The 72,089-nt window shown below is 43.4% G+C and overlaps 1 protein-coding gene across 1 annotated transcript; it reads left to right on the top strand.

Moving 5' to 3' along the window:
* Positions 1–17,005: 17,005 nt before the first annotated feature.
* Positions 17,006–53,410, top strand: LOC129710775 (eosinophil peroxidase-like). Its single transcript, XM_055658013.1, has 15 exons — positions 17,006–17,083; positions 26,700–26,773; positions 28,624–28,717; positions 31,408–31,583; positions 32,759–32,891; positions 35,042–35,171; positions 35,811–36,017; positions 36,493–36,847; positions 38,686–38,846; positions 40,993–41,248; positions 42,599–42,769; positions 45,679–45,916; positions 47,652–47,857; positions 50,168–50,329; positions 51,596–53,410. Exons 2-15 carry the CDS (start codon positions 26,701–26,703, stop codon positions 52,063–52,065), a joined length of 2,832 nt encoding a protein of 943 aa, XP_055513988.1. The 5' UTR covers positions 17,006–17,083; position 26,700; the 3' UTR covers positions 52,066–53,410.
* Positions 53,411–72,089: the final 18,679 nt, after the last annotated feature.

The following is a 72,089-nucleotide window of genomic DNA, read 5'->3' as shown; positions in this document are numbered from 1 at the left end:
GTTGAATTTACCTGGTAGGTAGATAGCTGAAGCCCAAATGATTCTAGTATTACACCAGTGCCAAATAAGATTAGTCAATCTATCACAAGATTCCGACTTGATTCCACCCATGTGATTAACATACGCCACTGCCGTAGTGTTGTCAATCTGAAGCTGAACATGCAAGTGACGCATAGTAGTACAATGAGCCTTAAGCCCATAAAATGCTCCCAACAGCTCTAAATAGTTAATCCCATGTGATTGAAGAATAAATGCCTCATGCATATTCCATCTGCCTCTACAGCTAAAGATGGTATCAGTAGCACCCCAACCTAGGGCACTAACATCAGTCTGTAAGACAACTGAAGGTTCCTCAACCAGATATTGCTGGAGAAACTTGAGATGTTCATTATCCACCACTGCACTTCAGCAATGGCTTCAGCTGGTAACTTTATGGGTCTGTTGAAATGACCTGCATGTATCCTGAGTGGCTGCTCCTTTGCACATTGTAAATTTTGGTAATACAAAGGTCCAAACCGTGCAGCTGGAAAATAAGCCACTAATTCGCCAATCTAGCTGGCCACATGTCTAATTGAGGGTTGCTGCTCCTCCATGAGCTTGTTATAGCCTTCAATTAAGTCTATTCTCTAATCTCTAGCCCATGGGCAGAGTCACTGACATGTGAGTTGAGTTAATAATGAATCCCAAATAATCAATAACTAACTGGTATCAATTTGGATTTAACTGGATGACTGAGAAACCCTAATCTCTCAAACATGAGTTTAACAACTGAAACAGATAATTCACCTGCTTCCCGAGTCTTTCCTATGATTAAGATATCATCCAAATAAGCCATTACAATATGACCCTGAACCCGGAGTAGCCCCAGTACTGGTTTTAAAAGCTTTGTAAATAATATAGGGGCCGAGGTTAAACCATTAGGCAGTGCTTTAAATTGCCATAATTGCCCATCCAGCTAAATTTCAAATATCTCCGATGATCCCTATGAACAGGCACTGAGTAATATGCATCTTTATGATCTATACATGCCATATAACACCCTCTGGAAATCAGTTGTTTGGCAGTAACAACATTTTCCTTTTTGAAATGTTTATACTGCACAAAGGGGTTAAGTCTCTTCAAGTCAAGGATGATTCGACATCCTCCATCCCTCTTTGACCTAGGAAAAATATTAGACAAGAATTGGTGAGGTTGGTGAACCGCTTTCTCAATTACCCCTTTTTTGTATAATTTTTCTGCCTGTACCTCCAAATTCTCTTTTTGTGAGAAAATGAGTGCCCGACTTGGTGTATGCTGAGTGGGTGGACGCAAATTGGGAAGGAATTAAATTCGAAACCCTTGATTTCTGCGCAGTATAAACAAATCTGATGCTATCCCATACCATTCCTTCAGAAACAAATGCAATCTCCCCCCAACTTGTAGGTGATTCTTATTTAATATGTTCCTACAAGAACCAGACCCACCTACCTCTACGGTTACCAACTGGCTGGAGTTTTTAACAGACATTTTCAACCTCTCATTTCTGACCTGCTTTAAAAGAGCATCAATTATACCAGTGCCCAAGAAGAGTAAGGTGACGTGCCTCAATGACTATCGACCAGTGGCACTAACACCGCTGGTGATGAAGTGCTTTGAGAGGTTGATCATGGAGCAAATCAACTCCTACCTCGACAAAAACCTGGACCCACTGCAGTCCGCTTACCGCCACAACAGGTGGATGCGATCTCGCTGGCCCTCCACTCCGCTCTGGACCACTTGGACAACAAGGCTGTTATTCATTGTTATTGATTACAAGGCTGTTATTCATTGATTACAGCACAGCATTTAACACAATCATCCCCTCCAAGCTGGTTACCAAACTCGCAGAACTGGGTCTCTGCGCATCCCTCTGCAATTGGATCCTCGACTTCCTCATTCACAGACCACAGTCTGTTTGTATTGGTGGAAATGTGTCAGCCTCGATAACAATCAGCATGGGAGCACCTCAAGGCTGTGTGCTCAGGCCCCTGCTGTACTCACTCTATACTCATGACACCACTGTTGTGGGACGTATCACTGATGGGGATGAGTCAGAGTATAGAAGAGAGATTGAGCAACTGTCCATATGGTGCCAGCACAATAACCTGGCCCTCAACACCAGCATAAAAAAGGAACTGATTGTGGACTTTGGAAGGAGTAGGATGGGGGCCCACAGCCCCGTTTATATCAACGGGTCGATGGTTGAAAGGGTAAAGAGCTTCAAATTCCTGGGCGTGCACATCTCTGAAGATCTTTCCTGGTCCGAGAACACTAATACAATTATCAAGAAAGCTCATCAGCGCCTCTACTTCCTGAGAAGATTATGGAGAGTCGGTTTGTCAAGGTGGACTCTCTATATCTTCTACAGGTGCACAGTAGAGAGCATGCTGACCAGTTGCATCATGGCTTGGTTCGGCAACCTGAGTGCCCTGGAGAGGAAAAGACTACAAAATGTAGTAAACACTGCCAGTCCATCATCGGCTCTGACATTCCTTCCATCGAGGGGATTTATCACAGTCACTGCCTCAAAAAGGCTGGCAGTATCATCAAAGACCCACACCATCCTGGCCACACACTCATCTCTCTGCTAACTTCAGGAAGAAGGTACAGGAGCCTTAAGACTGCAACAACCAGTTTCAGGAATAGCTACTTCCCCACAGCCATCAGGCTATTAAACCTGGCTCGGACAAAACTCTGATTATTAATAACCAATTATATGTTATTTATTCATGTGTGTATATATTTATATTACGGTATATAGACACACTGATCTGCTTTGTAGTAAATGCCTACTATGTTCTGTGTGCTGAAGCAAAGCAAGAATGTAATTGTCTTATCAGGGACACATGACAATAAACTCACTTGAACTTGAACTTGAACCTTGTGTATTCACCAGCATCATCAGTCCTATGTTTCTATGAACCAATACCTACTTATCACCTTATCTACCTGTGCTGCCACCTTCTGGACCATTTTATTTGTACACCAAGCTCGTTATATTCCTCAGTGCTTTCTAACATTCTTAGCCTTCCAAAAGATTTTCAGTTATCGTCACACTTACAGTTTTCAGGATTAAATTCAATCTATCATTCCCTGACCAATTTACCAACTGAGTGATGAGTATCAGTGATTGAAGATTATTCACATCATGAGATACAACGTCACCAATCTTCACTTACAATCGATGCCTTCTGTATTTACATTCAGATCATTAATGTACATAACAAATAACAGGGGTCCAGTGGCAATCCCTACAGACATCACTGGTCACAGGCTTTCAATTGTGGATCCCACTTGACCATCATCCTCTGCCTCCTGTCACCAAGACATTTTTTTCAGATTAAACTTGCCAAAATGTTCCTGAGGCTTTTAGCTTTTGGACAAATCTCTCATCTGGAATCTTGTCAAAAAACGTTTAAACAAAACATTCAGATAGACTACAACTGCAGCACAAGAAATTGCAGGTGCTGGAATCTTGAGCAAAATACGAAGTGCTGGAGTAACTCAGTGGGTTAGGCAACACCCGTGCGGGGAATTAATAGGCGATCACTTAGGTCGGAACCTCCTTCAGACTCTGAAGAATGGTCATCTATGCATTCCCTCCATGGAAGCTGCCTGGACCACTGAGCTGCGCCAGCACTTTGTGTTTAGTCTTCAACTGCATTGCTCCTGTCGACACACTTGGTTACTTTCTCCAAAAGGTCAATCAGTCAGCCATGTCCTTGCCACAACAAAGCCACGCTGACTATGACATACTGACTAAGGCAGCCTGGTCAATATCTGTGTGTCCAAGTGTAAATGAATCTTGTCCTTTTCCATTCATTTACGTGCCACTGATGTTGGATGATCTGGGTACAGGATCATTCATGTCCAGCAAAGACGCCAGACAGGAACTTTGCTCGACATATCATCCAAAGGCAGCACCTCTGTCAGCTCAGCACTGCACAGAAATGCCATCCCGCAGCAAGATCTTGTCAGCAGATGGCACTGTGTGATTTCAAGAGTCAAGAGTCAATTTAATTGTCATTTGGACCCCTGGGGGTCCAAACGAAATGCCGTTTCTGCAGCCATACATTACACACAAATAGACCCCAGACACAACATAATTACATTTAACATAAACATCCATCGCATAACTGTGATGGAGGCCAAAACAACTTATCTCTCCACTGCACTCTCCCCCCCCCCCCCCCCCCGATGTCACAGTCAAAGTCAAAGCCCCCGGCTGGCGATGGCGATTGTCCCGCGGCCATTGAAGCCACGCCGGGTGGTGCGAGGTCGCACACCGGGTCTTGATGTTGGAGCCCCCGGTGTGCGCTCGCAAAGTCCCACAGCCGTTCCAGCTGCGCGGGGCGATGGTGTTAGGCCCCGCTCCAGGAGCTCTTCGACCCCGCAACACGGGCGGGAGAATTTGCCGTTGCAGCAGCCCGAAAAGCGGTCTCCCTCCAGGGAGCCGCGCGGGGTCGTCCGAGCCGTCCGCAGACCCGCAGTAGCAGCCTCCGACTCAGCAGCAGCAGCGGCATCGGCAGCAGCAGCAGCGGCAGCAACAGCAGCAGCGCTCCTCCACCGCTCCACCCGCTCCGGTCTCGGCCAGCTCCGCGACGGCAACGGTGAGTCGGCACCAGAGTCCCCGGCTTCTTCCTGTTGGAGGCCGCTCCCCGTTGCGGCCTCAACGACACCTGAGACCCGACGAGAAAAGGTCGGGTCTCCAGTGCAGGGAGAGATTCAAAAGTATGTTCTTGACTGATCCATCCATGAAAACTTAAAAAAAAACTCTTAAAAACAAATAAGATAGATTTGTCACAGGAGAAATGAAATGTTGGCACTCATAACAAGAGGATGTGAGTATAGGATTAAAGAGGTCCTTCCTTCTACAGTTGTACAGGGCCCTGGTGGGACCACATCTGGAGTATTGTGTGCTGTTTTGGTCTCCTAATTTGAGGAAGGACATCCTTGCTATTGAGGCAGTGCAGCGTAGGTTCACGCGATTAATCCCCAGGATGGCGGAACTGTCATAAGAGGAATGAATGGAATGACTGGGTTTGTTTTCACTGGAATTTAGGATGAGGGGGGATCTTATTGAAACATATAAAATTATAAAAGGACTGGACAAGCTAGATGCAGGAAAACTGTTCCCAATGTCAGGGCGGCCAACATTGGCTTTTGCATTTATCAGCTTGAAATTATGCAATCTCATGCAAGGGTAAGTGCCCGGAGAGAGGATGGTTTGGGTGGGAAGGGACGAATTGACCAGGGTGTTATGGATGGAGCAGTCTCTGCGGAAAGCAGACAGGGGAGGAGATGGGAAGATGTGGTGACTTGTTGCTTTACCTCCCCCCTTGACTTCATTCAAGGACCCTTAATGTCTCCTCCCGCTCTAGCTCTCCCTCAACCCTCTGGCTCCTCCTCTTCCTTTCTTCTACCCACCCCTCCCTCCCCCCTACATCGTTTCGGCCCGAAACATTGCCTATTTCCTTCGCTCCACAGATGCTGCCTCACCCGCTGAGTTTCCTCAGCTTTTTATCTACCAATGATAAAAAGATCTTTGTTTTGTTTGCACCTACCAACATGCATACATTATTATATTACAGTTAATATGCACCGAGGGCAATTTTTTGTTCCAATGCTCCCCATTCCCAATTACATTTACATTGAAATGATTGAAACCCAAGTGAAGTTTAAAAGGCATCAGAAAAATAAAACCTCCGGAATGGGTGATATTCATTACATGGTTGCTTAAGGTCAGTATCAGCACAATTTACTATATTAAACTTTGAATCTTCAGATGTCCTGGTTCAAGCTAAAACTAAAGACAAATAATAATCTCCTCTCACATTCCCCTGCAAGTATCTATGTCACTCCTTTAAAATATGCCTCTTATTTGAACAAGTTCTTAAACATCACATCTGAATCAGTTTCCATCTGATTATACTCCTTGAGGATGTTCATCTTTGTGTTCAATTAATAAAACAACGTGATTGGAGACATTTCTATTCAACCTGTCAAAGGAAATTGGGGGGGGGAGGGGGTTAGAAATAGTCAGTGAGGTAAACAAACATAATAGTTGAGTGGCAAATGACAATAGTGCTGCCTTCCCACTATTTAAGGAAATAATGGGTTATCGGGGTTGTATGTTGTGACAGACAGCCTGACACCTTGCATGTAATTTTAATATTACACTTATCCCATTCCCCTGGATATTCCAGATGAATAAATTAAGGTTTTGTCAACTAATTACAAATCAGGCTAATTAAAAAATCAATAACATTAGCCAACTCCAAAACACAAAGCGCTGATCATTGGGATCCAGACATCGCCGACAACTGGCCTCAGTTACCTGCTCACATCTGGCAGTGCTCTCTGTCTGAACCAGGGGCCATGGAGCAGTTTTGAAAGTGGGGGGGCTGAGCGATCATTGATCATTCGCCTTGTGTGGCAGAGAATTCCACAGATTCACAACTTTCTGGGTGAAGAACGTTTGTCCTCATCTCAGTCCTAACTGGCTTACCCTTTATTTTTAAACTGTGACCACTGGTTCTGAGCTCCCCCAATATCAGGAACATTTTTCCTGCAGTTACAATACGTGAAAATCTAGCAGGCAAGCAGGATGCTTTCTTCAACCACCCCCATTTGAAGGCAGAGAATTCAGCAGAGGCCCAAGTATTAGCATTACAATTAATGCCCCACAGCGCCGGAGACCCGGGTTCAATCCTGGTCTTGGGTGCTGTCTGTGTGGAGTTTGCACGTTCTCCCTGTGACCGCGTGGGTTTCCTCCAGGTGTTCAGGTTTCCTCCCATATCCCAAATCCCAAAGACATGCAGGTTTGTAGGCTAATTGGCCCTCTGTAAATTGCCTTCTTGTGTGTAGGGAGTGGATCAGAAAATTGGATAACATAGAACCAGTGTTATCGATGGTGGGCATCGGACTCGAGGGGAACAACTGATTATAATATTGAACACATCAAGACTTACCTATCGGATTTAAACATGAACTATATTATCCCAAGGTTGCAGGGTATTTGAATGGCATTTACTGCATAATCCTTGAGGTTATTCTATGTAAAGTGAAGGGCAAAGTTCATCTCTACAAGTTTCATTTTCGGAAGTTAATTTGTAGTTTATATTTACCATCTTGCCTTTGCTTATTTGTTCCCGCGATACACGAATCCAAGACTTACATTTAAAGATGAACAAAATATCAATTTAAAGACAGATATCAACTAATTTCCCCGATTGAGTTTGAATATCAATTTCTGTAGCATCCTCTCTCTCTCCATCCCTCCCCCACCCGAGTGGCACTAGCTTCAAAGTCATCTTGTTAGGTCTCATTGTGTGAGAAGGAACTGCAGATGCTGGTTTAAAACGAAGAGAGACACAATATGCTGGAGCATCTCAGCAGGACCTGCAGCATCTCTGGAGAGAAGGAATGTGTGACGTTTCGGGTCGAGACCCTTATAAAGGTTTTGGGTCGAGACCCTTAGAAGGGTCATGACCAGAAATGTCACTCATTCCTTCCCTCCCGAGACGCTGCCTGATCCATGCCGGTCACCAGGGCGAATTTGGCAGAGAGACTAATGGCAGCGGCGCAACGCTTCCGACGCCTCCGACGGCCCGGGACTCTTACACTGAGGCTGCTCCATGCAGCAAACCACTCGCCAGCCGGCAAACACTCGCCATCCCCGCAAACACTCGCCAGCCCGGTAAACACTCGCCAGCCCCAGCTCCCCGTCTCCATCTGCCCTCGCCGATACTTCTGCTTGCACCGCTCCCTGAGCGTGAGAGTTGGCAGCCCTGGTTTTGCAATGGGGCGGTGGTGATTTGCAGCAACATCACATACAGCAAGAGAAGGCAAAAGCGGATGAGCTGAGGTGGCATGGGTGGTAGAGTTTGCAGCTTGGAAATACAGTCAGCCCTCAACCACAGGCTGGGGAGGGGAAGTTGCTGTTCCCACTGTACGAGGTTATTCAAGAGTTCTCCCGAGTTTTCCCCTGATTCAAACTCGGAGAATGTTCGTAGCGGGTCCGTAGGAGTTCGTGGATGTCTCATAGCGGCCCATACGAGTAAAAAGTAACTATTTTTTTCATCACAAGTATTTTTTTACTCGTGGACATTTTTTGCAGGGATGAAAAAATGTCACGAGTTTACCGGATGACCCGAGTAACTACTGTTAGCATTACGAGCCACTACGATACATCCACGGGCTCCTACGGCCACTCTTAGAGTTCGAATCAGGGGAAAACTCGGGAGAGCTCTTGAATTACCTCGTACAGTGGGACAAGGGCTTAAGAAATATCTGCTACCCCACAGGAGTGCTTAAACCTCGCCACTTTCACAGTGGCGCACATTAGGTGTCTAATGCCTGTGCTCTTTATGCCAACTTCCTCTTTATGAGAAAGATACAGCCAAGGTGGCCTCAAGGTCAAAAATGGGTTCTCAATAAAACTGCTGGAAACCCACCCCCAACTCAAGATATATGACTGATGCAATGTTACAGCAAGTACAACTTCCTCTTTCCATGAATGTTTTTATTTCAATTGTTTCAGTTCTTCTCATGATGAAATTCACCAGACTCCAAATTAAAACTTGCATTGAACTTCCACCGACTGTATGTTTCTAATGAGAAATAAAGCAAACCTTTCCCAAGAGCAACACACTGCAGCCAATCGAGGAAGTTGGATATCTTTCAGAGAGTAACACATATTCTAATTAAAAGATTTGGCTGGTTAATATTGGAAATAACTGTCACCATAAAGGGTTAAAGGGTTGAATCTAATCAAGGACTTTGGATGATTTATGTAAGAATTGATGTTTAGCTTGGATGTGCTGACAGTACAGATGTCTGTTGAGGAGTCTAAATGTCAAAAATCGATGAAAAGCTATTGGCCCATATTGGCCATGATCCAGAAACCACATGGTTTTCGGTTGAGGAAACTAAGTGACACACATCTACAAGTGAAAAGATTTTTATGATACTTGTGATGCCCCATGTTAGTTTGCAGGGCTGCACTCATGACTTTGTTTGTCCATGTGAAATGCCAGTAAAAGAGTAGCTAGTCCTGGCCTTTAGTTAACCAAACATCTTAACTGCTGAAGTTGAAGTTTCATTATTGAAATATGTTCCCTTTCCCATAACAATAATTTCTTCTTTCTCTTTCCTGTCTTCTTCCATTTCGTTTAACTCTTTCTCTGTTTTCCCAGCCATGTTATTTTACTCATTGCACCTAAAATCTTAGACAGTGAAAATGTATTGTTGATTCCTTAGGGTCTTTTACAACTGTATCAATATGTCCAGACTTCTATACTCATTACCGTGACTGATGAAGGTCAATGCGCCAAAACTTTCTTCCCCACCCGATCTACCTGTGATGACACTCTCAAGGAATGATATACCTGTATTCCTAGATCCCTTTGCACCACAATTCTCCCCAGAGCTCTATCGTTCACTGTAAAGGTCCTGCCCTGGGTTGACTTCCCAAAACGCAACACCTTACACTTTTCGGATTAAACAGCATCATCCATTCACCGGGCCACTTAAGATGCCGCAGTAATCATGTATAACCATCTTCACTGTCTAAGATGCCACCTACTTTAGTGTCATCTGCAAATGTAATCATGATGCCATGTACATTCTCAACCAAATCATTGATATAAGAGTGCCAGTTGTCTCTGGTTGTTACCGTTGTGTAAATGCTTATTGTTTAATCATTAAAATGGTTTATATTGAAACAGATGAATAAATGTAGATCATGAAGTGTCCATCATCTCCAAGGAACACTTTGGAGCATGCTCAGCAATTGTCTTTGGTGAAGTTTGCTCTATTGATATAACTCAATATCTCTGGCTTTTATTGAGTTATAAAGCTGGTTCCTATGGTTACGATCAAATATCTAAGTTTCAACTCTTCTACCTGAGGAATTACAATGATCTGAAAATGAAACAGAGAATGGATTCAGAACAGTGACGAGATCTATTTTAAAAAATGATGTTGAAACTGAATGAATATGTATTTGAGAGCTGGCTTCTTAATGGGCAAGTTGTAATTAATGCCTGGTTATGTTTGATAATTGAAGAGGAATCCTTTAGATCCAGGCAAGAACTACAGAAAGAAACTGAATAGATTAGCACTTCAGCTATGCAGAAAATATAATTTTGAAAGTTCCAGCTGACATAATAAGATTCAGCCCCATATTGCTGGAAAGCTATTTTTTGAACATTTTATTTGCTTTTATTGACTATATTGTGTCTTGCTTTTTGCTTCCAGGAATAACCAATAGAGATACAGCTAGACAAGTCATTAGAAGTAATGATTCAGATATAATACAATAGAAAAAGGAAAACGAGTAATGAGATCATTTTTTAAAAAGAGTAAAAGAATTAAAATGCATTAAAAATTGAATTAAAAACCCTAATGCTTTACGTATCATACCTTGTTTGGATAATGCTTAGAGCACAGGGGACAGTTTTGGCTGCAATGGTTATGGAAAATACACAATTATTGGCACAGTTGTATTAAAGGTGAAGATGTATGAAGGGAACTGGCAAGCCGATACCAAACCATTGTGATGCCTTGTAGGTTTTAACGTACTCCCTACTGTGTTGGGTTTATGGGAGAGAGATCAAATCCAAAATTTTACTTCGGAGTCACGTGAGTGACTATGTGAAGACCCCGCCAGCATGCATGCGCGTCATATCGTCTATCGCATTGCACAACGACGGGCTGGTGGCGCGCTGCTCCACCAGCTCAAACCTGAAGGTAAGTTTTTCAACCTTTTTCCAGGTCCATTGCCGATTGCAGGAAGCTCTGGCAGAGTTCCTGCTGGAGGCGTTCCAGGGTCGAAAATCCGGCTCCACTCAGCTCCCTACTACAGGGATATCCGGCTCGGGGGAAGTCCGACTACAGACATCGCGGGGAAGCCCTTCTTCAGTGACTGTGGGGAAACCCCGGCTGCCAAAACAGCAGGGATAACCAGCTTGGGGGAAACCCGACATCGCGAGGATCCCTTCTACAGGGACCGTGGGGAATGCCGGCTGCAACAACCACAAGGAGAAGCCTGGCTACGGGGATCATGGAACCCGGCTTCGGGGACCATGGAACCCGGCTTTGGGGATCGTGTGGAAGACACGGCTATGGACAGCAGAAGTGCGGGCAGCCGGCGGCGACTTCAGACTCCGGCTGCCCGAGGAGGGTAAGAGCTAAAACAGGAGTCTGAGAGGCCTAGACTGAAGTCAGGCCAGGAGGGTTCCCCTCCGACATGGGTACGTCCTCGGACGTTTTACCCGATGGAGCATGGATAACGCCCGCTGGCATTCATCCCACTAAGGTGATGCTCCATCCTGATATGGCCCATGGAGGAGCCATATCAGCACAGGTCTACTCGAGGGTCTGGGCTGCTTACAAATCTCCCTCTCTGTGAAGTTGAGTGCGAGGGGTCAGTTATCAAATGATTCTAAACTCGGAAGTATGTCCTGGGAACAGGTGCGGCTGGGAGATACCATGCACCTGAAAATTGTCCCTGAAAGTGCTGGCAGTGAACAGCGCTATCTGGGGTGAGATTGGAGGCGGCATGAAAACCCAGGAAATGAAACTCCAAACAAATTTAAAGATTACTGGCTGGTCTTGATGTGCAAGGCACACTTCAAAATGAACCATTAGACCTGCTTTCAATTCCAATTTACAGGCTCAGGTAAGGCCAGCAATGTTCAGCCGCCGAATCTTCTCTTCACGGGAAAACTATCCAAACAGGTCAGACCGGGATGAGGAAACAAAGCTGTCAGACTAGTCAAGGTGTCGACGACAACACACCCCATGCCTCAATTGGCAGGAAGTGGTTCACTGAAGCTGGTGGCAACTTGAAAGCTGGGCGCAGGTCTGTTAGGTCAAGGCCCAAAACCGGTCCTCAGGAAAATATGGGATCCACATACACTAGAGGCAGGAAACATGTTCCCGATGTTGGGGGAGTCTAGATTCAGGGGCCACAGTTTAAGATAAGGGGTAAGCCATTTAGAACAGAGATGAGGAAGCACTTTTTCACACAGAGAATTGTGAGTGTGGAATTCTCTGCCTCAGAGGGCAGTGGAGGCCAGTTCTCTGGATACTTTCAAGAGAGAGCTAGATAGGGCTCTTAAAGATCGAGGAGTCAGAGAATATGGGGAGATGGCAGGAACGGGGTACTGATTGTGGATGATCAGCGATGTTCACATTCAATGGCGATGCTGGCTCGAAGGGCCGAATGGCCTACTCCTGCACCTATTGTCTATTGTCTATTGTCTATTGCCTATTGTCCATGATTTAACTAATAATAGACACAAAATGCTGGAGTAACTCAGCAGGACAGGCAGCATCTCTGGAGAGAAGGAATGGGTGGCGTTTCAGGTCGAGAACCTTCCCTAGCCATTCAAGTTTTGAGACGCAAGTCACTGTAGATGCTGGAATCTGGAGCAAAACACAAAGGTTGGAGTAACTCAGTGAGTCAGGCTCAGAAGGAATTAATAAGGGAGGTTTCGGGACCCTTCTTGTTAATTGGCAATTAACAATTAAATCATGAAAACACCAAGAAATAAAAATTAAGTCTACTATGAGCTTTCAATGTTATTATTATTTTCAATTCCTTCATCATCCACATCCAAGGGACCATCAATGACCGTAGATTTAACTGGAGTAGCACCCTAAATACTGTGCAACAGGAACAGATACCCCATGACTCTGATAGGCAAGTGGCTTCTCTGTCCAACTGGTTTCTCTGTCCTTTCCTTCACTCCATAGATGCTGCTGCACCCGCTGAGTTTCTCCAGCAATTTTGTCTACCTTGGCTTCTCTGTCCTTACTGGCAACCTTCCTCATGACTCAGAAACTTCTTCCTGCAAAGATGCCTGAATCTATTTTGTCACATCTCAATGGGAAATGCTTAAGGTATCTCAATGCAAGAGTGGATCTTCGAGAGACTGAATTATTACAGCATTAATACACATGTATATAGTGGTTTGTTGCCATTATCAGGATGGCTTTACGTACTGCCCTTATTACCTCCCTTGGATGTGCTGTTATAGTGTATAACCTTCCCATTTCCAACTCCCAATTATTCATCCTACTGTGTGTGTTGCACTACAGTTTGTTCCACGATCTTAACCCTGGAGTCCAATGCCCCTGTCCCACTTAGAAAACCTGAACGGAAACCTCTGGAGACTTTGCGCCCCACCGAAAGTTTCCGTGCGGTTCCCGGAGTTTTTAATCAGTCTCCCTACCTGCTTCCACTACCTGCAACCTCCGGCAACCACCTGCAACCTCCGGGAAGCCATCTGCAACCTCCTAACCCCCTTCCAAAGATAACAAATTCAATCTCTCATGTCACTCCACATTGGTGAAAAACTCCATTCCAGGCAACTTACTGGTGAAGACAAAAAAGACTGCGTGAATCTTCGCAAAAATTTGTTTGCTGGAGGAACTCAACAGGTCAGAGAGTCAATTCAAGTCAAGTTTGATTCGTCACTTGCACATAAAGTGCAGTGAAATGAATTTGCCAGCAGCGGTACAATAAAAAAACCCACACAATACGTAATAAAAATTTAACACAAACATCCACCACAGCATTCATCACAAAGTTTGGTCAGTCCTCCTCCATTTCCCCCCGTGGTCGGGACCACAAGCACCTGTGGAGGGAAATGGACAAATGACATGTCAGGTTGGACACTTCTTCAGACTGATGAAAGCTCGTAAATCTCATCTGTATTCTCTCTAATGCAATCATGGCCTTCATATAGAGTGTCAACAGACCTACATACATTAATCCAGCTGCAGCCGAACTATAGTTTTTACATATTGGACATGACCTATCTACTCCCTCTCTGTCTTGGCTAATGAAGGCAAACAGCCCATGTGCTCTGGTATTCTTCTCTTTTCACTTCCTGGTGTACTTGTGTGTGGTCTAAGTGTACTCATGAAAAGCTCTATCCGATTTACTTAATGATTTAACACGCAAACAAAATCTTTCACTGCACCTCAATACATGTGACAATAATAGTCTGATGAAGGGACTTGACCCAAAGCGTCACCCTTCTCTCCAGAGATGCTGCCTGCCTGCTGAATTATTCCAGCACTTTGTGTCCTTTTGTGTATTAACCAACATCGTCAGTTCTTTGTTTCTATGAACCAATACCTACTTATCACCTTATCTTAGAAGATTGAGGGGGGATCTTATAGGAACTTACAAAATTCTTAAGGTGTTGGACAGGCTAGATGCAGGAAGATTGTTCCCGATGTTGGGGAAGTCCAGAACAAGGGGTCACAGTTTAAGGATAAGGGGGAAATCTTTTAGGACCGAGATGAGGAAAACATTTTTCACACAGAGAGTGGTGAATCTCTGGAATTCTCTGCCACAGAATTGCAGTTGAGGCCAGTTCATTGGCTATATTTAAGAGGGAGTTAGATGTGGCCCTTGTGGCTAAAGCGATCAGGGGGTATGGAGAGAAGGCAGGTACAGGATACTGAGTTGGATGATCAGCCATGATCATATTGAATGGCGGTGCAGGCTCGAAGGGCCGAATGGCCTAATCATGCACCTATTTTCTATGTTTCTATCTACCTGTGCTGCCACCTTCTGGACCATTTTATTTGTACACCAAGCTTGTTGTATTCCTCAGTGCTTTCTAACATTCTTAGCCTTCCAAAAGATTTTCAGTTATCGACAGAATTTTACAGTTTTCAGGATTAAATTCAATCTATCATTCCCTGACCAATTTACCAACTGATGAGTATCAGTGATTTAAGATTATCCATATCATGAGATACAACGTCACCAATCTTCACTTACAATCGATGCCTTCTGTATTTACATTCAGATCATTAGTGTACATAACAAATAACAGGGGTCCAGTGGCAATCCCTACAGACATCACTGGTCACAGGCTTTCAATTGTGGATTCCACTTGACCATCATCCTCTGCCTCCTGTCACCAAGACATTTTTTTCAGATTAAACTTGCCAAAATGTTCCTGAGGCTCTTAGCTTTTGGACAAATCTCTCATCTGGAATCTTGTCAAAAAACGTTTAAAAAAAACATTCAGATAGACTACAACTGCAGCACAAGAAATTGCAGGTGCTGGAATCTTGAGCAAAATGCAAAGTGCTGGAGTAATTCAATGGGTTAGGCAGCATCCGTGCAGGAAATTAATAGGCGATCTTTTGGGTCGGGACCTCCTCAGACTCTGAAGAATGGTCATCTATGCAATCCCTCCATGGAAGCTGCCTGAACCACTGAGCTGCTCCAGCACTTTGTGTTTAGTCTTCAACTGCACTGCTCCTGTCGACACACTTAGTTACTTTCTCCAAAAGGTCAATCAGTCAGCACCTCTGACTGCTCAGCACTGCACAGAAATGCCATCCCGCAGCAAGTTCTTGTCAGCAGATGGCACTGTGTGATTTAATTCTCAATATTCTGACTCAGAGTTGTCCTTGAGCAAAATTCAAACTGCTGGAGGGGCTCAGCAGGTCAGACAGCATCTGTGCAGGGTAATGGACAGACTCCATGTACGTTCTTGACTGATCCATGCATGAAGACTTTTAAAAACTCTTACAAACAAATAAGATAGATTTGTCACAGGAGAAATGGCATGTTGGCCCTCATAACGAGAAGATTTGAGTATAGGAGTAAAGAGGTCCTTCCTTCTGCAGTTGTACAGGGCCCTGGTGAGACCACTCTGGAGTTTTGTGTGCAGTTTTGGTCTCCTAATTTGAGGAAGGACATCCTTGCTATTGAGGCAGTGCAGCGTAGGTTCACGAGGTTAATCCCCAGGATGGCGGGACTGTCATAAGAGTAAAGAATGGAAAGACTGGGCTGGTTTTCACTGGAATTTAGAAGAATGAGAGGGGCTCTTTTCAGTCAAGAAAATTATAAAAGGATTGGACAAGCTAGATACAGGAAAAATGTTCCCAAATGTTGGGGGTGTCCAGTACTAGGGGCCACAGTCCAATAATGAAGGGGAGGCCATGAAAAACTGAGATGAGAAAAAACATTTTCACAAAGAGAGTTGTGAATTTGTGGAATTCTTTGCCTCAGAAGGCAGTAGAGGTCAATTTACTGGATGAATTTAAAAGAGTTAGATAGAGCTTTCTGGGCTAGCGGAATCAAGGGATAGGGGAAGAAGGCAGGCACAGGTTACAGATTGTGGATGATAAGTTATGATCACAGTGAATGGCGGAGCAGGCTGGAAGGGCCAAATGGCCTCCTCCTGTACCTATTTTCTACGTTCCTATGAGAACGGAGGGATTTTCATTCAGCCTCAGAATCTTTGAGAAACTAGCTGAGGTTTTTGGAAAAATGGCAAGGACTTCCTCGACCTAGATGCCAATTGCTTTTCACAATTTCCACAATGACTCATAAGGCGTAGGTCTCCAAATGCTACTTGCCTTCACATGTTTCGATTATTGGGTCAGAGAGTAGAGGAACCGCATCTCCAGAATAGTTACTGTCCCCAACCAGTTAGCTCCAGGCCTGTTCTGTGTCTTTCATTCTCAGAAGAACTCCAACAACTTTCCTGCAGAAATAAAATTGAGTTCAACCCGCCAGTCAAAACATTGTGGAAAATGGAGTTTAGGCTAAAGCCGAGAGAAAGGCAACTCACTACTGCTTCCAGCAACCTCAATAGAAATTACAATTTTGGTGGCAGTTGACAGCCAAACAGCTGCAACTAGAGGCACAGCTAAGATAACAATAAGATAACCAGTAAAGCCATACCCTGGGACGCAACAATCCCAATAATGTTAAAATGGTTACCTTTTTAGCCCTGAGGTGACAGGAGATAAGTTGTGAAACTGGAATTATCAATGAACATAATGCATACTTCTGGCACTCTATATTTATTATGATTATTTACAAAGCAACGGACCTTCCTTGAATATAAATATCCTCATTCCACAACATCAATGACGTCACTTCTCATTAACTTTATAGATTCTATATTTATTAGAATCCAGTCAAACAGGAAAACGGTCAACATTTTATGCAAATATTTTACCATTTTTAAGGCAGATTTTCTAAAGCATTGGATCATTGGGAGTTGAAGATCCTGAGGTGAGTGTCAGTTGCCTTTGGTCTGCTTGTGGAGGATATTCCTCATTCATTCTTATGAATATTTGGAGAAGCAATCAAAAAATATCGCATAATTTCTGCTCAATCCCAGTGCCAGGCCATTTGTGTTTAGTATTTTTTTTCTCTGCTTTATTGGTATCATCATGAAATTATTTTTTATTTTTCTAGTTGGCTGCTGGAATTGTGTTTCTTTTCTGCAGCCCATTTTGAACGTCTGAACATGCCTATAATATATTGCTATGATCTTTCTTGAGTCTATAGGAGTGATTTTTGTGTTTTAATTTAGATACAAGGAACTGCAGACAGTAATTTACAAAATAAATACACAAAGTGCTGGAGTAACTCAGTGGGTCAGGCAGCATCTCTGGATAAACTCAGTCTTAACAAAGGGTCCCGACCCGAAACATCACCTGTCCATGTTCACCAGAGATGTTGCCTGACACACTGAGTTCCTCTAGCACTTTTTGTCTTTTTTTGTGTTTTAATTCTTTTTGTTACCTACTTCATTCTATTTGGACCATCTTGTTCAGCCTGAGATTATATATATATAGAGGCTTTGAGGCAGAGAATACGAAGTTACTTGAGTGTGTGGCTTGATTAGAGAACCAGCATGAATTTCTTCAAGACAATGCACAATATTGTTATAAGGTGTGAGAAGTGATATGATGAGTTTATGTTTCTCCTGGCTGCGATTTGAGATTTCAGTCTCAAAACGAAGGGTTTGATGATTGATGAAAGAGATTAAAAGATTTTGTTTTACCCAGGAAGTAGTGATTATTAGGTATTTTCTACTCAGAGGGCTGTGGAAGTTCATTTGCGGATTACACCCAAGATAAAGATTGATAGGTTTGTTAAATATTAAGAGAGGGATGGGATGTGAGGTTAGTGCAGGGTAATGGAACGGAGGTATAAGTGCAGCATTAAATGGTGCAGGAATAATGAAGGGATGATTACCTTATTCCAGCATCAAACTAACTTGATAGAGGTTTTGATTAATGAACTGAGAGAATGAATGAGAGAAATATGTTAATATTTATTTAATGTGACTTCCTAAAGGCAGATAAGAACCCACTTGATAAGAACCCACTTGTTAGAAAGGTTGAACCCACTTGGACATGGAATAAAAGGGAATGCAGCAACCAAGACAGGAAATTTGCTAAATAAGAAAAAAAGCATGGTTGTATTACCGACCATAGGACACTGTAAAATGAAGAATAAATATGTCAGACCAAGTTCATGCAGACTTGTTCTGCTAAAAAAAAATCACAGTCTATGTTTTTTCTTCATCATGTAAGGGACCATAAGCACCAGATGCAGTACATCCTCTCCGACTGTTGTTATGGCTGTCTCCCTGGTTAGTAGCGTAACTCGTCCTCCTCTTTTGCCTCCCTCTCAATCACATCTGAGAATGAGATTGATTGGTGGAAATGGAAGAGTCAACCAGGGAATCACAGGAGTGTTGTCTGTTTTAAATTGCGCTAGTGCATTGGTGCATGTTAAAATCTGGGGAACATGGATGATCTCTGTCCTTATTCGGCTCATAAAGACAGGGGATGAGAGCACAGAGCGGAAAATAGGTGCAACGTGAATGAGAAACGCAACTACTATGGTAGAGAGGTGACCTCTGTTAAGGAAAAAGGAAGACATTTGAGAGGGTTGGTGTGGGAAGTGTCACATCAGAACAGATACAGTGGAGGTGGAGAAGCCGAAAGAATGGAATTGGCTCATTACAGGAAGGATGGTGGAAGACTTTGTTACAAAATCAGATGTGGGGAATCAGTGGATTTATAATGGATATTAGTCATTAAGCTATCACCTGAGATGGAATTAGAGATATTCATGAAAGAAGGAGTTAGATATGGACCTGGTAAAATTGAGAGCAGGCTGGAAACTGGAAGCCAAATTAATGAAATGTTCAGATGTTCTCAAGAAATATTGAGAAAGGGAACAATCATTGGAACTGAGCCAATGAAGTTACCATGCAAATCACCACAAAGTGCTGGAATAACTCAGCAGGTCAAGCAGCACCTCAAGAGAACATGGATAGGTGACATTTCAGGTCAGGAAGAAGGGTCCAAACCCAAAACATCACCTATTCATGTTCGCCAGAGATGCAGCTTGATCCACTCAGTTACTCCAGCACTCTGTGTCCTTTTGTGTAAACCAGCATCTGCAGTTCCTCGTTTCTACATGTTTCCATGCCAGCAGGGCAACGGCGAGAACAAAAATGATTTCTAATAGACAAAAGCACAGGAAATAGAAGGAACCGATGGAGCAAATTGTTTTTGAAGCAATGGGACAAATTCTTCAGGGCCTTGAGAGATTTGACTGGCTGCCCCTTATTTCTTCGAGTGTTGACACTGGGCTATGGGCCTGTCCCACTTAGGCGACTTTTTAGGCGACTGCAGGAGACTCTGCGTTCGCCACATAGTCGGCACATGTTCACGGGTGGTTGCCGGGGAGTCGCCTTCATGATCGTGACAAGTTCCTACATTCTGGGAACTAGTCGCGGCCTCATTATGGTCGCCGTGAATTTTTCAACATGTTGAAAAATTAGCGGCGACCACAATTAAACCGCCATGGAGAGTGGCGAGAATTATCGTGCCATAGGTGGGTCACCAGGAGGTCCGAGTGGGTTGCCAGAAGGTCGAAGGTACTCATAGGTTGTAGCCGGTGCTGGCTCATTGGGGAAAAAATCGTAAGTAGTAGTTTTCAGAACCAAGGATAATCGACCGATAATGTTTATGTCCGCCGGGCTTCACAGCCGTGTATCTCTAGCTTCTTAAAAGTTGACTCCACTCCTTCTCCCCCCCCTCCCACTTCTTCCCCCTTTCTCCCCTTCTCCCCCTTCTACCCCTACCCCCCCCCCCCTCTTTTAAAGGACTTATGTGACCCTTCCTGTACACTGTGCTTTCACCGTCTTAATTACAACACATACCTTCCTGTTCATCGCGATGTGTGTCTGTATCACATTAGCTTTGCACCGTGTGAATTTCACTCAGACAGCGTTTCCCCCCCCGCTTGCCCTGTCCCCCGCCTGCATAATGGGCTGGTGAAGGAAGCAATGTGTGTGTGTGTTCCACTGACAGTCGCCGTTCCTGTCGCCAGCTTTTCAGGCGACTGCCAGCAACTTGCCGGTCGACGGCAGTCGCCTGAAAATTCGCCTAAGTGTGCCACTGGGTGCAACACTCCTGGCTATTCAGTGTGACTTGGCCAAGCACAGTGCAGGTCAGTACAGTACCAGTACAGCCAGGGCTCTACTTGCAAAGGTGGCTCTTTGATATCAGAGTGTTCCTGCCCCCCAGCACAATGTATAAAGCCTATCACTGCTAATGGATGTCTGACTGTTTTGAAACAGCTTGTTTCTCTCATTCCTTTCCATGGGATTGGTTATTTGTTTCCACTTCAACTGACGATATAGCGAGCTTGCAACTTTGGTAACTTTGTGTAACTTGGCTCAGTTCCACCATTGGAATGGAAGCTATGCCTGGGGATGGAGCAACCTGCGTGATACCTGCAGATAACCTGGGTGTATCTAGGCGAAATAGTTTTAAACATTCACACAGTAAGAACGAAAAATACAGAAATATGCAGAAGTTCAAGATAAATATGTCATTGTGAAATACCGATAACCACCAGAATTTTTATTTAATTTTAAGCTTTTTAAATACATTCCTTTGTTGAAGGAGGGAGCCAATTATGTTGAAAGCTGACACGGTGCAGAGCAGGGAAGAGCAGAGAATCACTAACAACTATGTTTGGATTTCTATATTTAATTCTGCTGTCCCATCACAAGAAGCTGACAACCTTCCTCCATTGTGACAGCACTGATAGGCTCACCATTACATCTCATAGCCAATTCTGAGCAATAGGCAGTATTAGAATATGTTTGCTGGTTCATACCATTTATCAGTTCAGTTCTCTGGCCATATCGTCAATTATTCATTACCGTCAGCTCCTTGTCGACCTCCATTACTAAAAATATGTTTAAGACGTGGTCATTAGATAAAATAGTAAGATTAAACGAGTACTTACCAGTACGAAGTTTGATCTGTATTTTATGAGGAGTTACGATGAGGGATTACGTGAAGAACCCACCCAGCGCGCAGGCGCGGCATACTTCCAAGCAGCGGTGTGGAATCACAGATAGACACTAGTTGAAGTAAAGATAGTGAAGACCAACGAGACATTAGTCCGAATTTGATCTATATAATGAGGGTGGGAGCGGAGGGCACGTAATCCCTCATCGTAACTCCTCATAAAATACAGATCAAACTTCGTACTGGTAAGTACTCGTTTAATCTTACTATTTTACTTCGGAGTCACGTGAGTGACTACGTGAAGACTTCAAAGGTCTGTGATTTCAAACCGTGTAACAGTTATATCACTCACTGCCGAAAGGTCATCGAGGGAGGAAGTGGTAGCTAGAGACCAACAAGTTTGTTTAGTTATAAAAGAAATATTTATTAACTATAACAAAAACAAAATAGCTCCCATGGGCTTTAAATCATAACTTTGCGGTTTGTAAAACAGTATCCGCAAAGACGTCCTGTTCCATCAGCGGTTTGTTGTAAAATCGTTGGAATGTCGATTCCCTTGACCATCCCGCTGCCCTGAGGATGTGGTCGAGGGGAACCTGCATCCTATCCGCCGCTGAGGTGGACGCTGCCCTGGTTGAATGGGATTTAAAAACATTAGTGTTAATCACTGCCATGCTGAGGACCTGTTTCAACCATCTGGATAATGTTTGGCTGGTTACCCGTCCAAAAGGCTTCCTGTGGCTAACCCATAAGGCTTTCTCTCTCCCTCTTAGCGTTTGGGTAGTGTCTAGATAATGTTGAAGGTGGGTCACCACACACAGCCTAGGTTCTGGAGGGTAAGCCCGGAAGATCATCGGGGAGTTTGATGTACCTGGTCTACTTTGTTTTACCAACCCCGGCATAGTGAAAGTAATGGTATCTGGGGTGGTCACCATGTAGTTTAGATTAAGCTGATGGAGAGACTGGACCCTTTGAGCTGAGACAAGCGCCATGAGCATGAGGGTTTTGTAAGTGGCCTGTTCCAGGCTCAGGGATCCCACCGGAGGCCAACCTCGAAGGTGTGTGAGAACTACACTCACATCCCACATGTGAGTGTATCTAGGTGTAGGGGGTTTGGTATTAAAGATCCCCTTAAGGAGTCTGATGACTAGAGGGTGGGATCCCACACTATGCTGTTCTATCGGCATTAGATATGCGGACAGTGCGCTCCGAGCCGTGTTGATGGCACTGTAGCTCATCTTGAGATCATGGTGCAGGTGGGCCAGGAACTCCAGCACATCCGAGATCGAAGTCGTCGTGTAGTGTAGGATGTCCCTGCGTCCAGACAGTACTGTTCCCATTTCCTGATGAAGGTCAGGTACTGTTTCTTGGTGGAAACTCGCAGGGATGCCGACATGGTGGTGATTGTTCTGTCTGATAACCCCAATCCCCGGTAAGGCCTGTTCAAAATCTGGAAACCAGGAGTTTCAATTTTTGGTGGCATGGATGGCTAATGCCAGTTACCGGGTGAGTCAATAATTGGGGGTGGTGTTGAAGGACCATTGGTGTCTCTACCACCATGTCGTGGAACATTGGGAACCATGGTTGGGTAGGCCAGTCGGGCACGACCAGAATGCCAGAGGCTGAGTCTGCCTGAATTTTCTGGAGTACCCGACTGATGAGGCAGAAGGGAGGGAAAGCATAGAAAAAGAAATTTCCCCAGTCCAGCGTGAAGGCATCTACCGCTGCTGCCTCTGGGTCTGGTTCCCAAGCCACATACATGGGTAGTTGGTGATTTAACCTAGACGCAAACAAATCTATATCTGGCGTACCATATTGCTTGATAATTTTTAGCAAATGATTTTGGGTCCAACATCCATTCGATGTTGTCGTTGAATTTTCGTGACCTGGTGTCCGCCACTAAATTTAGCTTGCCTGGTAAATAGGCAGCTGATAGCCAAATATGTCTCTCGACACACCATTGCCAGATTATAGCAGTTAATTTGTCGCATGATACTGATTTAATGCCACCCATGTGCTGGATATAAGATACTGCCGTAGTGTTGTCGATCATAATTCTAACATGCACGTGTCGCATACCAGATGCATATGCTTTTAGCCCATAAAAGGCGGCGAGCATTTCCAAAAAGTTAATGCCCAGTGAGTGTAGTAGCGATGCCTCTGAATTAGTCCATCTGCCACCTGTGCTGTCTTTGGAGTTAGTAGCTCCCCAGCCTAAAGCACTGGCATCCGTTGCAATGGTTATGTTAGGATTGGTTACGGTGATAGGACTGTGACTGTGCCAAATATTGTCAACCCACCACTGAAGTTCTAATTTGGCTTCAGCGGGTAAATCCATTTTGCGATCATAATGCCCCCTATGAAGGCGTAATGCATGAGTCCTTGCTCTTTGGAGATTTTGATAATGCAAGGGCCCATGTTGGGCAGCCGGAAATGCTGCTACTATAGAGCCAATAACTCTGGCTACATGCCGTATTCTAGGTTGCGGTGTGGCAATTAAATGGCTACAAGCTTCAATGAGTGAAACTGTTTTGTTTCTGGGCAGAGTGACAGTCATGTGAATCGTGTCAATAGTGAAGCCTAAGTAATCCATGTTAGTAGTAGGCTCCAATATTGATTTATCTGGGTGGAGGATAAAACCCAAAGTTTCAAGGAGTTGTTTAGTGGCTAACACTCCTGCGACAGCTTGATCCCGTGTTCTTCCTAATATGAGAACATCGTCCAGATAGGCCACTACTAAATGTTTTAATTCTCTCAATTTCTTCATGGCCACTTTAAGAATTTTCGTAAATAGTCTGGGAGCTGTCGTTAAACCATTGGGCAAAGCTCGGTACTGCCATAGCTGGCCCCTCCAGATAAATTTCAGATATTTAAAGTAATCTTTATGAATGGGTACCAAATAGTAAGCATCTTTGATATCTATGCTTGCCATGTAGTATCCCTTGGAGATCAGTTGTCTGGCAGTGACAAATGTCTCCATTTTGAAATGTTGATACTCAACAGACTGATTAAGTGATGTCAGGTCAATAATAATGCGACATCCACCATCTTTTTTAGTTTTGAGAAAAATATTTGATACAAATTCTTGCGGCTCGTGTGTGGTCATTTCTATGATGCCTTTAGCCACGAGCCGATCAAGTTCAGCTTGTCCTTCTACCTTCTCAACTGCCGAGGGAAGGAACACCCTTTGGGGCATGTGCTGAACTGGCGGTTCTACGCCTGGTTTGAATTCAATCTTGTATCCACTAATACTGTTGAGTATAAACTGATTGTTAGTAAGGGAGCACCAAAACATGCTTGAAGAACCTCAAACGTCCCCCTGTTAATACTACACCTTTTGTCTGTGTATGTTGACAGGAACCAGACCCACCTACCTCCATGTTCACTTGTGGGGTCGTTTCCGGTGGGTCTGGCACAAGGTTGTCCGTGTTGGTGCTGCGGTGGGGCGGCGCATCTTCCCACGGCTCCGCCCTGGGCCCCGCTCTAAAAAAGAGCACTGGGGGTAGTGGGAGGCGGTCACCAGGCTTTCACCAGCTCGGTATCTGCTGGTGGCTGCCGGGGCGTGCGGCCAGCTGGGTGTCTTCGCCCTGCCCGGTCCTGGCCCTGCCCTCATGAGGCCTACCGGGTTTGCCGCCTCTTCCAACTCCTTGAGCCTTTTGGCCAGATCCGCACCAAATAGCAGCGCCTGTCGTTCGGGCGCTGGAGCTTTACAGAGGCCCGCATACGTTGGGTTGAGGGCAGGCCTGATGTTGTCCCGCCGTAGGTTGTTTAGCTCGTACGTGGTGCCGCACATCAGTGCGAGGGCATCTTGCTGGGGTATGGTCAGGTCTTCCTCCCCAACTGACCGAGCAAAGGCGGTGACGGCTGCTGAGTGTAGCTTCAGGACTCGCTGCATTTTGACCTCCTGAGCCCTTATGTGCTGCCCCAGCTGGTTCCAGATCTGCCCATTTACCGTCTTGACCCTCAGCGCCTCGCAATTTTCGGGCGCGATGTAGTTGTCAAGGGCCTGCTGGACAGCCTTGTCCTGCAGCGGGTTGTTGGACAGCCTGTTTATAGTTGCCGCCATTCTGGGTGGCAACACCATCCCAGTTGTTGGTGGTGCCGCATATCGGCCCACTACACCCAGTAGCTCTTCTTCCGGCACGCCCGGCATGCTGACGATATCCTCCGCCTGCCCTTGGGATAGGCCAGCCCAGTCCTGGCCTCCCTTACTGCCCTCGAATATAGAGGGTACAGAAGGGTGTGGAGAGGAGGAGGCCAAAGCCCGTCCTCCTGGGAGATGCCGCATCTCCTCATTAATCATACGTTCGAGGAGCTGCCTCATGCAGCTCATCCGAACGTCTCCCCTTTTCGGTGGGGGAGAGTGTTCCCGTTCCTCCGAATCATCGGAGGACACCGGCCGGTCGGTTTTCTGGGTCGCCTTCCTCCCTGTGCGGGGCGTTGAGATTTGCCGCACTGGGGGCGGCTCGGTGTCGGGTGAGCGGGAGCGTTGAAAAAGCTCCTCCGCTGCGAGAGGCTGCCGTCCCGCTATGGACCCGTCCTCGGGTGGAGTAGGGCAGGCAGTCCTCCTGGCTGGTCGCTTGCGAGAGGCCATTATTCTCTCTAGCGCGACTCTGAAACAAAAAAGGCACTTACCTGAGGTCTCGTCTTTATGCTGCAGCTGGAGAGCCTGGCTCCAGCTGCTGCCGCTGTTGCACTGCTGACGTAATGCCGCGCCTGCGCGCTGGGTGGGTTCTTCACGTAGTCACTCACGTGACTCCGAAGTAAAATCAGTATGTTCAGTTTCTATTTCTGGAGATGCAAATCTAAAAATGAATGGTAGCACTCTATACATTGCATTAGTACATGTGTGGGCATGTGCCTGTCACCGTGGACATGAGTTTAAGTCACAGTGTTATTCTGTAGGTGTCTCCCTGAATGTGCACATGTGTAGATGTCCTTGTCTGTGATGGTTCCTGTTGAATTCTCCTAACTTTAATGTGCCTTTAATGTACCTTGTCAACAAAATAGAGAGAGTACAGAGGAGATTTACTAGAATGTTGCCTGGGTTTCAACAACTAAGTGACAGAGATAGGTTGAATAAGTTAGGTCTTTATTCTCTGGAGCGCAGAAGGTTAAGGGGGGATTTGATAGAGGTCTTTAAAATGATGAGAGGGATAGACAGAGTTGATGTGGACAAGCTTTTCCCTTTGAGAATAGGGAAGATTCAAACAAGAGGACATGACTTCAGAATTAAGGGACAGAAGTTTAGGGGTAATATGAGGGGGAACATCTTTACTCAGAGAGTGGTAGCGGAGTGGAATGAGCTTCCAGTGGAAGTGGTGGAGGCAGGTTCATTGGTATCATTTAAAAATAAATTGGATAGGCATATGGATGAGAAGGGAATGGAGGGTTATGGTATGAGTACAGGCAGGTGGGACTAAGGGAAAAAAAGTTGTTTGGCACGGACTTGTAGGGCCGAGATGGCCTGTTTCCGTGCTGTAATTGTTATATGGTTATATGGTTATATGGTTAACTTCTCAGTCTTCTGCCTAACATAGTGGATATGTTTCTTTCAGAATGGCAGCCGCATGGTTACTTGTGGTGGTCGTTGCTGGACTCTCCATGTTTCACGCAAATGAAGCCGAACCAGGTAAGAGACTCAGTCTCACTCTCGGGATTTGCCTTATATACTTTTACTGAGGAGCAGCCACAGAGCTCAACAATACAAAGCACTTTAATTAAACCAGTACAAAGGGAAGCATGGAGCTGGACTCTCGCTTTATCTTGGAGTTGACAACCCGCACCCTGTTATTTCTAACTTGTAGGTGTCAGAGGTTATGGGGAGAAGGCAGAAGAATGGGGTTAGTAGGTCAGCCATGATTGAATGGTGGAGTAGACATGATGGGCTGAATGGCCTATTTCTATTCCTATTCCTTATGACCTTATGACCTTAATTACTAGGACTGACATTATATCATATGATATCCACAAGTATTATAGAAAACAGAATAGTTGAATTTTACAGGATGATATACACAAAATGCTGGAGTAACTCAGTGGGACAGGCTGCACCATTGGAGAGAAGGAATGGGTGACGTTTCAGGTTGAGACCCTTTTTCAGTGATGTTGTCTGTCTCGCTGAGTTATTCCCACATTTTGTGTCTATTTCCAGCATCTGGAGTTCCTTCCAATACAGGATGATATAGTCAGGCAAACAGAAAGAAAGGACTTTGTGAATGACAATGAAAAACGACCTAATATCAAGCAGTAAGCAATATGCACAATTTTGCTTAATGTTGTACACAAAATAAAATTATTTGCAGCGAGTTGCTCTTCGAAGATTTAAAAAACTAATTCAATATGATTGAGTAGGAAAGAATTGCAGATACTGGTTTAAATAGAAGGTAGACACAAAATGTTGGAGTAACTCAGTGGGCCAGGCAGCATCTCTGGAGAGAAGGAATGGGTGATGTTTCAGGTCAATCCAGGTCACTGGAACATTGAAAAACCTTCACTACCTGCAGGACCACTGTGCTGCCCTAGGTGTGGGATTTTAGAGTTCACTCTGGAGGCTTGGAGCTTTTAGCAATCGGAATTCATTTCCATAGGAGAGCAGCACTCCCTTTACCAACAAAATGATTGATTGACTAAGCAGCTGGATATTTTCAGGCAGCACCTTGTAATCTGTCACATCAGAAAGACAGGTATTTGACATTCCATGTGGATAGGAAATGACAAGGCCACTATCTATTCCTTAAGCAAATCACAAAGTGCTGGAGGAACTCAGTCCCAGCATTGAGCTTTGAGCCATTCATTTGAAACTCCATGTTCTTGTTTTAACTATCTTCTGCATCTTGTACCTGTCACCCGACCTGAGATATATGTTTTGAGAAGTGGCACTTGACCCCGAGTGCCTTTGTCACATTTTATAACTTATAAAGAGAACATTAAACACCAGAAAAACACATGAGGAACTGCAGATGTCGAAATGTTGAACAAAACGTAAAATGCTGGAGTAACTTTGAGGCTCAGGCAGCATCTGTGGCGAGAGTGGATACACAATCTACAGGGTTGTGGCTCCTCTGGGGTGGATAATGGCACATTTCCCCACACCCTATTTCACCTTTACATATTTACTCAGCCGGCACTGAATGGTGGAGTGGACTCGATGGGTTGAATGGCCTAATTCTGCTCCAATGAGTTATGAACTTATGAACTCATGAAGAAGAGTCCCAACCTGATACGTTGCCTGGCCATTCCTTGACATATGATGCTTGACCTGCTGAGCTACTCCAGCATTTCGTGCTTGCTCAACATTATAAGTCAGTTAGTCCTCTTTACCACAAGAATACCATATACTCATCACGTTACTGAATTATTTGATCGATTGTACCTCTTGACCTGTACGATGTATTTCATCTGTGTCAAAGTAAAGTCAATTCCTAATTGAAGTTGCTTGACCTTCCTGAATTATTGACAATTGATGTGTTTCTATTCTAGATGTTCAAGAACACCTAGGGAGTCAGTTTGTACATGATGCTTTAAAGGAAGCCATTGAAACGGTGGACAGAGCTTATCGGGCAACCAGAGACTTGTAGGTTATTTGTCTCCATAATGTTGTCATACTGTACTGTTTATGAAGGGCTCAGCATTGAATGCCTGCAAGTGAATAAATATCACAATCCAATTGATGAAGACAGATTAGTTTTGCAATTGTTCAACTAAAAACCTACTAAGATGCACATTGATATGATACAGTACAATGTTGTTGGAAACTCCACTCTCAAAGAGCCTGAAGATTTGCATAGAGTTGACTCCTGAGATTGTGATTGTGCATGCTAAATAATCATTCAAAAACATTTTCTCCATTTAATTTAGTGATGGCTGAATTTCCACATGAAAATTAACTTTCTAGCTCTGTTCACAAGTCATTTGATTTATTTTGGTGTGCGTTGAAACCTATCACTGGGCACAGAACCAGACTCACAGCACAATAATCCATGCCAACCATTAAACACCATTTACTAATTCTCTCGTTGGATTTTAACGCTTATCTAGTCACGAGCAACAAATTATATTGATCAGTTAGGCTACCAATCTACACATTTCTACAATATGGGGGGAAACTGGAAAACCCAGAAGAAACCCAATTGGTCTTGGATACATATGGTGCCATAGTATCATGAAAATTAAAAGTTTCAGCTATGGGTGAAAGAAGATTCAGAATATTAAAAATTCATCTCCTTGTGGCGATTGAATAAACTCCCTCCTGCTCTCCTTCTTCACTTATTTCTTTTTTTCACTATATTCTTTATCTGTTCTTCATTCATGCTCACAAGTCTATCCTTCACTATCTACAACCTCTTTTTCCTTTTTCTCTTCTTACTTTTCTCTTTAAAAAATAAATTAAAAAAGGAAGTTGTACAGAGAATGTAATATGTTAACATAATTTTTGTACCATTGTATTGTATTTACTTCTAACAAATAAACTTAAAAAAAAATTAAAAAAAAAGAAACCCAATTGGTCACAGGTAGAGAATGTGCAACATTCACACGCACGACACCAAAGATCAGGATTGAACCTGGAATGTGAGGCAACAGCTCTATTAGCTACACCATTGGGCTACCTTGTATCTCTGATTAAAAGGGTAGAAACGTTGTTAGATTGGCTTTCAATTCAGTGTTAAATAGCTGTTCTAATAGTCTCCTCCGTTAAAATCCCCAAATAAAGTTTCAAAACCGTCTGCCATGAGAATCAGCCTATTGGCATCTGCCCTGTCAAAGCATTTAAGAAAATGGAATTATTCTTTTTTTCCCACATAGCAGAGTATATACAAATCATATTTAATCTCTCCTCTGCCTAATCCACCACTTAGCCCAGGAATAAATCCAATGTTACCTCATAAGGCTAGCAAACTAATCCAGAGAAGGTTCACCAGACTGATTCCTGGGATGTCAGGACTGTCTTATGAAGAAAGACTGGATAGACTTGGTTTATACTCTCTAGAATTTAGGAGATTGAGAGGGGATCTTATAGAAACTTACAAAATTCTTAAGGGGTTGGACGGGCTAGATGCAGGAAGATTGTTCCCGATGTTGGGGAAGTCCAGGACAAGGGGTCACAGCTTAAGGATAAGGGGGAAATCCTTTAAAACCGAGATGAGAAGAACTTTTTTCACACAGAGAGTGGTGATTCTCTGGAACTCTCTGCCACAGAGGGTAGTTGAGGCCAGTTCATTGGCTATATTTAAGAGGGAGTTAGATGTGGCCCTTGTGGCTAAGGGGATCAGGGGGTATGGAGAGAAGGCAGATACGGGATACTGAGTTGGATGATCAGCCATGATCATATTGAATGGCGGTGCAGGCTCGAAGGGCCGAATGGCCTACTCCTGCACCTCATTTCTATGTTTCTATGTTTCTATGTTACTAGTTCTTAACTCTTGTGTGATGATTCCTTTAAAAACAAACTATTTATCTTTCTAAATTCTTCCCGAAAATGCATTTTACATTTCTGTTACCTGCTCACAAGGCTGCTCAGAATCCACAAAATACCAAGGTTTAACAGACTTCCACCTTTTGTAATTGTTCTTGGCTATTTTTTCTTCAAAAAGTTAAAAAATGTTGCAATTCCTCAGCATGTACTTCAACTTTACATTTCTGCTCAGTCCAATGCAAGCTCTCTCCAACTACCGATAGCTTCCTTTCCCAAGTGCATGATATTGTAAAGAAAACTGTACATTGAGGAGTTCAATTGCCCTGTAAGTTAACCATTGGGGTGCATGTTCAATTATAGCACCGTACAGTGCAACTACGTGCTTGGGCGGCACGGTGGCACGGCGGTAGAGTTGCTGCCTTACAGCGCCAGAGACCCTGGTTCGATTCTGACTCTGGGTGCTGTCTGTAGGGAGTTTGTACATTCACCCCGTGACCCCCTCGGTTTTTCACGGATACTTTGGTTTCCTCCCATACTCCAAAGACGTACAGATTTCAGGTTAATTTGGCTTTGGTAAAATTATAAATTGTACCTAGTTTGTATGATAGTATATGGGGATCGCTGGTTGGCACAGACTCGGTGGGCCAAAGAGCCTGTTTCTGCGCAGTATCGCTAAACTAAACTAAACTAAACTAAACTGAACTAAACTAAACTCAACTCAACTAAACTAAACTAAACTAAACTAAACTCCACCTTTAGGAGCCTGCTCAATGGAAATGTTTAAGTCTTGTGCCGTAATTTATGTTTATGAACACAATACCTCTAAGTAATCTGACTTTATCTACCTACAGGCATAAGGAGCAGCTGCGCCAAAAATCACTAAGTTCAATTGGCCTACTACGCATGTTCAAACAGCCATTCGCCAGTGCCAGGGAAACCATAAAATCTGCGGAGTACATGAATGCTGCGCTGGGCCTGGTCGTAGAAAATGTCCATCGAATTCATAAACGCTCACTCAACGCATCAGGTTAGTTTAGAATCAGGTGAGGAATATCCAGTAGATTCACCATCTGCCATGGGCAGGCAGTGATTGTGATAACACTTAGACTTTCTTGTTAGTAACTGCTGAAGCTGGTTTACACCGTAGGTAGGCACAAAATGCTGGAGTAAGTCAGTGGGTAAAGCAGCATCTCTGGAGAAAAGAATGGGTGATGTTCCGGGTTGAGACCCTTCCTCTGTCTTAGATAAGTTGGCTCTGTGCAAGTTTTATTTTAGAGATACAGCACAGAAACAGGCCCTTCAACCCACCAAGTCCACGATGACTGTCGGTCAGCCATTGTCACTGGTTTACTGTAATGCCACTTTCTTTCCACTCCTTTCACTCTCGGGGCAATTTGCAGAGCCCAATTAACCTAGAAACCTACGTCTTTAGGATGTGGGAAGGAACCAGAGCATCTGGAGGAAACCCACGAGGTCACAGGGAGAACGTGCAAACTCCATGCAGGCAGAACCCAGGTCTCTGGCACGGTGATGCAGCAGCTCTACCAGTGGTCCCTATCAGAGATACAGCATGGAAAGAGGTCCTTCGGCTCACCGAGTCCATGCTGACCATTCTTCATCCACTAAATCTACATTATCCCACTTTCTCATCCCCTCCCTACACATTAGATGCAATTACAGAGGCCGATTAACCTCAAAAACCCGCGAAACATTGGAGGAAACTTCACAGGGAGAACGTGCAAACTATGTGTGGTTACCTCCCAATTTGTGAAATTATGCCGCCACCAGGCTTCAAGTCAGCAAGCTGAGGTGCACTATATGACTACATGAGTGGGGCAGAGGTTAAATCAGCTAGTTTGGCTCAAGGGAGGCGGAAGTGTCTGAAGAAGGGTCTCGACCCAAAATGTCACCCATTCCTTCTCTCCAGAGATGTTGCCTGTCCCGCTGAGTTACTCCGACTTTTTGTGCCTATCTATATGCGGAAGTTTAATGTCCACCCAACTCTTAGAATATGGTGAGTGATAAGAATTGACAGCGCTACGCTGTCAAGCCTGGGAGATAGTCATTGTATCTACCAGCAGACAGCTAGGAAGATCTTTTGTAAATTCCACTGATCCTGATGTGAATGGAAGTGGGATTGTTGCCTACCCGGTGTGAGACTTTCATTGATTAGGACTCATGAGGGGCATCTATATCCTGCAGATGCGTTATCACCGATGGACCTGGACACCATTGCACGCGTCACAGGCTGTCAGGCCATGCGTCAGCCTCCAATATGCAAAGATGATTGTTGGTTAAACCGATACAGGACCTTCACCTCCGTATGCAACAACAGGTGAGGCACCAAGGAATGGTGATGGCTGCCAGATACTTATTGTCATTGATTTAAAGATTTTATCTTTGTAACAGTAAACATTTATAAACTGGACTTACCAAGGAGAAAACTCAATCTATTTTGTCTGAGGAATCATGTCAAAACCTCATACAGACAGCTGTGGAGGTCATGTCAATGGATATTTTTAAGGCAGAGGTTGACAGATTCTTGATTAATATGGATGTCAGGGGTTAAGCGGAGAAGGCAGGAATGGGGTTGAGAGGGAAAGATAGATCAGCCATGATTGAATGGCAGAGTAGACTTGATGGGCCGAATGGCCTAATTCTTCTCCTGGAGCTTATGTGTTATGAATATATACTTTTGAGTAAGTAATTACATGTTTCAGTGGCCTGTCACTAACTCTCCATCACATGCTCACTCTGGCCCAATGTAAAATTGAGAAACAGCGGCTCATCTTCTGTCTGGGCAAACTGTAGTATTCTGGATTCAATACTGAGTGAATCGAGCAGAAACAAAGAACTGCAGATGCTGATTAATGCATAAAAGGACACAAAGTGCTGGAGGTCAGGCAGCATCTCCTGAGAACATTCATAGGTGAAGTCCCTTCTACAGATCCTTCTTCTTCAAACTTTAATGAGTTCATCAACTTCAAGTAACTCCCTCTCTCAGAATATCAGAACTGGTCACTTCTGCTGTAGATCATCTATTTGCAATATTGACTGAATTTGTCTCTCTCCACTAGGATGTCCAACTTGCTGGACATTTCCCGCAGCTGTGCATTTCACAGCTTTTGTGTGTTCTTTTGTTTGTGTTCCCTAATTACCCTGTCAACCATATAGCCTCAAAAGCAACTCTTGCCTGTCAAAAGTATTCCTTGAAAATGTATCATGCTTACCCCAATTTCTCCACAAGTTTCTCACTTATTCTTTTCTGAAGAAAGGCCTGTGTCTGTAAATATTAAATGTTTGTCTTCCCACATATTGCACATGTTTTTTTTCTCCGGTATTTTTAACTGTAAGTATGTTCCAGACTTTGTATAAAAACTTCAAGAACAGTTGAAACAATAAACTACAGATGCCGGTTACTACAAAGTGTTGGAGTTGCTCAGCAGGTCAGGCAGCATCTCTGGAGAACATGGATAGGAGAAGTGTCTGAAGAAGGGTCTGGACCCAAAACGTCACTTATCCATATTCTCCAGAGGTGCTGCCTGGCCCGCTGAGTTACTGCACATAGTGTTGTTTCAAAAACTGTTAATCAGGTAGCAATTGGGTCCGTTTTGCAGTCTGAAGATGGGTCTCGAACCGAAACGTCACCCATTCCTTTTCTCCAGAGATGCTGCCTGACCCGCTGAGTAACTCCAGCATTTTGTGTCCATCTCAGGTTTGCAAACACTGATAAAGACGGGTTTTAATCTGTGATTTTCCAATAACTGAACATTTAATTTGTTGTGTATCATCATGCTGGCTTGTGGTGTCTACAAGTCGAAATACATACAATTGATGATCTATGCATCCCCAATGATCATGTAGTTGCTTACTCTATCTGCTCTACTCAACTCCCTTAAGCCAGAGTATCCCAGTTACCTTTCTTATGGAACAGTCTATTTACCTTACCACCAGTGAAAATGACCCCACAACATAGAAACAGACACTTCCACTAGAATCCACATTGACCATCAAACACCCATTTACACTAATTCCACAGTAACCCCATTTTATTCTCCCCATTATCCCATCTTATCCCCTCAGTTTCTAGGACAATTAACCCACCAAGCTCATAGCATTTTCACGGGTGGCAGTGAATGTTTTAAATTTTGTAACAGAACAGTAAATTATTGAGTTAAATGAAGGGAAAAGTACTGCAGTAAAATTCAGCAGTCATTTGTGAGCCTGACATTCAAATGTTCCATGTAGGAAGGAACTGCAGTGGTGGTTTACACCAAAGATAGACACAAATTTTTCGAGTAACTCAGCGGGGCAGGCAGCATCTCTGGAGAGAATGAATTACGTTTTGGGTTGAGATCCTTCTCCACTTTCCGTCAATGCTGAGCTAAAACAGTACCGGCACTAGTGGGTGCTTGATTAAGATTGATTTACATTGTCAGGCTAAGTGCATTCAGAATGAAAATCCCCCATTTTCCCATTTTACAGGAAGTATCCGCGTCAGGGATCCTCCAACATTGCGCTTGTCCGCTTGCTTCCTGCTCGTTATGAGGATGGGATTTCAATTCCTTTGGGTTGGACTCCAAAGAAACTAATTTCTGGGCATGCTCTGCCATTGGTAAGTATTTGCACATTCGATAGAAAGAAGCAAATTCAGAGACACGAGAAACTGCAGAAGCAGGGAATCTTGACCAAAACACAACCTGAAGAAAGATCCAGACTGTAATGTCATCTCTCTCCACACTTGCTGGCTGAGCCACTGAGTTTCACCAGGCTTTGAGTTTTGACATTGAATCAGATTCACTATGATATGGTATTGATTTGCTGGTAAATGGACTAACACTTGGGGATCTGGGCCAGAGAAGAGGCTGAGTGAGTACAGTGTCCATGCATGGAACCAAGTACATCCCAGTCAGATTAGAATACCGTGAAGCTCTCTTTGTACATCATCAACACAATATCTAACTGCAGACAATCTGCACTGTGTTATTTAGTTGACGAACTCAGATGGAAACATTTCAGGTTTCATTCATTTATGATTCAACGCAATGGAGAAGCAGAATTGAAAGCTCCATCTCACGCTGGGCATCTTTACCAGAGCATTACTTTTCTGAGTAATAATGTTTTCAGGCTGATAATGTCTACATTGTGCTTGTAAATATCAGTGGACTGGAAGTCAATCCATACAAAGGGTCCCGTGTTAGATAAGCCTTGTCTTGATTTCACGCAATGATTGATTTTCCCACATCTTCTCTAGGTCCGAACGGTCTCCAACATAATATTGAAAGTATCTAATGAGAACGTGGTTTCGGATGAAGACTCCAGTCATATTCTTATGCAGTGGGGACAGTGGATGGATCATGATCTGACTTTAACCCCTTTGTCTGGCAGTATCCAAACCTACAGCGGTGGCATTGACTGTGAAAGTTCTTGTGTTCAGAGGAATCCTTGTTTTCCAATTAGGGTGAGAGTCCAACTCTTTTCTTTCTGGCATTATGTTTGAGATTTGGTTTTACACCCTGGATTGCACAAAATAATTCCTGGATCATCAATCTGTCCACTTCACCTGATACATCGGCTCCACTATGAGCCAAAGAAGTAAAGAGCTACATCAGAAATGACGGGTGGACAGATTAGTGCCTATTATAAGCCAGCTAACACCTGCCTCAGGTTTTGGGAAGAGCCACGTTAAATAGTTTACCATTTACTAATATGACAGGCAACACCGTACTCACTTGTAATAAATGTGCACATTGAGCTCATCTCTGGGGGGCTCAGTGTTTAAAGTGATGGTGCCATGTGGTTGAATTTCTACCACGCAACCACGAGACGGAACTAAAACAAAACTAATTTATTCCCAAACTAGTCTAAGGTTAAGCAGCTAACTTTCCCATTTGAGATTAGTTCTTTCTAAATGTGTTCTGAATTTTTCCTGGCAGTTACTTCCCGGCGACACCAAGTTCACAAAGTCTAATCCATGCTTGCCCTTCTTCCGATCGGCTCCTGCTTGTGGCACTGGTGAACTTGGCTCACTCTTTGGAGATGTGAACACTCGTCAGCAGATAAATGTCCTCACCAGTTACATTGATGTCAATGAAGTCTACGGCAGCACCGACTGTCTGGCCAACAAGCTCAGAAACCTGACCAGTGAAGATGGTCTGATGAAGGTGAACCAGGAATACTCTGACAATGGACGCGAACATCTACCATTTAATTCCATTTCAAGTAACCTTTGTGGCATCATGGGGGAAGCCTGTGCCTCAGGTCCAAATGGTACTCCATGTTTTATTGCTGGTGAGTATCAGCTCCACTTCACATTAGGTCATATGTCCTGAGAAATAGGAGTAGAATTAGGCTATTTGGCCCATCAAGTCTACTCCACCATGGCTGATCTATCTCTCCCTCTTAACCCCATTTTCCTGCCTTCTCCCTAAAATCTCTGACACCTGTACTAATCAAGAATGTATCTATCTCGACCTTAAATATATCAACTGACTTGGCCTCCACAGCTTTCTATGGCAAAAAAATCCACCCTCTGACTAAAGGAATTTCTCCTCATCTCCTTCCTAAAAGAACATCCTTTAATTCTGAGGCTATGACCTCTTGTCCTGGACTCTCCCGCCAGTGGAAATATCCTCTCCACGTTCACTCGATCCAAGCCTTTCACTATTCTGTAAGTTTCAATGAGGTCCCCCTCATTCTTCTAAACTCCAGCAAATACAGGCCCAGTGTCAACAAACTCTCGGCATAGGTTAACATACTCATTCCTGGGATCATTCGTGTAAATCTCCTCTGGACCCTCTCCAGACCCAGCACATCCTTCCTCAGATATGGAGCCCAAAATTGCTCACAATATTCCAAATGCGACCTTACCAGCGCCTTGTAGAGCCTCAACATTACATCCCTGTTTTTATATGCATGCCCTCTTGAAATAAATGGCAGCATTGAGTTTGCTTTCTTTACTACAATTTTCAGGTCAGTTCTGTTCACTTCAGTTTAGTTTATTATCACGTGTATCGAGGTACAGTAAAAAGCTTTTGTTGCGTGCCATCCAGTCAGTAGAAAGACAATACATGATTACAATCAAACCATGTACAGTGTATAAGTACATGATAAGGGAATGACATTCAGTGCAAGGTAAAGCTAGCAATGTCCGATCAAGGATAGTCTGAGTGTGACAGATCTGAGAGGAATTTAAGAAAACTATAGTTAAAGTAAGAAATGTTGCTGTAGGAATAGAGATTTAAGAGTGTGGCATGGTCGTTTTCAGTAAATGAACAGCTATGGCAGTCTTATTGATCTTTTGGTAGTGGTGAAGAATGGTTAATTATGGAATCAAAACTGATAACAAGATTGATATTGAGTCTCAGACCTCCCTTCCATTGGACTAATTGCAATGTTGCAGCTTGCTTTCACAAGTTAGATTGAAGAAATGCCATGTTAGTGTCAATTCTTGGACAAATCAGAGCTCATTTGATTCCACAAGATGGAATTCAGTTGTTTCCTGCAATTCCAAGAGCCACCTGATGATAGAAATATCAATGTAATGTAACGATAGTGATATGCAGAAATTCAGATTCAGATTAGTTTATTGCCATATGCACCATGGTGATAAAAAATTCCTATTCGCTTGAATGACAGTAGATTTTCAGCATTGGATCTAATGACTTTCAGAGCTGGAAATTACTACAATCAGTTTAAAGAAGGATCCAGACCTGAAACGCCACTTATCCATGTGATCCAAAGATGTTGCCAGACCTGCTGAGCTACTCCAGCACTTTGTGTCCTTTAGTGCAAACCAGCATCTGCAATTCATTGTTTCTACAACAGCTCTGGCACTACCATGGACTTATTGTTTATAGCACTAATGGGCTTTTTTTCCTGCATTTCACTGCCTTGTAGAATTTAGGTGTAATTGATGTTCTTGTGTGTGGTCTGAGTTTATATGCCTATGACTTTCTTTACAACAGTTCCTCATTGTACTTGTGCATGTGACAATAAACTTGACTTGATTTGAACATCCTGAGTATTCTGCACACTAGTATCCTTGCTCAGGAATTGGTTTACTGGGTATTTTGCTATCTGTTGTCCTTTGTCATTAACTGTACTAAAGTAACGTTTGTCAACCTCAGGTGATGTACGTGTGAATGAACAGTTGGCACTGACGGCTTTTCACACAATGTTTCTACGTGAGCATAATCGCATCGCGAGAGAGCTGAAGAAACTGAACCCACACTGGAGTGGAGAGACCGTGTATCTTGAAGCGAGAAAAATTCTAGGAGCTTTTCAACAGGTAGAGAGAAAATTCACTAGTGATAACATGTTACATTAGTGATGAACTAACATTTTTAATCTCAGCTCCTCAGGTGAACTTGAATTGAATAAATTAATATTATCACACATATATTCATGCTTTTAACTTATTGAAACTCATTTTATGTTTTTAATTAAAAGAGCCTACCTTTGGGAAGAGTTCCTGTCACTTTTCCCATTCTGCATATATTGTGACCACAAATGCACCCTGTGACCAAATCACATAAACATAAGAATGTATGAAATAGGGGCAAGTATGAACTATCTGGTCATTTCATCCTGTTCCATTATATACGAATATCATGGCAGATCTTCTACCTTTAGTTTACTTTCAAGATACAGCATGGAAACAGGCCTCTTGATCCACCAAGTTCACACCAACTATCGATCTCCCATTCACACTAGCTCTATATTATCCCACTTTGTCATCCTCTCTACATATTACGGCCAATTTGCAGAAGGCAATTAACCCAGAAACCCCTGCTTATCTTTGGGATGTGGGTGGAAACCAAAGCACCCGGAGGAAACCCACGCAGTTACCGGGCAAACGTGCAAACCCCACACAGGCAGCATCCCGGGTCAAGATTGAACCCGGGTCTCTGGCATTGTGAGGCAACAGCTCTACCAGCTACATCACTGTTCCACCACTAAAATGCCACTGCAGTGCCATTTCCATGTCATATTCCCCAACTGTACTGAAATCTAATAATTCTAGTTTTCAATGAACTCAACAACTAATCCTCCTAGCCCTCCAGGATGGAGAATTCCAAGGAATCACAACTTTCCATGTGAAGAACATCCTCATTAATTCAGTCCTGAACAAGCCTCTCATTTTTAGTTTGTGACCTCTGGCTCTAAATTCTTCAGCCTTGAGAAACATTGGCTCTGCATCTAACCTGTAGAGCTTTGCAAGCATTCGGGAAGTTTCAAAAACTTCTACTCCCAGTCTTGAAAACTCCAGAGAATGCAAGCCTAACTATAGAGCATAAGCAAATTGGAGAAACAGCACCTCATATTTCGCTTAGGTTGCTTACACCCCAGCGGTATGAACATTGACTTCTCTAACTTCAAATAGCAATTGCTTTCCTTCTCTACCCCCTCCCCTTCCCACCAGTTTTACTGTCCCCAACTACATTCTACCTTTGTCCTGCCCACTCCCCTGACATCAGTCTGAAGTAGGGTCTCGACCCGAAATGCCACCCATTCCTTCTCTCCAGATATTCTGCCTGCCCCGCTGAGTTACTCCAGCATTTTGTGTGTTGGAGGTGTCTACCTTTGATTTAAACCAGCATCTGTAGTTCTTTCCAACATATTTTCTTGAATATATGCTCTTCATATTTCACAATCTAGGAACAGTCGTTCTGTTCCCTTAACTCCACCAGGGGCATGTTATTTCTTTTAGCTTATCCTGTTAGCCTTATGGTCCCTTAGATTGTGCATAAGACTCCATATTGAGGTCTATGGTCACCACGATCAAAGGAAGAAGATGCAGATGTTAGTGCTCCTCGATGACCTAAGAAAAATGAGTCTCACAACAAAATTACTTCACAATAGTACTCACAATTGGGGGCTACATCCAGGTAAATTGGCATTGTGCTAAAGTGCCCAAATTACTAACTAAAGGAATGTGCCGGCAGTAAAGAGGCGAGAATCATTTTCAATCAATGACTAAAGGAATTGTGAGACCAAGTCAACGAGTAACGACTGACGTGGACTGCAGAGTTTCACTTGTTCAGTGCCTCTGTTCTGTGGCAGTCATTGGACACATTGTGAGGCCGATCTGCAGTTTTCCAATTTTAGGATTAGGTTGTATTTGGACGATTTCTTCTCAATAAGCGTGAGGATGGCCCAGAGGAAACACATTTTCCAGGAGGCACATGAACAGAGAACATTTAATTCCAATTTGTATTACCTTATACTTGCTTTCTGAATCCCATTGCAATCCAGGATCAAAGAGCAACATAGTCTCTCTCAGGTAGGGCAGTGGTGAACTGTTCAAACTCTCTTTCTGGGCTAGCCCCAAAAGTAAGAGTGCAGAGATAACCAGGCCTTTTCAGATAGAAAAGCTCAAAACTTAATGCTTTCCAATAGGTTTACTGTTTTGTGAAACTACGTTTTCATTGCAGATAATAAATTTCAAAGAATATCTTCCCCGGATACTTGGAGAAGAAGGAATGGAGAAATTTATCCCAGAATACGAAGGCTATGATGACACTGTCGATTCCAGTATCGCTAATGTTTTTACATCAGGTTTCCGTTTCGGACACACCACTGTTCAGCCTTTCATATTCCGCCTTGCCAAAAACTACATTGAGCATCCGCAGTTCCCAAGTATCCTCCTGCACCAGACTTTCTTTGCTCCCTGGAGACTATTAAAGGAAGGTAGGTAACACACTATAATAATACTGAGTTCAGCATGAACCATTGTAAGGATCCTGAGAGTGGGGTTGGACTTCATGATGGGCAGACATTATCATAGTCAAAGTCATACAGCATGGAAACAGGCCCTTTGACCCAACTTGTCTATGGAAACCAATGTGCCCCATCTACACTAGTCCCACCTGCCTGCTTTTGGCTCATATCCCATTAAACCTATCCTATTCATGTACCTGCTTAAATATTTCTTAAACCTGTCTCAACTACATCCTCTGACATCTCGTTCCATATATCCACCATATTTTGTGTAAAAAGGTTGACTCTTAGTTTCCTATTAAATTGTCTCCCCTTCATCTTAAACCTATGTCCTCTCATGTTCGAATCCCCTATTCTGGGTAAAAGATTCTGTGCATTTACCCTCTCTATTGCTCTCATGATCTTATGCGTGTCTATAAAACCATCCTCATCCTCCTGTACTCAAGGAATAAAGTCCATGCCTGTTCAACCTCTCCCTGTAGCTCAGGCCCTCGAGCCCTGTCAAAATCCTCATTTGCACCCTTTCCAGCTTAACAATACCTTTCCTATGACAAATAATTCTCTAAATGTGTATAATGCTCACCATTGTTTTGGCAACTGTAACAACCTCCCAACTTCTATACTCAATAGTCTGACTAATGAAGGTCAATGTGCTGAAAGCATTCTTGACCACCCTATCTACCACTTTCAAGGAGCTACAGCATGTACCTGCATTCCTATTTCCATCTTTTCCACAACACACACCAGAGCCCTGCAATTCACTGTGTAGGTTCTGCTCTGATTAGACTTCCGAAAAGGCAACACCTCCCATTTCTCTGTATTAAACTCCATTACTCAGCCCACCTGCCCAACAAATTGCAATTTTTGACAACCATTTTTGCTATCTACAATACAACCCACTTTGGTGTGATCTGCAAACTCACTGCATTGGTAATAACTGGACTCTGGCCATGATTAAATAAAGAGGAAAGTAGAGCTGAAGGTTGTAAGGGCAATTTTTGTTGTTATCTCTGTCTCTGCAGTTGACATAGGAAAGGCAGCACTCCCTTCATTGATCCTGGGGAGAGGGAAGTTTGGGATGGTGCAGCAGCAAGATTCCAGAATCACAGAATACCTGGTCCTGGAACCAAGGGTTCACTCCTTTCTCAAGACTCAACCTTGAAACCCTCTGAGATCATTCTCTTCTTGTTTCTTTGAACATCTGACCAAATGGTGCCCTAAAACCTAGATATCATTCTGAAGCCATGGATTGAGATTAAGTAATGTGAGCAATCATTGATTGGAAAAGAATTACGGAAGTACTCTTTGGTGTTTGTGCAGGTGGAGTCGATCCAATTATTCGAGGATTGGTGGGTCGTCCCGCAAAACTGCAGGTACCGACCAAGTTGTTAAATGATGAACTGCGGGAGAGATTGTTTGAGTTGACCTCACATATAGCGCTGGACCTGGGTGCACTAAATCTGCAGCGTTCTCGTGATCATGGACTACCAGGTAAGAGGATGGCAAACAGGGTGTTGAATATAACTCTGAAAGAATTACGTTAACTCTGTCAGTTTAACCAAAAATGAACTGGAAATCATATGAAGTCAATGGGAAAATATTGGAAGCTGATTAGAAATAATGCAGAAAGGTAGCTGTGAATCTTCATCTTCAGTCTTGTGCAATAGAGAGTAACAGTAGCTGAGAAGTTTGTGGGTACGGCTTTTAATCATTGAGTTTCCAGAAATGTATTACAATTACACCGCTGGGTATCTCATCTATTGTCTTTGGTCAGATAGCTGATAGATCAATTTCAATTCTAGAAAACATTCACTGGAAGTGCATAACATAAAGTTATCATCAAAGATTGCAGAACTGGGATTATTAGCTGCGTATTTGGGAGTAGTCATTCCGGCATCTCTAACAAAACTACTGGGGATTACTCATGAAGAAATGATTTAAAATGAGGAATTAACTCACATTTCTCCAAGTAAACTCACTCGGGATAACAGATAACTACTAGTCAATGAGACTTCATTGTTTGGGAAACCTTACAGATATTTACTTGACATGTGTAATGGAAACCACCTTGATATTAACTATTTACGAGAAGATTATTTGGAGTAAATTAATATGGGCATTTTCTAATGAGCACACAAGAGCAAATACATTGTTTTACCAATAATAATAATAATAATAATAATAATAATAACAATAAACTTCATTACGGACTCAAGGTCCAGACATGGGGCAACATTACATTAAAAATGTATTGCATATCAAATATCATAAATATATATAAAATCATGGTATATCACATAAAAACATCATAATCTATATTTAACAAAACCCCACAATACTTAAGTTAAAAATCCAGATTAAAAGATGATCAATGTCCTACAACGAGACAACGATACCAGTGTCTCCACAACTGGGATTCGTAGCGTGTAGTGCTAACCCTTATGTTTGTCAAGGCCACAATAAGCACATTTTTAGAGTTATTTATCCTGCAAATGAATTTATACATGTGGTGTCTTAGGATAGCTTCTAAAGTACTGACTCCTGCAGCCACAAACATATTACTGGCACTACACCATCTAGGTTGCCTTAGCGGTGTTCTCATGGCATCGTTATATGCCAGCTTTAGTCTCTGCATACTTGTCTTTAAATAGTTCAACCACAGGTGCGCAGTGTAGAGGGGTGTGCAGTATGCTCTAATTAGCGACATCTTCACCACATCTGCACACGCACCAAATTTACGCAAGAGGATATTTGCCTGTACATACAGCATGCATTGTTGCCTATAAATATCCTCATCTGTCATTTGTTCTGTAATAATTTGCCCTAGATATTTTATCTTATTACAGACACTAAGATTGTTGTCAGACAATTAAAAAACAGGATATTTTAGGCATTTATCCTCTTTGGTTCTACAGACCATAACAGCACACTTACTATCAATAGTTCAAATGGGCAGCGTTTTTCAGATTTAAAGTTAAAGAAGCTCAGACTGGGAATAGCTAGTGAGATTATATTTACCAGACCCATGTATCAAAAGATACTTACTGGGGACCACCTGACTAAGAGATAGAAAAAAGGAACTTTAGATGCCAGAGTAAAACAAAAACACAAAGTGCTGGATAGGAGACTTTTCAGGTTGGGATTTTTCTTCAATTTGACACAAAACGTCACCCCTCCACGTTCTCCAAAGATTCTGCTTCACCCATTGAGTTACTCCAGCACTTTGTGTCCTTATCTGACTAAGAGGCTTGGATTTTGCAGTCATTAAATATATTTGTTATACATCATGCAAAAACATCGAGAGCTTCAGAATATTTTGTATCTAAATCGTTCTTGTCAATTCACAGATTAGTGATGTTTACAGCAGGTGAAGGGTACAAGAGTGTTCCCTATCAAGAAGTATTACTGGAGTCAAATTCTACCTTTTAAGTCAAGTCAAGTTTATTTGTCACATTTAACTGTGCCTGACGTCGTTGCCTAATTTGCTCTGATGGTTTTATTGTGATCTTTGTCACAAATATTTAGCAGTCCGCCATTTGCAAGGCCCAAATCAAGAATAATAACATACTTTCTAGTTGTCTGAATGAGTGTAGCTCAAATAGCAATCAGGGTGCTTGGTACAAGCCAGTAGAAAGCAGCCCACTTCATCACCCACCGTAAATATTCATTCCCTCCAACAATGGTGCACTACTGTCTACAAATGCCCTGGAGGCAGATAGCTCATCCCAAACCTACAACTCCTGTCACCAAGAAGTTCAATAAATCCATAGGTTGACCATCAATTGAAGGTTCCCTTCCAAGTGCCACAGCAACTTGACTGAAGTATATGTGTGTCTTCATCATCACTGCTCCTAAATCATGGACCTTCCTCTGCAGCATTGTGACAAATCCTTCACCCGAAGAGCTGCTATGCTTCTGGGTGGCTCATCATTACCTTTTGAGGGCTCTTGAGATGGACAAATGTCAGACAAGTCCAAAACAAACAACTAAATTAAAATAAATGTCTGACAATGTGCTTAACGAGGGCATTGTCTTGCTATTAAGCAATTTTTAAAAGATTGCTTTTTACTCTCAAACTTCAAGGGGATGTCAACATGTTGGGCTGGGATGGTTTGTGCTGTGCAATATGTGTTATTAGGCTCGGGCAAAGCCTCCAGACAGTGAAACAATGTGTTCATTTCCTACCACATTTTTTGCAAGTTAAGAGTAGACAAAATAAAGAAGGAGCATCACTATTGATGCAGTAGATTCTGCTTGATTCCTTTAGAAAGACTTTGTCAGACCCAGAAGCAGATCACCAACCAATGGTTCCCAGCTCGAGATATTTTTGTGCTGATAATGTTTTTGTTCAAATGCAAATGCCATAGATAAGCTGACAAGCTTTTTACTGAATTTTGCAGGTTACAATGCATGGCGCAAGTTCTGTGGACTTTCACAACCAAGAAACGCGCTCCAACTTTCTCGTGTTCTCAAAAATGTCAACCTAGCAAGGACATTCTTCAGACTCTATGGAACTGCGGATAACATTGACTTGTGGGTGGGGGCCATCTCTGAACCCAACGTAGAAGGTGCAAAGGTCGGCCCTTTGTTAATCTGCTTGTTAGGACAGCAATTTGCGAAACTGAGAAATGGAGACAGGTAATTGTGATATTAGCATGATCGAAGTATCTCAACACATTTGTTTTACACTTCACAAACAAGCCACCAAAAAATCCCAAACTCAAACTGCTTTTAACAATCCAGCCAATCCACCTATCTTACTCTTCGCTCTACCTAGTGCTATTTTGACTGTATTCATATATACCATTATCTGATTGATTGGGGGCGTAGTGGTGGTTATTCCTCGAAGTCGAGGATGATGGTCTACATTCTGTTGTTTTTATGAACTCTCAGGTGGCTTATCAGTCCAATCCTGGTTTTGAAAGTTCTTCAAAGCCAGGATCGATTGATTGGTAGCATGTGGACAAAAGCTTTCCCCTGTATTTCATTACACGTGACCTGCCAACCAAAGATGTGATGATTCCTGGATGAAGAAGATTTGAAAGTTTGGGAAGAGAATATTCAGATTTGTTTTCTTTTATGATTGTACAAAAAACTGAGAAGACCAATTCATTGGCACATTCCTCTTCATTGACAAATCCATGTGTTATATCTGCCAAACCCTTCCGCAAACACTCAAGGAAGCTCAAAAACGGTGACCTTGAAATCATCATACTAGACTACCACCCATTTCCACTCAAATGCTGCATGCACTCTTCGAGTAGACCAAGTTCTGTGGACTTTATTGTTTTATTCAAGTGGGAGCCTCACAACCAGATATGTATTGGGCCACTGGTTTTACAGAGTGCTCTAATGTAATTTCCAGTGTGGTGTGGTCCACCTAATCATACCACAAATTCATGCAGCAACGATCGGTGATAGTTGGAGAAAATAAAATCACTAGACAATGAAATGTTCATTTGTACAACATTGAGGGCATCATTGAGTTTATTTTGGCTGCCAAAACCCAGCCAGTCCTGTCTATCCCATTCCCATATTTACTTTCTTCCATTTGATTGTCTCTCATCTGCCATCTACTCCACTTTTTTTCTCGTGTCGCCCACCTACACAAAGGATAACTTATAGCATTGAAAAAAAATACCAATCAGTATATCTTTGAAATGTGGGGAAAACATCTGATCACTCAGGGGGGAAACTTCGGTCACAGAAAGCACTTGCCAATATCACGTAGAGAGGTCGGAATTGAACCAAAGTTGCTGGAGTTGTGAGGCAACCTCTCTATCCATTATGAACCCATCACTCAGTCATTGCAAACACCCATGCTCCCCGCTCCCCAGCCTCCCTCCTCTCTCTGTCTTTCCCAATGACAGGAGTGATAATGATGTGAGACAAAAAAAGGAAGAATGCTATCCAGTTCTGTACAGTGAATACAGTCCCAGACAGATCTCCAGAAAGGCCAAATCTCTTATTTTATCTTTGTGCAAATTCTGTGAGGTATACTCAAAGGTGGAAATTTAAAAATAATCTGCCTTAAAGAGCAGTGGAAGCAGAAATCTTCATCACAATTGAAACATTACGGGATAAACACAAAGTGTTGCAGCTTGCAAGGCCCTGAGTCATGAGCAGAGAAGAGGCATATGTGTAAATAGTATTTTTGAGTGACATACAGTAAATGCAATGGACAGAAAGGCTTCCTTCTGGGTATAGGTTAATAAAAATTGTATGATCCCACCCCACTGACTTTTTACCTTTATACAACTGTTACACTTGGGTTTAATGAATCTGGATATACTGGAACCTCTGTAGTCAACTGGTTCAATCTGATCTGTTTACATCAGAGATTTAACAATGTCATTTTTCCTTTGTTCTTCAGTCACTGGTGGGAAAATAGAGGAGAATTTACCATTAGTCAGCGCCAGTCTCTGCCTGAAATCTCCCTGGCCAGGATCATCTGCGATAACACTGGCATACAGCTTGTTCCTCGGAATCCCTTTAGATTCCAGTCCTTTCCACAAGGATTTGTAAACTGCACCGAGATACCAGCGGTAGACCTGAGTGCCTGGAGGGAGGATCCACAAGGTACAGTATCTGAGGGCAGGGTACAACCTTCTTAAGATTAACAACAGTTCCTGTACATTTGGGTATAAAACCATCTAAATCTACTGCCTTAAAAGTATACGGCATGAAGCTTTGATTGAACTGTTGACTGAATACTGAATTGCTGTGATTCAGAAATGTTCATTTTCTGCTGAAATTTGCTCTCTTTGCTTTAGCCATTCAGGGACAGCAATGCAAGGACTGGGAGAGTTAAGGAAAACCTTTGCAAACAATGAATTAAGGCTTTATCTTAAGAATACCAATACATCTTCTCATGCAACTATTCACTTCTATCTTCACCCAATCCCAAAAGTTAATCCAATTGACTCATAAAGTTATTTGTGCCCTGATAAGTGGCCATGGAAAGGCATATTGGGCAGATGGAATTCAGATGGGGTTTGGTTTGGGGAGCAGAGGGAACAGAGGCTGGTAGGTGGTAATTCAGTCCAACCCTTTCTCCCAGGGTAGAAAAATCAAAAGCAAGAGAGCAGAGCCTAAGGGTAAGAGGGATATGCCCTCTACATACTGCTATATACTGGTTACCATTGCTGCTCCTTCTCTGTCCTGATGCAAGGTCTTGGCCCAAAATGGCAACTTACCTCCTTTGCCTCTGCAGATGCCGCTTGACCAGTTGAGTTCTTCCAGCATCTTGTCTCTCTTCTATAATCAAATAGATTAGGGTTCTCATGAAAGTAGACAGAAATGCTGGAGAAACTCAGCTGGTGAGGCAGCATCTATGGAGCGAAGGAATATGTGACATTTCGGGTCAAGACCCTTCTTCAGACTGATGTGGGGGTGGGGGGGGGGGCGGGAAGAAGAAAGGAAGAGGCAGAGACAGTGGGCTGTGGGAAAGCTGGGAAGGGGAGGGGAAGGAGGGAGAAAGCAAGGACAACCTGAAATTGGAGAAGCCAATGTTCATACCACTGGGCTTTAAACTACCCAAGCAAAATATGAGGTGCTGCTCCTCCAATTTGCGGTGGGACTCACTCTGGCCATGGAGGAGGGCCAGGACAGAAAGGTCAGATTCAGAATGGGCGGGGGAGTTGAAGTGCTAAGCCACCGGGAGATCAGGTTGCAAACTGTGCGGAGGCATTGGGCAAAGTGATCGCCAAGCCTGCACTTGGTCTCACCGATGTAGAGCAGTTGACACCTAGTAGGTGTCACCTCCTTCCCCTCCCATTCCCAGCTCTCCCACAGCCCACTGTCTTCACCTCTTCCTTTCTTCTTCATGCCCCCCCCCCCCCCCAACCCACACATCAGTCTGATGAAGGGTCAACCCCACTCTTCCAGGGAGATGCTAAATGCATTTAGTTGTCTCTGTACTGTACACTGACAATGACAATTAAAGTTGAATCTGAATCTGAATCTGAATCTGACCCAAAACATCACCTATTCCTTCGCTCCATAGATGCTGCCTCACCCGCTGAGTTTCTCCAGCATTTTTGTCTACCTTTGATTTTTCCAGCATCTGCAATTCTTTCTTGGACAAAGGTTCTGATGAAAGGTCGCCAACCTGAATTATTCACTTTGTTTCACTCCACATATCCTAGTTGACTTGCCATATACTTTCAGATTTGTTTTAAAGTTCAGAATTCCAACATCAGTTCTCTTTAGCTTTGTGATCAAGCCAAAGTTGAACACTAGTATGTCCAAAACACAGGCCATTCATGTTGGTTGCATGAACGAGCATTGCAGGTTCATGTATTGCATCTGGGTATCATAGTTTTCATTAGTTCCTTTGAGAGATTTTAAATGATTACAAGGAAATGAACCAGGGAATGGGACTAAGGAGCACAGTCTGAGAGCTGTCGTCAACCCCATGGGCCGAAGGGGCATCATTGCATCCCATGACATTTAGCTTTCTAAAAATAGCTAAAGGAGGTACTAATGGTGATATGCACCATTTCTCAGCTAGGGACAAATGTTGAGGTAGCTTGCAACAGAGTCTTGCTACGCTTCAAGAATAGGATGAATCATCTCGAAAATGTAACCGCTAAAAGGTGTTCAGGTGGCAATGAATTCCACAGATTCACCACCCTCTAAAGAGATTCCTCCTCTTCTTCTTTCTAAAGGAATGTCCTTCAATTCTGAGGCTATGACCTCTGGTCCCACGAGGGGAAGCATACTCCCCACATCCACTCAATCCAGGTCTTTTGCTATTCGGTAATTCATGGATTCGCTTTGCCATTCACCTGCGCTTAGTAGTCTGAGCATCTTGCTGTGATCAAGCAAAACTTCAAATACCACATGGTCGAGAATCTTCTAACCAGTGACTACTCGTTTGATTTACAGTGACTCCGTGCGGCAAGGTCCCCGTTGTGGCTCATGCCCATTTCTCGATCTGTCAATCGTCGGTCAGGTACACATGTGCATCTGGATTTGTGCTTGCGGGAGGGGATACGTTAACATGTCTAAGCAACGGACAGTGGAAAACTGCACCTCCCAGCTGTATAGGTACGTCTAGAATCTAATCTCTCATGAGTTAAATTAGTGGAAATTGAATGAAAGACTGTTGAATATAAATACATGTATATTAATCTCTATCTTCACCATCTATGTACCAATCTCAGTTCACCTGACAAATGCTTATTTTATTTAACTTAACAAAGTGATGAATGCACTTTATCAAATTATCACCCACATTGTGCAACATCCATGTGCTTATTGTTCTTTCCCTTAAACACCTCTTGGAACTGTCTCTGAACTGTAAATCCTATGTCATATTTCATAGTGTGACGTTCCAGTTAAACCCAATCTCCAGTTTTTTGTACATACCAAACACTCAAGACATAAACTCTCATTAAATTGTATTTTTACCTCATTATTTCCAGAAGCAACGATTTCCATTTGTTTTTCTCCTGCACATTATTTTAGGGCACAATATTCACTAGTTAACTGGAACTCCAAGAATATTTATCGTCCCTGCCTCAAACACCACGTCCTCAGCTAAAAACTAGAATGACTGGAATGACTGTAGAACCAGTGCCAGCTAAATCCATTCTTGGTCAGCAAGTTCAGCTGGCGCATGGGCAGCCCAGTGGCACAGCGGTAGAACTCACAGCGCCAGAGACCCGGGTTTGATACCTAACTAACGGTGCTGTCTGTGCAGAGTGCATATGTTTTCCCTATGACTGCATAGGTTTTCTCCAGGTGCTTCCTTCCACATTCCAAAGATGTGCAGATTTGGCGGTTAATTGGCTTCTGTAAATCGCTCCTAGTGCATATGATGCCAAACCGGGATGGCATAGAATTAGTATATGGGTCGGCGTGGACTCAGTGGGTCGAAGGCCCTGTTTCCACATGGTATCTCTAAACTAAACTGAACTAAAGATTTCCTGTAATCCAGCATTTCATTCAGCACATTTCTCTGACTTCTGCATCTCAGCTGTTTTGGGCCTGGAAAGTAAGCTAGATCATCCAGGAGTGGCCCAAGGTATAAAAAGCTCATCTCTCAAATCATCAAGATTGAGATGGTTTGACAACCAGTTTGGTCTCAGTCACCAAATTCTTGTTGTGTTAAAACCAAAGATCTTAAACGCTCCATTGCGTACTATACGTCAGTCCATTGGATTTTGCAGCAGTGGCCTATCTTGCTCTGCTCTAAGATCTTTGGTTAAAACCTCCCAGGTTTCTTTGCATTGTTATGCTGTAAAGATTCTAACACTGTTAAATGAGTCTTAAATCTTAAGTGTGGATAAATATGGTGATCCATTCTTGCAGTTGATGCAGAGCCATTGTGGAGTGAAGCTACAGGTCCGAAAGGAGAGAAAGGTGAACCTGGGACAGTGGGACCTTCAGGATCGATGCAACAAGTTCAAAAGTCTGCCTTTTCTGTGAATTTTACAACAAATAGTTTGAAACCAAATAGGCCGACTCAATGTGCAAGTGAGATCTACAATGGCCAGAGTCATTTCAGTTGTCAAACAGGAAAGTTTACTTGTCAGATATCTGGGGTGTATCAATTTTCATATTATTGTGCATCGAGGAACCAAGTAGCTGTGTTTCTTAAAAAAAATGGGATTACAGTGATTGCTTCAAAGGACTTTGATAGATCTTCTATAAATAATTTATCAGGAGGTGCCATCCTTCAACTAGCTGTGAATGATAATGTTTGGATAGAAGTTGACCCGACATTAAGAGGCGTTGTAAATTCCTGTTATTTTCAGGGGCATTTACTCTTTACAGTTTAATAACTTTCCTTTATTCCCAGACAAATATTATGACTTTTACCAGTCAAATGTCAAAATAATATTTTTTTGGTTTATTTTTGAACTGGGTTACCTGGAGCCACTAATGCCACTAATTGAATATTATCAAAACAAAGCTGGCACGTGTGCTGTGCCACTGATACATTGATTAATTTACAGGTCTGATCTCAAATGCAACTGTTATTGGATATTTGGTTTATGTTCTCTTCTGTCTGTAGCCCCAACCTTCACTTCCAGCTCCTACCTCGAGGCAATTTGTGTTTCACTGTACCTTAATTGGCACACGTGACAATAAACTGACCTTTGAATCTTTGAACCTTTACCTCTCTGTTCCCCAGAAATACTTTCTGCCCATCATTCTCTATACCCCGCAACTTTCAGTTCCTAGTGCTCACTGCCTTCTCCTTCCCCACTCTAGACCTCCAAATAAGAACAGAGACGAGGAACCACTTTTTCTCATAGAGGGTTTTGAGTCTGTGGAATTCTCTGCCTCAGAGGGTGGTGGAGGCAGGTTCTCTGGAAGCTTTCAAGAGAGAGCTAAATAGGGCTCTTAAAAATAGCGGAGTCAGGGGATATGGGGAGAAGGAAAGAACGGGATACTGATTGGGGATGATCAGCCATGATCACATTAAATGGCGGTGCTAGCACGAAGAGCTGAATGGCCTACTCCTGCACCTATTGTCTATTGTCTATAATAGTTCCCAACCTCTCTCTGGACCCCTGAACAATTTCTGCCCCTCACTCTCTGTAACCTCTGAGTTTTCCATTGGCATATTCTGTGCATCTCCCTGTATCTGTAAAAGCTCCTACCTCTCTCTCTGCCTCTTTAATAGCCCTAATCCCTCTCTATTTGTGCCACCTCACTCCCATAACAGTTCCTGCATTTTACTCTTTTGGAATCACAGTAATAGTTCTTGCCCCCTCAGTCCCAGGTTACCCATTAATAATCATGCATCGTAATGCTGGTGTTACTGTTTGCCAGGTGTTCGAAGTTTCTCAGGGATCTATCCTTCAGTAACTCTGTATTGATTTCTTCCTTCAGATCAACAATGTTTTTGTTGTTATTTGTAATATTTGCCAGCTCTTGTTGATTGAGGTCTATTGTTATTGTATCAGTAAGTGAATATGGGTGATATCATAAAAATATATCTGATTCTAATTCATATTCTGAATTAAATAAAAAATTGTCCCTACAAGAATGATGGTCACGGGTGTAAAATGGACGGCATGAACTTTAATTTCAATATGATTATTCTTCTGAAAAAGTAATTGTAATTGTAATTGTAATTAACATTTCAATAAAGGAATATAAACTGGAAACGATAAACTGCTATTGGAAATTTGGTTTATTTTAACTTTTTTCTCCAGAAAGACAAAAATGTCTACAGGGAAAAGTCTAGCCAATTCCACAAAATAGTGACACCACATGTTCATTTCAGGTGGCACTTTCTCAAAACTTTTATTTGGTTCCTTGGAGTCGTGAGCAGTCAGAGAGATGGGGTGATGTAGCCCTACTGTATGTAGTGCTGTGTCTCAAATTTATTTTGACTTGAATTAGATCGTAGCCTCCAGGATTGTCTGTGTGGAGTTTGCACGTTCTCCCAGTGATCACAGAGGTTTGCCTCAAATGCTCTATTTTCAACCCATACCCCAAGGATATGCTGGTTAATCGGTTAATTGGTTCACCTGGGCTGGTTAGTTGGAGGTGAATCGAGGGGTATTAATCAGAATGTGAGAGAGGATAGGTTTGAGGGAACTAAGTGGGAATACCTTTGTTCTGAAAGTTGGCAGAGATTCGACAGGCTGAATGGCCTCCATCTACGTCATAAGGGGACATGAGAAAACATAAGTACATGAGCTTACTTCTCCTGATCTACTGCAGCAGCACATCAATGAGCCCGAGTAAAGTTAGCTGCAGTTAGACTTCACATAAAGGAAAATGAATGTGGCTGTTGGGAATCAATTATCCTGGCCCTGGGGGGTCGGGTACTTTTCGGCGCCACTGCTTCGGCGCCTCCGTTTATAATATCTGTACTCATCAGAACCCTAACCCTAACCCTGACCCTAACCCTGACCCTGACACCCCAAAACCCTAACCCTAACACCCCAAAAAGGCGAAACTGTACCATTCCGGGCCCTGGGACCTTACTGCAAGAGTCCCTCGAGTAGTTTCCCAGGCACAACTACCTTCGGACTGCTGCATCAAATGTCTTTCTACCACCTCAAGATCAAAAGTTGTGATGTTTGAATTCAATTTCAATTTTCTGTCTTTTTGCTGCTGCAATTTGTCAACTCCGTGATTCAGGCCGACAAGCGGCAAACAATGTTCTCAGCACATAAATACTAGGCAATGGCAAGTAACATCAAGAAAGAATCCTTCCTCCCATTGATATTCAGTGTAATTAATCATAAATAAACCCCACCAACATCGTTGCCACCACCATTGACCAGAAATTTGATCAAAGCAGGCACACAAAGGCAATGATTAAAAGGGCAAGGCAGATAGTAATTAGTTTAATAGCTAGTGACTCATCTTCTAACTCCTCAAGGCCTTCCCATAATCCACAATTGTGAGTGTGATGATTCATTGAATGTTCTCCCATGATTTGGATAAGTGCAGTCTCTGGACAACTAAAACTATGTTATTAAATCCCTACCCCTGACTTTGAATATTAATTCCCCCCACCAGCACTCCAAGATCACAAGTGTAATGTGATGCAAAAATTTGGCAAGGTTTCTTTGAAAACATCAAACAATCGTCAGTGTCACTAGAGATAACTATTGTTCAATAGACTCAATTGCTTATAATCTCCTCTGTTCCACCCAAGAAACACCCTTAGGAATAGGTTTGCCTGGCAAGTGTATTGTAGCATCTGTGACCTGTTTCTGTGACCTCTATACATCAGAGACTACACATTCTATAACCTCCACACCTCCACACCTCAAAACCTCAAAACCTCAAACTTACCGAATAGTGAAAGGCTTGGATGTGGATGTGGATGTGGAGCAGGAGGATGTTTCCACTAGTGGGAGAGTCTAGGACCAGAAGTCAGAGCCTCAGAATTAAAGGACGTTCCTTTAGGAAGGAGATGAGGAGGAATTTCTGTAGTCAGAAGGTGGTGAATTTGTGGGATCCATTACCACAGAAGGCTGTGGAGGCCAAATCAATGGATATTTTTAAAGCAGGAATGGTGGCGCAGGGGCGGCACGGTGGCGCAGCAGCGCCAGAGACCTGGGTTCGATCCCGACTATGGGTGCTGTCTGTATGGAGTTTGTACGTTCTCTCCCTGACCGTGTGGGTTTTCTCCGAGATCTTCGGTTTCCTCCCACACTCCAAAGGCGTGCAGGTTTGTAGGTTAATTGGCATGGGTTTGTATATTTGCTATAAGTGGAAATTGTCCCTAGTGTGTGTAGGCTTGTGTTAATGTGCGGGGATCGCTGGTCGGCACCGACTTGGTGAGCCGAAGGGCCTGTTTCCACGCTATATCTTTAAACAAAACTAAACTAAACATAGCTAGATTCTTGATTAGTACGGGTGTCAGAGCTTAAGGGGAGAAGACAGGAGAATGGGGTTGAGAGTGAGAGATAGATCAGCCGTGATTGAATAGAGGGGTAGACTTGATGGGCTGAATGGCCTACCTCTGCTCCAATCATTTATCAACATATGAACCTCCGAATGCCACTTTTGGTATTTTTATCCATAAACGTTAGGCTAAATGTGTCTGAGAGATTCCCTAAGCAGGCTTTTCCTACAGTGTGAGGCCACCTTCCATGCTGCTTTAAGGACAGAGATAAGGAGAGAAGAGGCCTGAGAAGAGAAGAGCCGATGAGGCCTCCTGTACATCCATGTGAACAAGCATAGGAAGGCGACCATATTGCTGAACACGCCATGGCCTCCTGGATCTCCCGGTTGCTAATCATTTACACACAATCTGGAGGAATAGCACTTTATTTTCTGCTTGAGTAGCTTACAACCCAATGGTTTGAACATTAAAATCTGCGACTTTAGGCAATAACCTACAAAGACCCCTCCCTTTTACCCCCTCCCCCCCCCCCCCCTTTTTCCTCCCATCTCTTCTCTACACCACACCTGGATGAAGGCCCATTTCTCCCATTATCCCGTCCCCTTTCCCCTTTTCCATTCCACCTATATACCTTCCTCTGGCTTCACATTTCAGCTTTCTCCCACCTACTACAATCAGTCTGAAGATCTGCCCCGACCTGAAATGTTGTCTGTCCATGTCCTCCAGAAATGCTGCCTGACCCACTGTGTAACACTAGTACTTTGTGTCATTCCTTGTTCGCAGATGCTTTCCCAATACCTTCTCAAAACTAAAGACAGTGATATCCCACACCAGGAACTTCAGATACCATGATCCTCAGAATTACAGACACACTGTGTTTACCTTTGTTCCAGCCAGCTATGCCTTGGATTGCAAACACTTCCTTAAACTGATTATTTCCTCTTCCAACATGACCTTTAGATTATCCTTACTAAATTGACCTAATCTCCCATAATCATGTGAATATTTTCAATGTCCAAAAGAAATTTGCTTGGTTACTTCCTGGGATGAGAGTGTTGTCCTTTCACAAGCAGCTAAAGAAACTAGTTTTAGTTTAGCTTAGTTTTAGAGATACCGCGGAAACAGGCCCTTCGGCCCACCGACCAGCGATCCCCGCACATTAACACTATCCTACACTAGAGACAATTTTTACATTTATATCAAGCCAATTAACCTACAAACCTGTATTTCCCAGAGAAAACACACGCAGGTCTCAGGAAGAACGTACAACCTCCTGACAGACAAACACCTGCAGCCAGGATCGAACCTGAGTCTCTGTCGTTGCTAGGCAGCCATCCCCTGATTTCATCATATTGATATTATTTTAAACATGTAAGATCCAGAGGTGGCACAATAGGATAGGTGTTAAGACATTATGGGAGAACCTCGAATTAATAGGCAAAGTTATTAAATTAGACCTTGTAAGACCCTTAGGTTGGCTATTTTACAAACTTTCCCAATTTTCTTACAATTCCTGGAGATTCCTTCTTCAGAACTGCACTCATGAGACGAAAGTTTATAAATGCAAATATGTAGTATTGCCAGTTCACTGATTCTCTTGGCTATGTTAGAAAATGTTGCAATGCAGCTATCCTTCGGAACAGCAGAGAGTACTTGACGAGAATGTTGGAATGTTCCCATCTCATTGCCGGGTGGAGCAACCAGAGATTGCTGACAGATCTGCATGCTTATAAGGTCATAGGTGATAGGAGCAGAATTCGGCCATTAGGCCATTTGGCTCATCAAGTCTACTCCGACATTCAATTATGGCTGATCTATCACCCCCTCCTAACCCCATTTTCCTGGCTCCATAGCAGAAGCGTCCACGTCGCGGGGCTGGAAACTGGAAGTATCCTAAGCTAATTCTGCTACCACCATCATCTACTGCAACAAGTGATGGCTCCCACTGATTGTCGCCCGGAAGCTTTTGCGCTCTTCTCAGGACAGACAATGACAGCGATGTCAACATTTCAAATATGGAAGATGGACATGAAAGAAGAAATCCCCATTCTCCTGCCTTCTCCCCATAACCAGTGATACCCATTGCTTGATACAATATTCATAAGAACATAAGAGATAGGCAATAAAATAGGAGCCAGAATTGGCCACTTTGCCTCAAAAGACTGACCTCACTTCATCTTCATCTTCTTCTTGCGTATGGCGTGCACAGCCTAAATTTGTAGATCAACTAAAGACTGACCCAGTAATTAATTATGACCATAGCTGTTCTGCCCCAAACTTTATTTCCTCTCCTGTGCCAAAGCCCCTTTGCTTACAATTCCCTGATCTTTCTAAAATATATTTACTTCTTTGCAATACCCCAGTCATCTTGCGTCCACAACCCTCTGAAGTCGAGAGTTCCAGAAATTCACCGCTCTCAGTGAGCTCCGACGCAGTTTAAATGGCCAGGTTCTAATTTAATAACTATCTTCATTCATTCAAGGTTCTCCCATAATGTCTCAACATCTATCCTATGGTGCCCCCTCGGGATCTTACCTGGTTAAAGTAAGATAAGATCTAATTTCTTTAGCAGCTTGTGACAGGCCAACCCTCTCATCCCTGAAAGTAGCCGAAAGCCATGCAGGAGCCTGCGGCTTCCCTGGATTGGGATCCACGCCAGTAAACCGAGCGAATGGGCGGATTGGACTTTGGACTTTGGAAATGGCACCAAAACATGGCGGTGCCTGCATGTGCAAATATGCAAAATGAAATACAATGTGCAGTTCCACACGTGTTCAACCATTGAACCATTATCTTTAAAGGACCTTACTCTCTTCATAGTTACTCTTTTGCCCTTAATATAATTGTAAAAGCTCTTTACATTCCCCTTTACCTTATTGAACAAAGCTATCTCATATTCTCCATTTGCCCAAATTTCCCTCATCAGTATACTCCACACTCCTTATACACCTCAAGGAATTCACTTGATCCCTGCTGCTCATACCTGACATATGCCTCCAATGTTTTCTTGACCAGAACATCAATATCTTCCAGCATCCAAGATTTCATGTTTAAAAGCCTCCCACTTACCAGCCTCCCCCTATCAACTTTTGAAAGTGCAGACACAGAGAGTTGCTGATGATGAAATCTGGTGCAAAAAAACAAGCTGCATCCAGCAAATGATGTTGTAGAAACTTTCCCGAGCCAAGTTCTCATTTTGCATATCTTTCATTCATTTGTGTAGGAAGGAACTGCAGATGCTAGTTTAAACCAAAGATAGACACAAAATGCTGGAGTAACTCAGTGGAACAGGCAGCATCTCTGGAGAGAAAGGGTGTAGGAATGGGTGATTGAGTCTGAAGAAGGGTCTAGACCCAAAACATCACCCATTCCTTCTCTCCAAGGATGCTGCCTGCCTGCTGAGTTACTCCAGCATTTGGTGTTTATCTCAATTCAATAATTTGGTCGGTATGAAATATGTGTTCTGATGACATAGCTATGTAGACTGTGTTAATTAATCATGCTATATCTGACCGCATGACATAGGTTGCATGGAGTACGAAATTAAGGGCAAAGACAATGGATAAAGATGCAAAAAGTTAAGGAATGTATCTTATCCATTATATTAAACACTAACCCTAGCCAATTCTTTCATTTTAATACCAAAACAAGACAGAACATTCAAATGAAATATTTCTACAAATTATCTTCTTGGTTACTATTTGTAGGATTGGTGTATAAATCACACCATCACAGCTAGCTTACAAAGTACATTGACTCAAATTATGTGCTCAGTAAAATGTTTAAAATGGTAAACAAAAATTGAGTTTTCTGTTTTGAAGTTTGGGGATTTAGTTGAGTTTAGTTTCATTTGGAGATACAGTGCGGAAAAACCCCTTCGGCCCACCAAGTCCGCTGGTCGTGAATTTGGTCGCGTAAGTAGGACAGACCCTTAAGGCAGCAACTCTACTGCTGCAATGCCCTGCCGCCCCAATTTCGCCAACGTGATCGATAGCTCAGCATAGCAGATAACTTTACCTCTGCTGCTTGCCAATGTTCCCGTTTGAACTGAAAATTGGCAGCTTGAGAGCACCTTTCCGAAGTTGTGAAAGGGGCTCTCGAGCCTTGGAGAAAATACAAAGCTTTCCTGGCAGTCAATAGTGCCAGTTTATAGCTGCGTGCAAAATTCAAAGTATGATTTCAAAATTAATGGTATGATGTGCATTTACCCTTTCCGTGATGTGGATTTGCCCTTTCCTGGTGCGTAAGGTCAGATATTAACTATTGGGGATTTCCACTCTTCCGTCAGCAACAGTGATCTCACCAAGCAGATGAGGCTAACAATAATAACACTTCAGAATTGTCTTTGGCCATGAACCAGAAGGCCATTTTTACCCAGCTTTGTAAACAATTTACAACACCTGAGATTATTGTCGATTTTTAATACTATAAGCAAAGAAAAATAAAATTATTATGTATTTATGTCGGCGCAGGTATGGAGATTTTTATATTTTCTCTGAGGACATAACAATCCAGACATTTAAAATTGATTGTTTAAAAACCAACCTGTAACAATTTAACTGTTCAAAGAGATAGTTAACTAGAATTGTTATTAATGTGTTTCATGCACTCAGTTTTGTCTTATAAAGCAAAGGATGGTGTATTTGGTATATTTTTACAGTGAGGATAATTGTAAATAATGAAAATGCCTGTAAATGGCTCGTATCCCTCGAAACCCTATCTATCCATGTATCTTTCCAAATATATTTTTGAAAGTTGTAATTAGTTATGCGTCTCTAGTTTCCTTTGGCAGTTCCTTCCAGATGCAAACTTCCTTCTGAGTGAAAAACTGCTCCTGATACCCCGTCATAAATCAGTGCACTCTCACCTTAATCAAAAACTCTCCAGTTTTAGAATCTATGCTCCTCATGATTTTGCACACTTCAATAAAGTCACCCCTCAGTCACCTCTCAATAGAAAAAGGTTCCAGCCTGTTTAGCTTCATTTCACAACTTATCCATAAGATCCGTTAACATCCTGATGAATCTCTTCTGCACCCTGTGACATCCTTCCTATAGTTGGATGACCAGAATTAAATACAATACTCCAGGAGTGGTCCCACTTTGTTCATCTATATCAGGGGTCTCCGAACTATGGCCCGCGGGCCACATCCGGCCCGCCACGAGATTTTATCCGGCCCGCAGCAAGCTCTTAACACATTCCGTGCAGCGGGCTGTAAGTAAGTTTGGTATTCCGACTGAGCATGCCCAGGTCATCGGGCACCCGCCATAAACATTGTCGGGAGCGGATCTGCTGTTATCAGACCTTCGTTTCATATGGTGAGTGAGCGAGATCATGCTGCTGCATGCAGCCCGTGGTTGGGGTTGGGCCCGGGTCCCCGGCGCTGTGGGCGCTGCGGGCGCTGTTGAGTTGCTGCTGGGCCATCCCCGTCCCCATCCCCTCCCGGGTGCCCTGTCCCTGTCCGGGGCGGCCGGAGATGTCGGCCCGAGCATGCAGCCGGCGCGTGGGTGAGGCACTGGCTCCAGCTCGGCTCTCTGGGCGATCGCTGGTCGGCGCAGACCCAACTCCCTGGTGGACTCTTCGGGAGTGATGTCAGATAAGGAAATAGGAGGAGTGATATAGTAAAGCCATGTAAATATAAATGAAAGAGGACAGGGTAGAGGCAAAAGGGGGGAATAAAGGTGAGATGATCCTGCCCCTCATTTCCCTGTCATCCCCATCATTCCCCTGCCCTCCAACCCTTTGGTTTCACCCATATCCCTCTCTCATCACCTGTCCTGCCCTCCACAGAGTCTGCCTCACCCACTGAGTTATTCCTACGGGGGTTTGCGCATTTTCCAGGAAGGCCGGTCTGGGCCATGGCCTAAAAAAGACCGATGTTGAGTGTACCTGGCCTTCGAGCTTTCACCAGTTTGTCTTACCCGACTGGTGGGTGCGTAGGGGTGCTGTTTCTGGCCGAAATAGTTTTTAGACGTTGCTTTAATGAGCCCCAGGGTTTTAGCTTCTTCGTCAAGTTCTTTTACCTGTTTGGATAAGTCACCTCCAAATAGTAATATTGGTGGTTTGGAGGTTCCGGGTTTGCACAGGCCTGCAAATTTGGGGTCTAAAGCCGGTTGGATGGCACTCTTCCTAATACTATTTAACTCGTATTGGGAGTTGCAAAATAAAGCCAGTGCATCCTGCTGATCTTGTGTCATGTCTTTTTCATTTATTGTGCGAGCGAAAGCCGTAATTCCCGCTGTTAGGACTTTCAGAACTTTTTGTAGTTTCAAGTCCCTGGCTCTGATTGATCCTCCTACATGTTTCCAAATACACTGGTTGACACTGGGAACATTCAGTGATTTGCAGTTCCCTGGTGGTAAGTGTCTTGCTGTGGTGTCCAATAATGCCTGTCCTTGTAGCTGATTGAATGACATGTAGTCGATACTTGCAGCTATTTTAGGTTCCAGGTTTTGGCCAGTTTGGTCAGGTTGAATGAACTGGGACACCATATCCAATAGGTTTTTGTTTTCTTGCACCCCATGCACACTAGGAGTATGTTCTGCACACCCCTCTTCAGGGTCAGCCCAGAATTGACCCCCCGTACTCCCCTCTGATGAGGGAGAAGCACTGTGCAGCCCTACAAGAGGTACTGCTGTAGGACTTACTAGCTGCCCACTGTGACTAGTCTCCATCTCCCGGAGCCTGCCACTTTGGAGCATTTGCTCCATCAGCCGCTCCAACCGGCTCAATGCTCTCGGGCACTGGCCGCTCGCATGCTCTGTTCCTCAAGCCGCTCCAACCGGCTCCAATGGCTCTCGAGCACTGGCCGCTCGCAGCTGCTCCTCAAGCCGCTCCAACCGGCCCCAATGCTCACGGGCACTGGCCGCTCGCGGCTGTTCAAAGTCGGACTCATCGGAGTCAACGACTCTGTCAGTTTTTTGCTTTGCTTTACCGCCCGGCCGTGGTGTTGATTTGGCCGGTGCGGGGGCGAAGTCGGGCACAGCTGTTCCCATTACGGGAGATTGGTGTGCCGTTGGCCGCTGCTGGTTGCCCGCAACTCCGCAGTTCTCCCCCGCCAGCTTTTTCGCAGCCTTCTTGTTTTTCTTGGATCTGTCCATGCCTCCATCTGTGATAATGGTAAGTGGAAAAAACACAGTCTCCTTACCTGCTGTTCCCGGCTTTTAAATTCTGCCGCTAACGACGTTCCCCCTGCTGTGATTCGTTGCAATGCGTGTAGCAATATGTCACGCATGCGTCCTGGCGGGGTTCTTCACATAGTCACTCACGTGACTCCGAAGTAAAATTCTTAATGAATTATTCACTTGAGCATTTGAAGCCCATCCTCATAATTGGCTCCTCAAAATTGGATCCTCAGTGCAATTAAATTTTGAAATCAAAAAAGCAGTTCCATTCTTCCCATTAAAACTTCACGATTTTGTTGGTTAACCTTGATTGATGGCTACAAGTTTTTTTTTGAATTTTTTCCATTTGTTTTACTTACGTTCTTTTTTGTATTCATTAAATCTATAAAACTGACATTTCTTTATTTTTTCCTACGGCCCGCAAAAATGTGCCAAATATATAATGTGGCCCTCATGCTGAAAAGTTTGGAGGCCCCTGATCTATGTCATGATGAGCTAACTTTTGTACTCACTACCCTTCCCGATGAAGACAATTATGACATACTCCTTCTTCACCGGCAGTCCACATTCATCGCCACTTTCAAGGAACCAAGCTTCCAGTACTCCTCGAACTCTCTGTTCCACAACATTCTGCAGGGCATTCTGCATTATGGGATCTCTGTGTACGTGTGTGTATATAACATAATAGAAAATAAGATCAACTTAATCATCACTAAAATAAACCTTATGCAACGCTGGCAGCATTTCAGCAAATGGTTCGTGCTGGGGGAGCTATCAGCAAAATGCAGTCAAAAGTTACTTCATATTTTCACAAACTTTACTAGGTGAAGAAACGTTAATGTTTTCACAAGATCATCAGAATATACAGTAAGTAGACATTGAATCACATCGGAACGCAGTGCACTCGGGCAATGTAATCCTTCATAATTGATTCCTGACTGAAACATCCAACAGTAAGATTAGGAATCGTTATGCCAGGAGAGAGTTGCATTTTAGCAGAGTGGATGAATTGAATGAGTTAATGCTCTGACTGTCACTTATTTTATTTGTACTAATTGATTGTGATTTACTTACTGTATTCTACAGGCATCAATTAACTATGACAGGGCAGTTAACAACAAATGGTTTCAATGATTGTTGGTTACAGGTGTGAAGTAGTAATCTATAAATTGCAAAATTGATTGTAACTACTGTGTAAGAGGGTGGGACTGGAGTAAATAGCAATGGTGAGAGAAACTGCAATAGAATAGTAAGATTAAACGAGAACTTACCAGTTTGAAGTTTGATCTTTATTTTATGAGGAGTTACGATGAGCGATTACGTGAAGAAGGCCGTCACCACGCATGCGCGTTAATCTTCAAAGCAGCGGTGTGAAATCACAGAGAAGAGTTGTTGAACTAAAATAGTAAGATTAGAGTTGACTAGAACTTATAGAAAGATCTTTATGTTACGAGGGTCGGGAGCGGAGGGCACGTAATCGCTCATCGTAACTCCTCATAAAATAAAGATCAAACGTAAAACCGATAAGCTCTCGTTTAATCTTACTATTTTTCTTCGGAGCCACGTGAGTGACTACGTGAAGATTTTGATGTTCTGTGATTTCATGCCGAGGAACGAGTCCACACGTCACAACTGCATCAATTGACCAGGATGTGTGAGAAAAAAATAATGCATTCAAACATGACATGGTTAAACATTACTGATGCTTTAAAAACACTGAAAAATAACAGTAACCCCTCTCACCCAGGGGGAAACTGTGAAACAGAACTTAAAACAGAATCAGAATCTGGCGATAGGCTTGTTATAAAACCTTTGGTACGTCCGCTCATTAGACCATCCCGCAAACGCTAGAATGTGGTCGAGAAGGACGTCCATATCCCTTGCTGCTGATGTCAATGCAGCCCTCGTGGAATGAGGTTTAAAAGTGTCAGTGTCAACTCCAGCACACGCCAGAACCTGTTTAATCCATCCAGAGATGGTCTGCACCGTAACCGTTTTGTGGGGTTTGGTATAACTAACAAAGAAGGAGAGTTCGGAGTCTCTCAGGCTCTTAGTGACCTTTATGTATTGAAGTGTGTGTGACACCACACACAATCATGGGTCTGAGGGGTATGCCATAAAATTTAATTTGAGCCCCAACATCCCTGGCCTGCTCTGCTTAATGAGGTTATGAACAGAAAAGGTGATGTTATTACAAGATGTACCCACACTGTCCAGTCTGAGTTTATCTAATGTCTGGACCCGTTGTGCTGACGCCAGCGCCACGAGCATGACTGCTTTAAGTGTAAGATGGTGCAGAGACAGAGATGAAGCTGGTGCCCACTGATGGAGCAGCGTGAGAACCACGCTCACATCCCATAGTTGTGAATACCTGGGCCTAGGGGGAGTGGAGTTAAAAATGCCCTTCATAAACTTTGTTCTTAAAGGGTGAGATCCTACCGCGTGGTTCCCTGACCCCGGCCATACATAAGATGACAAAGCGCTCCTGCCACTGTTAATGGCACTGTAACTGAGCTTGTGATCATAGAAAAGTGACGAAAGAAACTACAACACATCCGTGATAGAAGCCGTGTCATATGAAATATTAGAGCGGGACCAGTGCATCTGCCATTTGCTTATGTGAGTGATGTACTGTTTCTGGGTGCTCTTCCTCCAGGCCGCAGTGATGACATCTATCGTACGATCTGAAAGCCCGAGCCCCAGGAACGGTCTCCTCAGAATCTGCAAACCAATAAATTGATACGGTCAAGAAGAGGGTGGCTTTCCCCTGTCACCAGGTGTACCAGCAGATTTCTGCTCTTGGGCACTGCCATAAAAGGCTGTGTAATTAAAGCTAGAACCAGTGGGAACCAATGCTGAGTAGGCCAGTCTGTTACTACCAATATGCCAGAGGCGCAGTCTTGCTTGATTTTGGCCAAACATCGACTAATGAGGCAGAATGGGGGAAAAACATACAAAACATTTCCACCCCAGTGTAGCGAGAACCATGACACATCAATTGGTAACTGATGATTAAGCCTGGATGCAAATAGATCAATGTCCGGTACACCATAACAAAGGACAATGTCATTAAACACTTCGTGATTCAACATCCATTCTTTGTTGTCATTGAACTCTCGTGACCTGGTGTCTGCCACCGTGTTATATCTACCTGGTAAGTAGATAGCTGAAACCCAGATGTTTCTCACAATACACCAGAGCCAGATGAGATTAGACAATTTATAACAGGATACAGACTTACTTCCACCCATGTGATTAATGTACGCTACTGCTGTAGTGTTGTCAATCTGAAGTTGGACATGTACATGATGCATGTTGGTACAAAAAGCCTTTAACCCATAGAGTGCTCCCAACAACTCCAAGTAGTTAATACCGTGTGACTGAAGCATCGATGATTCCTGCAGATCCCATCTGCCACCGCAGCTTGAGATGGTGTCGGTAGCACCCCAACCTAGTGCACTGGTATCAGTCTGCAGGATAACTGATGGTGTATCGACTAAAATAGTACTAGAACAATACTGAATATTGGTATCCCACCATTGTAACTCAGCCAGGGCTTCAGCTGGCAATTGCATGGCTCTATGAAGCTTGAGTGCCTGTTCCTTTGCACGCTGTAAGTTTTGGTAGTGCAAAGGCCCGAACTGAGCAGCTGGGAAAGCAGCCACTAATTTTCCAATTATACTAGCCACATGTCTAATAGAAGGTTGATTATTAACAATGAGTTTCCTGCAGGCTTCAATTAACTCTAATTGCTTGCCCGAGGCAGAGTCACTGACATGTGTACTGAGTTAATGGTGAATCCCAAATAGTCAATTATCGTAGATGGTACCAATTTAGACTTAACTGGATGGATTAAGAACCCCAGTTTCTCAAAAATGAGTTTTGTAGCTGACACAGATAATTCAGCTAATTCCAAAGTCCTCCCAATGACTAAGATGTCGTCCAAATATGCCATGACTATATGATTCTGTGCCCTGAGTAGCCCCAGGACTGGTTTTAGCAATTTAGTGAATAGTATGGAAGCTGAGGTTAAATCCTTAGGCAATGCTTTAAACTACCACTACTGCTCCATCCAGTTAAACTTCAAATATCTCCTGTGATCATCATGAATGGCCACTGAATAGTAAGCATCTTTGTCAATGCTTGCCATGTATCATCCCTTGGAAAGCAGTTGTTTGGCAGTGACAAAAGTTTTGATTTTGAAGTGTTTATACTGCACAAAAGTGTTAAGCTTTGTTAAATCAAGGATAATTCAACATTCTCCATCCTTCTTTTGCCTAGTAAATATGTTGGACACAAACTGGTGAGGCTCACGACTCGACCTCTCAATTACCCCTTACTTGAGCAAAGACTCAAAAGTGTGGCTAGGTGTATGCTGTGGGTGGAGACGAGTCAGAAATGAACTCAATTTGGAAACCTTGTATACTGTGCAGTATAAACGGGTCAGATGTTATCCAATGCCATTCATGTAAGAAAAATTGTAATCTCCCCCCAACGTAGCTGATCCATTGCAGGCTCACTTACCTTAGTGGTTACCGGCGGTATGGTCTCTGCTTCTGCCCCCGAGGTCTGGGGGGTAGGGCTGCTGTAGGACACCATCCCCGCATCTTGAACATGGCCCTGCTTGGGCCCTGCCCGAAAAAAGGCTACTATGCCTGTTGCTCGGAACCACGTCCACCATATCCGGCGAACCGTGTGGTGTGGAGAGGACGGTAGGGGTACTGTCGCCGGAAAGATGATACCTTGGGAGGTGCCCGGTTTTAGCCTCCTCATCCAGCTCCTTTACCTGTTTAGGCAGGTCTTCTCCGAACAGGAGGTTTGGAGGTTGGACATTCCCCGGCTTGCACAGCCCAGCAAATTTTGGGTTTAGAGCAGGATGGATGACATTCTTCCTGAGGCAATTGATTTCAAAATGTGCATTGCACATTAATGCCATCGCATCCTGCTGGGTATCAGAGAGGGGCACCCCATCCACTGACCTGGCAAAGGCCGTGACGCCTGAGGCAAGTAGCCTGAGAATTTTTTGAATTTTAACCTCTTGGGCTCGGACGCTCCCTCCAATGTGTCCCCAGACAGATTGATTTACAACTGGGACACTTAGTGAGGCACAGTTCAGTGGAGTATTATACTTGGCAGTAGTATCCTCCATAGTTTGGTCTTGGAGTTGATGGGAGGCCAGATAATTTATGCTCATGGCGAGCTCTTCTCCCAATGGCTCCCCTGTTAGGGCAGGGATAGCAAATCTGGATGCCATAGGGGGTACATTCGATGTTTGCCCCTCATGCCATGAAGCATGCTGCCCAGTTGTGCCTCCATACTCTGGGTCAGTATAACACTGGCCTCGTATGCTCCCCTCATCAGAGAGGGAGATATTCTGCAGCCCTGACACAGGTGCCGCTACCTCGGGTTCTCTGTAATCCCCGGGCTCCGATAGCTCCCTCCATTGGAGCATATCTCTTTGGAGCAACCTCTCCACCAGGTTCTCCATGTGGGTCAGCCTGCCAATAACACGGCCCATAGAAGGAGGGGAAATTTCCACCTCCTGGCCCGACACATCTGAGTCCAGGGCCCTCACAGACTTTCTGGTGGTTTTCCTTCCCCGCGGAGTAGCCAAGGCGCTTTCTGGCAGCACCAAGTCTGTAGCCGCTGGCTCTTCTGCCAGCGACCCTGAAGGCGAATTTGGCGGCCGCCCACTGTCCGTGGCCGGGGTCATCGCGGCCCGCCTCTTTACCTTGGACATGTTCTACCGAAGTCCGATGCTGAAAGGTAAGCAACAAAACCCCGAACCGGGAGCAACGACCTTAGATATGTTATGAACACTTACCTGAGCGTTTAAAACTTACCACTGGAAGGGGCAACGCGCCCGCCAGTCAGTCGTTGCGCAATGCATCAGACATAATGACGCGCATGCGTGGTGACGGCCTTCTTCACGTAGTCACTCAAGTGACTCCAAAGTAAAATCCCAGGCATTTGTGCCGATGATTGGTACAGTATATACGGTACTGTTCTCCCAATGGGAATTGGTATATATTTCTAATTTGAAGAGGACAATGATGAATCTGTGGATTATACAGTCTTGTCGAGGCGTCGTAAAAAGCATAAAATCCCTTCTCAAGCTTTACCTGAGCTAACACTGAATGCTTGTGATGATATTTGTTATCTACTGGCTTTGTACCTAAAGGTCTGGAACTCCTTTCTACCAGGAGTACAGAACTGATTATGGAAGTCAAAATCATCAAACAGTACAATCGTTTTGCAACTAGATACTTCCAGTCATAATCTATTAAAAGTCTTTAGTCATTGCGGGGGTGATTGTCATCCCATCAAGGCCTACATAAATAATATTTTCCCAGATGGAGACAGAGAACACCACCAATTTCAAAAAAGCTGGCATTTCTAAATAACAATTAGCCTTTATTTGTCCCTGAGATCGAGTCCTCTAGCTCTGCATGGATATTAATAATAATAATAATAATACATTTTATTTATTGGGCGCCTTTCAGACATCTCAAGGAAACCTTACATAGATTAACAGGAATATAAACATATAATGAGAGTAAAATAAATAATAAAGACATCACAGAGACACAAGCTATTAGTGCAAACAATGCAGGAACAATATCCATCTGTTCGAAGACCTTGTCATCCCGTCTCCCCTACCCTTGACAATTCCACGTTGACTCTTACACAGGTGACATGCTGTAATAGAGTTGAGCTGATAAGCTGTGACAAATATTAAAGGTAAAATATGCTAAAAATCTTTAAAATTAAAACAGAAAAAGCCAAAAACACTCAGCTGGTCGAGCTGTATTTGAAAAGAGAGAAACTGTTAACGCGTCAGGTCAAAGGTTAAAGAAAATTATGATCTTAGGCTACAGAGAAAGTTCAGTTCAGTTTATTTTATTGTACAGTGTAAAGATTTTGTTGGGTGCTAACCAGTCAGTCCACAATTCACTGCAATTTCGTGCGGTCTTGGGTGTAGCTGTTCCCAAACCAAGCTGTGATGCATCACGACAAAATGCTTTCTACGGCGCTGGAGGAATCTGTGATGGCGCTGTGAGCAGGTTGAATGGGGTAATGGTAAATTTAGAGAGCTTTCTTGTTTATGTTATGTGTTGTTAACAGCAAGGCTCTGGGTGAAGCTCAGTAGATCACCCTGCACGAACGAAGAGAGACTTCAATACTGCAGAAACGGTCAGTTCTGATACAAATAGAATAAACAAGTTACCTAGAGTTGGAAAATTCTTTATTAAGCATGCAAGGCTGCAACACACCTAGATAGAAGCACCTGTCCCTAATGCTGGCATTTTGCCTCATTGTAGTGCAGAGTGCGGGAGAGGAATGGGGAAGTAAAGTGACAGACTACAGGTAACTTAAAGTTACTCCTTCAGAACGAACACAGGCACTCTGAAAAGCCATTATTGATTGGCATTTGGCTTCTCCGGTGTATAGTAGAGCTCAAAGGTATTTTGCAGCACATAAATCAAGAGAGGAATAGATTGGCTAGATGCACAAATCTCTTGCCCAGAGTAAGGGAACTGAGAACCAGAGGATATATTTTAAGGTGGAGGGAAGATTTAATAGGAACCTGCAGAGTAACTTTATCACACAAAGAGTGGTGGATGCATGGAAGATGCTGCCCGAGGAGGTAGTTGAGGCAGGTACTATTGCGATATTTAAGAAACATTTAGACAGGTACATGGATATGATTAGTTTAGAGGGATATGTGCCAAATGCAAGCGAGTGGGACTAGTGTAAATGGGACATGTTGGTCAGTGTGGGCAAGTTGGGCTTAAGGGCCTGTTTCCACGCTGTATGACTATGACTATGACTCTAAATACTCAGCAAGACACCCTCACCAAGAAAAATTAGTTTTTTTTACAACTGCCAAACCCTCTTCATCAACATCCTGGGTGTTATCATTGATTAGAAAATGAAACAAAACATATGATCAATTAAAAGGATGTCTGAAGTTGAAAAATGTGCAGAGTTTACTCCTGATGTTTTATTATGTTCACAATTTACATGGCACATGTCACCTTGTAAAATAATATTATCACTGGCCAGTAATTGTAGGTCCAAACATTCTGCAGAAAGTTGTCCTTGCAGAATAAAATAACTGACTTTACTTAATTGATGTACCAATAACCATCCTGAACATTCACAATGGCAACCACTACTGGTTGTGCAACCATCTGTAAAATAGATGGCAAAAGGTCACTAATGAATTTCCAACCTAAACACCCCCAAACTTTACTATGGAAAGGGAGGGCAATAAACAGTTGCTGACAAGGCGGGCTTCAGGATATGCACCATTTTGCCCTGGAAATATATTATTTGTAAATCATAACTGAAGTGAAATTCTGGAATTATTTTTCAAACAGCATTCTGGAAGACTTTCACTGAAGACACCCAAGCAACACAAGGAAGCATCATCCCATAGCATTAGTAGGTGGTGATATGCTACCAAAGTCCTTATCTCATTGGTAAATAATAGGATCTGCATCTCCTATGCATCACATCCCTCATATCAACTTCACTCTTTATTTGATCAATGTTCACCTAGGGGATGTCCCTAGGTTTTACCAGCTTTTACCCTGTCAGAGACTCACAGAGGAACAGCACCTCGTATTTTGTTTGGGCAGCTTACACCACAGTGGTATGAATATTGACTTCATAAGGTCACAGGAGTAAAATTAGGCCATTTGGCACATCAAGTCTACTCCGCCATTCAATCATGGCTGATCTATCTCTCCCATTCACCTGCCTTCTCCCCGTAACCTCTGACAGCTGTACTGATCAAGAATCTATCTATCTTTCCCTTAAAAATATAAATTCATGGCCTCCACAGCCTACTGTGGCAAAGAATTTCACAGATTCACCACCCTCTGACTAAAGACATTTCTCCTCATCTCCTTCCTAAAAGACCATCCTTTAATTCTGAGGCTATGATCTCTAGTCCTGGACTCTCCCACTAGTGGAAACATCCTCTCCACATCCATATCCAAGCCTTTCACAATTCTGTATGTTTCAATGGGGTCCCCCCTCATTCTTCTAAACTCCAGCAAGTACAGGCCCAGTGCTGACAAACGCTCATCATAGGTTAACCTACTCATTCCTAGGATCATTCTTGTAAACCTCCTCTGGACCCTCTCCAGAGCCAGCACCTCCAATATGCTGCCCAAAATTGCTCACGGTATTCCAAATGCGACCTTTACTACCGATTCGATTTGCAGATGAAATTTTTGGGAATCCTGCACTAGCACTCCCGTCCCTTGGCACTGCCGATTTCTGGATTCTCTCCTCATTTAGAAAAAAGTCTACCCTTTTATTCCTATTACCAAAATGCATGACTCCA

This window comes from Leucoraja erinacea, chromosome 28 (assembly GCF_028641065.1).
Source record: "Leucoraja erinacea ecotype New England chromosome 28, Leri_hhj_1, whole genome shotgun sequence".
Lineage (NCBI taxonomy): Eukaryota > Metazoa > Chordata > Chondrichthyes > Rajiformes > Rajidae > Leucoraja > Leucoraja erinaceus.
The sequence above is the reverse complement of the archived record's forward strand: the minus strand, read 5'-3'. Positions and strand labels throughout refer to the sequence as shown.

What these genes read in the sequence shown, in the direction of transcription:
- LOC129710775 (XM_055658013.1), top strand. Translation starts at nt 26,701, where the DNA reads ATGGCAGCCGCATGGTTACTTGTGGTGGTCGTTGCTGGACTCTCCATG. An exon ending in AAACTGAGAAATGGAGACAG is followed by an intron (nt 45,917 to 47,651) that starts GTAATTGTGATA and finishes TTTGTTCTTCAG; the next exon opens with TCACTGGTGGGAAAATAGAG. An exon ending in TGCACCTCCCAGCTGTATAG is followed by an intron (nt 50,330 to 51,595) that starts GTACGTCTAGAA and finishes CCATTCTTGCAG; the next exon opens with TTGATGCAGAGCCATTGTGG.